Source organism: Hippopotamus amphibius, chromosome 7 (assembly GCF_030028045.1).
Source record: "Hippopotamus amphibius kiboko isolate mHipAmp2 chromosome 7, mHipAmp2.hap2, whole genome shotgun sequence".
In the NCBI taxonomy this organism is placed as follows: Eukaryota; Metazoa; Chordata; class Mammalia; order Artiodactyla; family Hippopotamidae; genus Hippopotamus; species Hippopotamus amphibius.
In genome coordinates this window covers 115,600,347-115,672,435 of record NC_080192.1, presented here as the reverse complement: position 1 = coordinate 115,672,435, position 72,089 = coordinate 115,600,347, and positions in this window count along the sequence as shown.

Genomic DNA, 72,089 nt, shown 5'->3' with positions numbered 1-72,089 from the left:
AAGTATCTTTTTCATGAAAATGCATCTTCACTGACTTTTCATACCACAGTCTGCCTGATTCCATGCTATCTATCTTTCAGGGTCTTACTGGAACTCCTCCAGTAGGTGTCACTTACTTCTTTCTCTCCCTGCTGAGATATCCTGATATTGTACTTTTTATGTTCTTTTTGTGGGGTATTGCTTTCTATTTTGCTTTATCTGTTGTGATTTGGCATGTATGCTACCTGAGGGCAATGTTCTTTTCTGCATTTTATCCGCATAGCTCCCACAGTGCTTTTAATAGTCTTTTGTATAGTAATTTCTCAATAACCACTTGTTGAATGCATGGAAAAAGAATATTACAGTTGAAAAAGATCTTATAGATCATTAGACTCCATTTTTAGTATTGATGACAAGTGGTCAGTCTGGGAGGTTTATAACTTTAGCCTTGTCCTGTTCTCAATAGGGCCTTATTTAAATTCTAAACAGTTAATGGAGTAGCTTTGATAATATACTAAGCTTGCTACACTAGAGGGGAGGTACAGGAGACAAACCTCACATGCAAATTTAGTTTCTGAAATATTTTATTGTTGCATATAAATGCAATAGCTTCCATAAAAATTCTCTAATCTGGTGAAATGAGGTGCCGCCAAACTTAAATTGCTCCTTTTCAACTGCAGAAATAACAAACACAATAGATAATGCATGGCATAAGTACTGGTTAATCCCTTTAGACATAGTTTTTACAATATATTTGATCACACTCATTTATGGTTTTCTTATATATACGTATCAAGGGAAAATGGACACAACAATGGCTGACATGTGGCTGAGAAATGGTCTTTAATTTCAACAGCAGGAGAAAGGCAATGCAATATGAAAGAAAGGAAAGAAACAGGAGAGCCTCTTAGGCTTCCTCAGTAATCCCATGATAATATCAGTTCCTGTAGGCAAATATTTAGGAAATACATAGAAAAAAATGACATCTGCTTTCCTAATTTTATAGGCTACATGAAAAATTAAGAATGTTTGATATTTTAGAAATCTATTTCAGAATAACAAGGAATAAACTGATATAACTGCATATCAATGACTACTGACACTATAGTTTTATTTTTATTTTCTGGCTTTATTTAGGTATAATTGACCAACAAAAATTGTATATATTTAAGATTTACAACTAATAATTTGATATATGTATACACTGTGGAATGATTCCCACAATCAAGTAAATTAATTTAACCATCGCCTCATATAGTTACCTTTGTGTGTGTGTAGTGAGAACACTTAAGATCTACTCTCTTAGAAAATTTCAAGTATATGGTACAGTACTGGATCACCAGAATGATTAATCTTATAGCTGAAAGTTTGTACCCTTTGACCAGTATCTCCCCATTTCCCCCATTCCCCTGCCCTTGACAACCACTATTCTACTCTCTGTCTCAGTGAGTTATACTTTTTTAGATTCCACATATAAGTGAGAAGATACAGTATTTATCTTCCTCCACCTTATTTCACTTAGAATAATGTACTTCGAATTCATTCATGTTGTTGCAAATGGCAGAATTTCCTTCTTTTTTAAGGTGGAATGATATTCCACTGTATATACATACCACATTTTCTTTATCCATTCATCCACTGACAGACACTTAAGTTGTTTCTATATCCTGATTATGAATTATGCTGCAGTGAACATGATAGGGAAGATATTTCTTCAAGATAGTGATTTCATTTCCATTGGATATATGCCCAGAAGTGGTATATATCCAGTGGAAATACTGGTAGTTCCATTTTAAAATTTTTGAGGACCTTAAATACTGTTTTCCATAATAACTATATCAATTAACATTCCCATTTACAGTATACAAGGGTTCTCTTTTCTCCACACCCTCACCAACACTTGCTATCTCTTTTTGTGTAGTCAGTGTTAGCAATACTAGTTCAAGAAGAAGACTAGGAGGAATGAAGGGTCAAAAGCATAAAAAAAAACTAAGATACAGATAAGATGGTTATAAGCACACATAATGACAGGTAACTTAAAATGAAGAGGCTGAACAAAATGAAGTAATTTCCCACCTCTGTAGAATGAATCATGTGAATTGAGACTATACTAAGAACTTACTCAAAGAACACAAGATATTTCCCTAGAAATTCCAACTGGGCTGAGATGGGTCAATTCAGTCATTCAACAGACATTTATTAAGAATCTTCTGTATGCTAGACATTGTTTGGTATGCTCATAATATAATAAAGATCTGTGATCTCTAACATATTTTAATGGGGAAAATAAACAATAAGCAACAAGCATGATAATAGTAAATTATATATGTTAGAAGATGAGAAGTGTTATGGGAAAAGAAAGCAGAAGTTCTGTATCATATTAAATACAGTGGTCCCATTTATAATAAAAACTCTCCAGAAAGTGCACATAGAGGGAACCTACTTCAACATAATAAAGGCCAGATATGATAAACCCACAGCCAACACCATCCTCAATGGTGAAAAACTGAAAGCATTTCCTCTAAGATTAGGAATGAGACAAGGGTGCCCACTCTCACCACTATTATTCAACATAGTTTTGGAAGTTTTAGCCACAGCAATCAGAGAAGATGAAGAAATCAAAGGAATCCAAATTGGAAAAGAAGAAGTAAAAAATGTCACTGTTTGCAGATGACATGATATTATATATAGAAAACCCTAAAGATGCTACCAGAAAACTATTAGAGTTAATCACAGAATTGGGTAAAGTTGCAGGATACAAAATTAATGCACAGAAATCTCTTGCATTCCTATACATCAACAATGAAAAATCAGAAAGAGAAACTAAGGAAATACTCCCATTTGCCATTGCAACAAAAAGAATAAAATACCTAGGAATAAACCTACCTAAGGAGGCAAAAGACCTATATGCAGAAAATTATAAGATACTGATGAAAGAAATCAAAGATGACACAAACAGATGGAGAGATATACCATGTTCTTGGATTGGAAGAATCACCATTGTGAAAATGACTATACTACCCTAAATAATCTACAGATTCAATGCATTCCCTATTGAATTACCCATGACATTTTTCACAGAACTAGAATAAAAAATTATACAATTTATATGGAAACACAAAAGACCCCAAACAGCCAAAGCAATCTTGAGAAGAAAACACGGAGCTGGAGGAATCAAGCTCCCTGGCTTCAGACTATACTACAAAGCTACAGTGATCAAGACAGTATGGTACTGGCACAAAAACAGCCCTGAGATAAACCCACATACATATGGTCACCTTACCTTTGACAAAGGAGGAAAGAATATACAAAGGAGGAAAGAATATACAATGGAGAAAAGACAGCCTCTTCAATAAGTGATGTTGGGAACACAGGACAGCTACTTGTAAAAGAATGAATTTAGAACATTCCCTAACACCATACACAAAAATAAACTTAAAATGGATCAAAGACCTAAATGTAAGGCCTGATACTATAAAACTCTTAGAGGAAAACATAGGCAGAACACTCTGACTTAAATCACAGCCAGATCTTTCTTGACCCACCTCCTAGAGTAAAAGAAATAAAAACAAAAACAAATGGGACCTAATGAAACTTAAAGTTTTTTCACAGCAAAGGAAACCATACATATGATGAATAGACAACCCTTGGAGTGGGAGAAAATATTTGCCAACGAAGCAACTGACAAAAGATTAATCTCCAAAATATACAAACAGCTCACACAGCTCAATATCAAAAAAACAAACAACCCAATCCAAAAATGCGTGGAAGACCTAAACAGACACTTCTCCAAAGAAGAAATACAGATGGCCAACAAACACATGAAAAGATGCTCAACATCACTAATCATTAGAGAAATGCAAATCAAAACTACAATGAGGTATCACCCCACCCCAGTCAGATTGGCCATCATCAAAAAATCTAGGAACAATAAATGCTGGAGAGGTTGTGGGGAAAAGGAACACTTTTGCATTGTTGGTGGGGATGTAAATTGGTACAGCCACTATGGAAAACAGTATGGAGGTTCCTTAAAAACTAAAAATAGAACTACCATATGACCCAGAAATCTGACTATTGGGCATCTACCTGGAGAAAACCATAATTCAAAAAGATACATGTATGACAATGTTCATTGCAGCACTATTTACAATAGCCAGGACATGGAAGCAACCTAAATGTCCATCGACAGATGAATGGATAAAGAAAATGTGGCAAATATATACAATGGAATATTATTCAGCAATAAACAGAATGAAATTGAGTTATTTGTGGTGAGATAGATGGACCTAGGGTCTGTCATACAGAGTGAAGAAAGTCAGAAAGAGAAGAACAAATACCATATGCTAACACATATATATGGAATTTTTAAAAAATGGTATTGATGAATTCAGTGGTAGAGGAAGAATAAAGATGCAGAGATAGAGAACAGACTTGAGGACATGGGGAGGTGGGGAAGGAGAAGCTGAAACAAAATGAAAGAGTATTGACATTTATATACTACCAAATGTAAAATAGATAGCTAGTGGGAAGCAACTGCCTAACACAGGGAGATCAACCCAGTGATTGCTGATGACCTAGAGGGGTGGGACAGGGAAGGTGCAAGGGATGCACAGGAGGGAGGCTCAGGAGGGAGGCTCAAGAGTGAGGGGATATGGGGATATATGTATAAATACAGCTGATTCGCTTTGTTGTACAGCGGAAACTAGCACAACAGTGTAAAGCTATTATACTCCAATAAAGATTGGGGAAAAAAAAAAAAGGAGCTTCCACCATGCTGGCAACTTCTGAATCTGGGAAGTGATATCTAGGTGATTGGTTTCTAACAATTTCTTGGGCGGTATGCTAAGAGAAATAAGTCAGACAGAGAAAGAAAAATACTGTATGATATCACATATATGTGGAATCTAAAAAAATACAACAAACTACTGAATAAAACAAAAAGCAGTATCACAGATATAGAGAACAAACTAGTGATTACCACTGGGGAGGAGAGAGGAGCAGTATAGGACAGAGCGGGAAAGAGAGGTACAAACTCTTGGGTGTAAGATAGGCTCAAGGGTGTTTTGTACAACACGGGGAATATAGCCAATATTTTGTAAAAGTTGTAAATGGAAAGTAACATTTAAAATTGTATAAAAATTTTTAAAATTAAAAATAATAATTTTTCGAATACATACATACATACATACATACATACATACAGTGGTCACAGCAGACGCACTGGAAGAGGTGAGGCTTGAGCAAAGACTTGAAGGAAGTGAGTTAGTGAGACAAGCTGTTATTACGTTGCCAGTCAGGATGTGTGTTCAAACCCTTGTAAGAGGTTCAGGATTTAAACCTGGTAAAAAGAGCTTTGCCCTTGAAAATGAGCAGACCTGATTTCAGGTATTTATTCCTCTACTTACATGTGTAGTCATGGAGCTCAAATCATTTAAATTCTATGACTCTCAATTTTCTCATCTGTAAAATGAATTTTTCAATATTAATACAATATTAGTACATGAAAAAATAAACAGCTTCACAGTTAATAAACTTTTCATTTTGGAATAGATTTAGATTTTAGAGAAAAGTTGCAAAGATAATACAGAGCGTTCCCATATATTTTAAACCCAGTTTCCCCTATCATTAACATCTTACATTAACCTGGTATATTTGTCACAATTAATTAACCAATATTGATTTATTATTATTAACCTAAGTCTATCTTTTATTGAGCTTTCCTTAGCTTTTACCTAGTGGCTTCTTTCTGTTACAGGACCCCAGCCAGGATACCACATTACATTTAGTCTCATGTCCTCTGAGGCTCTTCCTGGCTGTGACAGTTTTACAGATTTTCCTTGTTTTTATGACCTGGACAGTTTTGAGGAGTAATGATCAGGTACTTTGCAGAATGTCCCTCCATTGGAAATTGTCTGATGTTTTAGACTGAGGTTTTGAATTTTGGGGAAGAAGACCACAGAGGTAAAGTGCCATTTTTTCACATCATGTCAAAAATACATAATATCAACATGACTTATAACTGTTAATGTAAACTTTGAAGTAGTTATCTGTAAGATTTCTCAAAAAGCTTCACACTTAAAAGTAGGCTTCTTATGAAGTAGTAAACTAAAATCTGGACCCGTGTCACTTGATGACACTTATTGAGTCTGTTGCCTAGGCCAGGACATCTATTGATATATCCATTAAATGTATATTGCAGAATCTATTTTGTGCTCTATTGTCCACAAAGCAACACATCTCTATTGTAAAAGAAAGTAATTGCTGAGTCATTTTCCCTAAGATAGATTTTGTGGGAAGAACAAGAGTCTTACCATGTACTTCCTCGTTACTATATATAAGCCTTTGGACATATTTTCCTTCAATTCTATTTTAATACAAGGGGTAAAAAACATGCCTCTAAAAGACTTGCAACATGTCAAATGTGTATGTTGCTTTGGAATGTAATTGTACTTCTGTCCAGCAACTTCTATTTGGAAACTGGAAATACATTTTCCAGTGACAAGAGCATATTTCAACTGGGGCAGCAAGTTGGTTATAAGGCCCTAGGTTGTATTTCAGAAAATGAAAAGCAAACCAATCAAACAAGGATAGGCAGGCCTCGCAGGCTAACCAAAGCCTTCATCTCTTTCTAATTTTGCTTTCATGATTCCCACAGAGTAAATTATATCGTTCAGAGTGAAATGAGATCCTGTATGTTCACTCCATTCTTCTTCTTATATGTTTCAAAAGATGCCAGACCCAGAGCAAGCCCAAATTTTACAGCCACACTGTCAATACCAGTGACAAAGATGTTTGCATTAGGCACGGCTATTTTTTAAAAGAAATTCATTTCAATCAAAATCATTCTTGGGAGGGCACAGAGTGGCAGCTTGGGGTGGTTCATTACAGGGTATTTTGTTCATGATTTTGATCTGCAAAAATGCAGCAAGCGGCTCATGTAGCCATCACTGTACTGTGGGAGATCAGCTCTCCCTCCAGGGAGAAGTTTGATCCTTGTCCAGAAAAACCCGTTTGTCTTTGGAATGTCCTCTTCTGCTTCTGGTGCCCGGGGTCCCTTTTGCCCTACACTCTCCCCATTATTCCAGAACTTTGATTCACAATATGTAAGCCCCAAAGGGTTATATAATTTGACATATCTTTGAAAAGTAAAGCATAGTCTGTATCCAAAGAGATACATTTCTCATCAAAGAAATTCTGATTTGAGCTGCATCTCTTAAACGTTCTAATATTTAGTTTTATATTTAACCACCTTTTCCTTTTCTCCATAACTCAAAGTCAACATCATTATAAGCTCTCATTAAAGCACATTGGCTAGAAAGAAGGAAAATGGAGTAATTAATGATTGGAGGAAAATATTTTGCTTTAATATTCTTTTTTAAAATAGTTCAAGGGGTGCCTTTAAATACAGTGGAAGTTTATGTATTATTTTATTTTATTTTATATTGGAGTATAGTTGATTAATAATGTGTTAGTTTCAGGTGTACAGAAAAGTGATTCAGTTACACATGTATCTATTCTTTTTCAAATTCTTTTTCCATTTAGGTTATTTCAGAGTATTAACCACAGTTCCCTGTGCTGTACAGTAGGTCTTGCTGATTACCTATTTTAAATATAGCAGTGTGGGATTGACATGAATGTATACATTTATGTATAACTCCTGCCATCCATTCCCAATCTTCCCAAATCCATGCTCTTTATATCCACATTATTTAATTTCATCAACTCCTATAGCTCTCTCTCCCAGTGATACTTCATTTATCTTTCTTATTTAATTTCTATGAAATGTCCTTTCTTAAGAGATAAAACTCTCTGTATGAATTATGAAAGATTCCCCAGGAACAAGTAATTGAGTGAATTTGTCAGCAAACAGCCATGCTACATAGAAAGTAAAATACTAAAAACATGTTAGCAAAGGTGTGTGTTGTACTTACATTTGGCTTACAGCCAAGTCAATCTGACATGTATTTAACAATATTTTTATTATTGTATTGCATTATAAGCATACATGAGAAATAGTTAAGCTAATGTCTACAGTTAATATTTCTCACGCTGAACCAAAGCATTTTTTTTCACCTCTTTGTATGCTTTTCAGTATTTATAAATGACATGCACTGAAATGTGAGTTCCCCAAAGGCAATTCACATCTGCTTCATAGTGTGTCCTCAGGTCTTAGCACAATGTCCTCTTTATGATAATTTCACAATGAATGTTGAATGAGTAAATCTTTATCCATACATTGAAGTTGACAGTTGTCCATGAAAACATATATAAGCCTCATTGCAGATTGACTTACTGACCAACTGAGATGACCACACAAAGCCACACAATTTTGGATTTATTTTCTAGTCCCTTATTTGTGTCTGGCTTTGGGCTATACTCAGTTCTACAGAGATGAGAAGCCACAGTCCATGCTCTCTAGGAGCTAACAGTCAAGTCAGGGAGGTGGATAAGACAAGAAACAATGTAAAATGGCTGGATCATAAATTGCCTATAGGAGAATGAAGAGGCTGGAAAATCAGGCTTAGAAACTTGATTTAGAAACTATGGGTGTATCTTGCGTGATTTTTAAGCAGCAAGTGACACTCAGTAAAAAGTAAGTGGTCTAACACTCCAAAAGCCATAATTATTTGTCCCCATAACTCCAGCCCAGGGCCAAGAATTTCTGTGGCTGCCTTTGATAATTACTGACTCAGTGGTTCTCAACCTCATCTGCTTATGAAAATCACCTGAAAAGCATATAAAGAATTAAAGTGTGGGCTTCAGTATTCTGATTTATAGGTAAAACTGGGGACTCGGGCATCTTTTTTTAAAAGAAGCACCCCCAGGCAATTCTAACGTTCAGTCATGGTTGAAAATCGTGGTTCTATTTGTTTTCTTCCTTTTACAACTTGGAAGAACTAGGTATCAGAAATTCAGACAGGAGGCTATAAATGGATGACTAATCCTGGGAGCTATGCTATTACTATGATGCTGCAAGAAATCAGGTGAGTTTGTAGCTCACCTGTGTGCTTATTTGAGACAAGTTAATGAGTTCTATTTGCCTCACCAACTTAGAGTTTCTGGGTAAAGACCCTCTAGCAGTGCCAGGCAAGCCAGGTCCAGTTCTTACATTGATCTCTGATCTGATTTTGGAGATGGGGGAGGAAGGGAAAAGAAGAGAGAGACAATATAAGGCCCCTAGGGATAGGGGAACTGAAAGTGAAGGTGGGAAATGGGACAGAGAGACACAGAAGTAAAAATAATTTGAAATTATATATCATTTCTCATTCTCATTTTGCCATCATACTAACATGGATTGCAGAGGAGGGGAACAAAAATGCCTTCTCCCCAAATCTGAAAAAAATGATCTAATGTGGAAGGGATAGATCTTTCCATGAAAAAGAGGTACTCACAGATTATATTATTTACTTTGATTAAAGATTTATGTTGTTCATAAAGTCACAAGAAAACAAGTTACTCAACGTCTGTTTCCATATTTCCCAGTTACATTTCACACACACACACACACACACACACACTCTCTCTCTCTCTCTCTCTCTCTCTCTCTCTCTCTCTCCCCTCAATACAAACACATCCATAGGTGCCAAAATGTTATGCTGTGGCCATGAGGCAGCAGCACTTGCCTTCATGGTCCTCCTCCACACTCAGGTTCTAACTTTGTTGTTTTCCTCACAGTTTTACTCCTTGAGTCAAGGCTTTTATTGACAAGTAGGTGTAATAAGATTTCCTTAAGCCTCATCTGGGTAAGACAAACAAAGTAATTTTTGACTTCCAGACCAGAACAACAGTGATAGTGGGATTTACTCTAAAAAGCTTTGTGATAAATTCTCTAAATACACTGGGGACAGGCACCTTATCTCTTGTATAATTTAAATTTACGTTTAGACCTGGAAACATGAAACTCTAGTTGCTTAAACTGAGAGAAGTTTAATTTCTTAAGTAACAAGATGTTTGGAGTTGAGCTCCAGGATGACTGCAGATGCCCGTGATCTAGTTTCTTATTTTCTCCTCTGCCATTTTTTTGGCACATGGGCTTTGTCCTCATGGTCACAAGATGACTGATGATCCTGCAGGCATTATGTCTACTTTCCTGGAACCAGTGGGCAAAGTTAAAGGAGAAAGAAGGTTCCATGCCAGCTGAATTCAGTCCCTTTATAAAGGTTTTTCAGAAGGCCCACCAGAAATTTTCTCTAACATTTCTTTGTCCGTATCTTGGTCATTTGGTCACTACTACCGGCAAGGAAGACCAATATGGGCTAATTTGGCCACCCTAATCTATCACCCAATTTCTCTTTTCCATTCAACCTCACCCCAACTTTTTTTGTTCCTTAACTCTTAATATCTGGAGGGAAATGAAAAAGACCAGTTAAGACTTCAAAGTTTGAACTCATTGTTAAGACTGTTCACATTCACCTCAGAAACCACAGGCTTCGCGGCAGAGCTGGGTTAGTGTGAAGGATCACCTGAGACACAGAACAGGGGAAATCACGTTTTCCTCAGCAAAGTGCTGAAAGAATACTTCAGGACTTAGGCTTTTTAATAATTGAGTAGTTATTCTGACTTTAGCTTACTCAGTTCTTGCTAAGAATTGTGTCATTCGGTGCTCTTTCAGAAAAAATAGAAAAAAAAAACTTAAAAAAACAAACACCTGTGATTTTCTCTTCAAACTGTTCCAGGAGCTAGGCAGCAATTAGTGTTGCCATATTAATGTGGGAGACATTTTGGTGACAGTGCTGCTTTTCTTGTTATTAACTACCAGTACGACATACTAGTGGGAGAGCATTGATATTGAGATTAACAAAGTGGTTACTTCATCCAAGAAGAGCCGGCAGGGGTATTATTTCTGTGGATGTTCAGTGAATACATTTATTAATGCTAATTAGAAGTATGTAGGCTAATAAGTGTTTCCATGTTGTGTCTAAATAATATATACTAGTTTTAAAACTCATTGAGTTTTCTTAATAAATATTTGAATCTCCATTAGGAGTAGCAGTTTCCAACCTAATTACTTGTTTTTGAATTTTTCTTGGCACATGACCACATCCATATAAACACACACACACACACTCACACTCAAATGCTCATAATTATTACAGAGAGTAGTTAAGTTTACTTTCCTGGTTCTCTGATTAAGGAGAATAGAACTTTTATTTCACCTTGGTGTTAACTACAGCTAAAGAATTTGAAATACTTAAAAAAGGAAAACATAATTACTGTACTATGTAATTCATACAAATTAAATTGTATTAATTCATAATGAATGGTTCTAGAAACTCTTCTTAGGAAACATTTAAACTTTGCTTACTGGTTTGAATATATTCTAATTTAAATATAGCAACATTTTGATTAGTACTCAGATCTTGGTAAAGTACTGTGGAATATCTTTATCAAAAGGGTTTCAGTAATTTGTCATCTTGTATTTTGTAATTATGACCTTCACATGTAAAGCAGTCATGACATTGATGACAAAGATCTGTGCTGTGCTGTAATTTTATTGTCAGTAGAAATTACACATGAGTTGCTTATACACTCTGAGGCAAGATATTCCCTGCTTAACGGTCAAAGCTTTGATTTTGATCACATTACTGTTAGTTTACAGACACATTCACTTTTTGGTTTTGAAAAAAACAGTATTTTGTCAGGAGCACAGATCTGCATTCTGTCCATACCTAATTGTCTACTGCTCTTACAGAATTAACTTCTGCAGTGAGTCACCAAACAAATGGTTATAACTGTTTTTCTGAAAATGGTTTTGCCATTGATTTTCCTATTGGTAATAGTCCATCACCAATCAACACTTAGAATGTCCATGAAGATTTTTTTCTTGAAGCTATTCTTCTATAACACAAATAGTTAGCACTATATAATGTGACTTGGACAAAAGATAAATTGATTTTCAACAAGGGTACCAAGACCATTACTTGGAAGGAATAGTCTTTTCAACAAATGGTGCTAGAACAAATGGATATCCAGATGCAAAAAATAAAGTTCACACCATATATATTAACTTAAAATGGAAAAAGACCTAAATTTAAGAGTTAAAACTATAAACATGATTTTTGTAAATCATATACCTGGTGAAGGATTAATATCCAGAATATATAAAGAATTCCTACAACTCAACAACAACAACAAAAAAACATAAACCCAATTAAATGATAGGCCAGGGACTTGAATAGGCATTTCTCCAAAAATATACAAGTGATTAATAAGAACATAAAAAGATGCCCAATATCACTAGGGAAATGCAAATTTAGACCATAATAGATACCATGTCACATCTATCAGAATGGCTATTATAAAAAATAGAATATAACAAATGTTGGTGAGGATATGGGGAAATTGGAACCCTTGTGCACTTCTGACAGGAATGTAAAATATCACAGACACTGTGGAAAACAGTTTGGTGATTCCTCAAAAACTGAAGCAGAGTTATCATATCCAGCAATTTCACTCCTAGGTATATAACTAGAACATCTGTTTGCATCCCTGTTTTCAGTAACAAGTGTGCCAGTGTTTACTGCTGCATCATTCACAATAGCCAAGAGGTAGAAACAACTCAAATGTCTATCAACAGACAAAAGGATAAATAAAATATGACATATCCATGCAGTGGAACAATATTCGGCCATAAAAAGGAATGAAGTGCTGCTACATATTACAACTTGGATGAACCTTGACAACATTATGATAAGTGAAAGAAATTAGTCATAATAGTCCACATACTATATGATTCTGTTCCTGTGAAAGTTCAGAATAGGGAAATCTATAGAGACAGAAAGTGGTTTGTTGCTTCATCCTGAGGGAAGGGGAGGAGAGGTGGCGAGGAGTGACAGCTAAAGGGCATGAGCTTTCTCAGGTGATGAAATATTCTAAAACTGACAGTGATGATAATTGCATACGTCTGTCAATATGCAAGAAAAAAGCATTGAAAAATTGTACACTTTAAAGGGGTGAATTGTATGGTATGTGAATTCTATCTCAATAAATCTGACTTTAAAAAAAAACAGACGTTCAATAGAACAGTTATGCCACCCCTTATCTTCTGTTTGGATCTCTCTCAGACATCACTTGTTTTTGTGGCTTTGGCTATCCTAATGGTGATGTGAAAGCCTTCTTATATAGACCCAGCTCCTCCAGGTACTTGATACTGGGAGAACCAAAAGTGAAACAATAGAGGGATAAGCTCTCAGTTAAGTATTGAGCCAAAGATAACCTTATTGGTTTAGAACTAGAAGTTAAAGATGTGGGTTTTTTCTAAAACATAAGTGGCAAGGCAAATTTATTTCCTTTTCACCCTTGATGTTAAAATAACTTTGCCTCGCTGCTTATATTTTAGACAACAACTTTGCAATTGACACAATGGTCTGTAGAGGAGTTCCCAAATACTTTTATCCAACCCCTGCCTTATCCATGCAGGTAGGAAAGATATTCCTCATCAGCAAGAAGCCTTGGTGCTTACTGGTAGAAGGATATGATTGACAGAAATGAAAATTGTATTCTTTTTCTGATGCTGGAACTTATGGGAAGGAAAATAAACAGGTCAAACATAGATGCTCTGATTTTTCTCTCTCTGAGCCAAATCTGGAAAGGGGAGGGTAAGCCTTAGATAAATAATGATGATAGGAGAGTAGAGCATATAAATCATTTCCTGTCTTGAGACTCAGAAAAAGTTCACTAACCTGGGGCACAAATTAACATGGCAACACAGAATGGTCAGGTGAAGAAAAGCCCTGGTTTAGAGCAGTCCTGACTTTCCTTGTGGTATGGATGCTCTGTGACAAACCTCGGGCCTGGATGGGACTCTGTGTAAACACACCAACCATGTGAATGGAGGAGAGCTGAAGCTAAGTGGAAACCAGGAAAATAGGGTGGCAAGCAGTTTTATACAGTGAGCAGGTGGCAGAGTACCAGGTATGGGAACCAAAGAATAAGTTTTGGGGAATTTACATGTTTATAGATTTTTCCCTAAGGTGAGCAATGTTGCTTTGCTAATAAATTTAAGAACTGCAGATGGTCCATCTGCTCCCAGGTTTGACAGTACCTCCCTGGTATGCTGGCAGCATCCCCAGGGGTAAGTGTTGAAATCTTGGTATGTAGATGCAATGCAGTATTCAGGGGAAAGCCCCCTATTTAGAACCTGAGTTCACACTCAGGATTGATTAAGTCTATTTGCTATCTAATTAAAAATTAGAGACTGACAAATATCCCCAAAGAGAGTAGTCTATGATTAGTCAATATATCACACACATGCAAAGATGAAAAGGAAAAAATTTCCGGAAGACATTAAGATGATTCAATATACTGTATCCTGGAAAGAAATTGATATTTTCTGGATCCACACATAGGAAGGAGACATACAGCACTTTCTATAGGTACATATATATTTTTCAGAATTTTCTACTCTATGGTACAATGGAAAGGTAACAAAGCTCTTCTGAACAACAATTTCCAACTACAAAAAAATAATCTAGCTGACCATTTTGACCCATCAAAGGGGAGCATAAAATTTTTGGCACAAATATCCCAGTGATATCCCCAGGAAACTGAAAGTTTAACTGAAAAGTGTCAAAACGTGTAATGAAGCATAATATTTACAACTTAGTTTCTGCTTTCCAACAGCAATCTTGGAATTGGCTTTATTTCCTGCTAAACAATAATTGATTGTAATTATTTTCTCTGTTTTTGAGTTATAAAAAAGGGGAAAAGTTATTTCGGTGTGGTACTATTTCTGTGATGGTACGTAAATAACTGTTGTCTCAAGTTCTTCAAATGTAAAACAGGATTATAGTATAATGCTATTGTTTTACAGTTTCTGTGTCAACAAAATACCTTCATTCCCCCAAATATAATATATTATCATATCATATTAATTATACATAGGAATGAATATATACATCTATTCACACACACAGATTAAAACCTCATACTTAATAAGTTATCTTCATTTATTCTAATACCAAAGCCTGTCATATATATATATATATATATATGAATGACAGGTTTGCTTTCTCTCCTTCTCTTTGCCTTCCTTCCATCTCTCTTTAAAACACTACCTAGAGGAGATAGGATCAAGATGGCAGAGTAGGAGGACGTGCGCTCACTCCCTCTTGCAAGAGCACTGGAATTAAAACTAACTACTGAACAATCATTGACAGAAAGACACTAGAACTCACCAAAAAAGACACCCCATATCCAGAGACAAAGGAGAAGCTGCAATGAGACAGTAGGAGGGGCACAATCGCGTTAAAATCAAATCCCATAAATGCTAAGTGGGTGACTCGCAAACTGGAGAACAGTTATACTGCATAAGTCCACCCACTAAGGTGAGAGTTCTGAGCCCCATGTCGGGCTTCCCAACCTGGGAGTCCAGCAATGGGAGGAGGAATCCCCAGAGAATCAGACCCTGAAAGCCAGTGGGATTTGATTGCAGGACCTCCACAGGACTGGGGGAAAGAGAGGCTCCACTCTTGGAGGGCACGCAAAAAAGTGTGCTCACCAGGACCCAGGGGGAAGGAGCAGTGACCCCAGAGGAGACTGAACCAGACCTGCCTGCTGGTGTTGGAGGGTTGTCTGCAGAGGTGGGGGGCAGCTGTGGCTCACCAAGGAGACAGGGGCACTGGCAGCAGGGCTTCTGGGAAGTGCTCATTGGCATGAGCCCTCCCAAGTCTGCCATTAGTCCCAGCAAAGAGCCTGTGGACTCCAGTGCTAGGTAGCCTCAGGCCAAACAACCAACATGGTGAGAACACAGCCCCACCCATTGGCAGACAAGGAGATTAAAGTCTTACTGAGCTCCGCCCACCCAGCCCTACCCACCATCAGTCCCTCCCATCAGGAAGTACGCACGAGCCTCCTAGATAGCTTCCTCCACAAGAGGGCAGACAGCAGTATCAAGCAGTATTGGCAGTATTTCATCTTGTGGAGCTGAAAACCACAGCCACAGAAAGACAGAGAAAATGAAAAAGCAGAGGACTTTGTACCAGATGAAGGGACAGGATAAAACCCCAGAAAAACAACTAAATGAAGAGGAGATAGGCACCCTTCCAGAAAAAGAATTCAGAATAATGATGGTGAAGATGATCCAGGACTTTGAAAAAAGATTGGATGCAAAGATTGAAAAGTTTATGAAAGACCTAGAAGAATTAAAGAACAAACAAACAGAGATATGCAACACAATAACTGGAATGAAAAACACACTAGAAGGAACCAATAGCAGATTAACTGAGGCAGAAGGGTGAATAAGTGAGCTGGAAGACAGAATGGTAATAATCACTGATGCAGAAAAGAATAAAGAGAAAAGAATGAAAAGAACTGAAGACAGCCTAAGAGACCTCTGGGACAATGTTAAACACACCAACATTTGCATTCTAGGGGTCCCAGAAGGAGAAGAGAGAGAGAAAGGACCTGAGAAAATATTTGAAGAGATTATAGTAGAAAACTTCCTTAACATGGAAAAGGAAATAGCTACGCAAGTCCAGGAAGTGCAGAGACTCCCAGGCAGGATAAACCCAAGGAGAAACATGCCAAGACACATAGTAGTCAAGTTGACAAAAGTTTAAGACAGAGGAAAGTTATTAAAAGCAACAAGGGAAAAACAACAAATAACATACAAGGGAACTCCCATAAGGTTAACAGCTGATTTCTCAGCAGAAACTCTGCAAGCCAGAAGGGAGTGGCATGATATATTTCAAGTGATGAAAGGGAAGAACCTACAACCAAGAATACTCTACCCAGCAAGGATCTCATTCAGATTCGACAGAGAAATCAAAAACTTTACAGACAAGCAACAGCTAAGAGAATTCAGCACCACAAAACCAGCCCTACAACAAATGCTAAAGGAACTTCTCTAAGCGGGAAACATAAGAGAAGAAAAGGACCTACAAAAACAAAACAATTAAGAACATGGTAATAGGAACATGCATATCAATAACTACCCTGAATGTGAATGGACTAAATGCCCCAACCAAAAGACACAGATTGGCTGAATGGATACAAAAACAAGACCCATATATATGCTGTCTACAAGAGACCCACTTCAGACCTAGGCACACATACAGACAGAAAGTGAGGGGATGGAAAATGATATTCCATGCAAAAGAAAATCAATAGAAAGCTGGAGTAGTAATACTCATATCAGATAAAATAGACTTTAAAATAAAAAATGTTACAAGAGACAAAAAAGGACATTACGTAAAGATCAAGGGATCCATTCAAGAAGAGATAACAATTATATATATATATGCACCCAATATAGGAGCACCTCAATACATAAGGTAAATGCTAACAACTATGAAAGAGGAAATGCAAGGCAGAAATAGAGACACAGATGCAGAGAACAAACATATGTACACCAAATGGGGAAAGCAGGGAGGGTTGGGGGGGATGAATTGGGAGATTGGGATACCAAGCTGTACACTCTAAATATATGCTTTTTATTGTCTGTTAATTGTATCTCAATAAAAGTTCTTAAAAAAATAATAAAAACAAAACAAAACACTACCTATCAGGCATTAGGAATTGTGCTAGGTACTGGGAATGAAAATAAAACAAAATTCTGAACTCCAAAGAATTCTAAGTCTGGTAAAGGGGACAGGGAAGCAAAATTGATAGTTTAATGTAGGATAAGTTACAAGGCATAGACAGAGACAGTTCTGGAAACAATATACAATGCTGCACATGTTATCAGGTAATGGTTGGCTGAGAGGGTGACACCAGAGTTATAGTCTAAAGAATAAGTAGGAAATAACAAGGCAGACAATGAAAAAAAAAGTATCCTGAAGGGAAACGTACATTTTTAACTGGGGAAATGCAAGTTGTTTGATATGACTGTAGTTCCACTCATATATGCATTTTCATTTTCCAGTTTTCACTCATATTGGCCACAAGAGAATAAAGGCTTTTCTAATGGGAACATCACTACCAAGATAATTTTTTCTTTGTATTGCTTTGAATCTACTCATTATGATAATCTGAAGAAAACTATTTGAAAGATACTTGGTCTACCCAAATAGGGGTTTATCTTTTTTTTAATTGAAGTAAAGTTGGCTTACAATATTGTGTTAGATTCAGGTGTACAGCATAGTGATTCACTTATTTTTTTTCAGATTATAATTCATTATAGGTTATTATAAAATGTTGATTATAATTCCCTGTACTATATAGTAAATCCTTGTCGCTTATCTATTTTATGTATAGTAGCTTGTATCTGTTAACCCAATACTCTTAATTTGTCCCTCCCTCCCTCCTTCTTCACTTTGGTAACCTTAAGTTTGTTCTCTAGGACTGTGAGTCTGTTTCTGCTTTGTATATACATTCATTTGTATTATTTTTTACATTCCATATATAAGTTATATCTATACTATTTGTCTTTCTGTCTGACTTACTTTATTAAGTATGATATTCTCTAGGTCCAATCATGTTGTTGCAAATGGCAATATTTCATTCTCTTCTATGGTTGAGTAATATTCCAGTGTGTGTGTGTGTGTACACACACACACACACACACACACACACACACACACAATACCAGATTTTCTTAAGCCAACCATCTGTTGAGGGGCACTTGGATTATTTCCATGTCTTCACTATTGTAAATAGTGCTGCTATGAACACTGTGGTGAATGCAACTTTTTGAAGTAGAGTTTTAATTTTTTCCAGATATATACCCGGGGAGATTGTTGGACCATATGTTAGCTCTATTTTTAGTTTTTTAAAGTAACGCCCATACTTTTGCCTACAGCAGCTACACCAACGTACATTCCCACAAATAGTGTATGAGGGAGCCCTTTTTCCCCCATGCCATCACTAGCATTTATTATTTGTAGAATTTTGATGATAGCCTTTCTAACCAGTATGAAGTGATACCTGACTGTGATTTTGATTTGCATTTCTCTAATAATTAGTGATGTTGGACATATTTTCATGTGCCATCTGTATGTTTTCTTTGGAAAATGTCTATTTCAGACTTTTGCTCATATTTTGATCGGGTTGTTTGTTTTCTCAGTATTGAGCTAGATGAGCTATTTGTATATTTTGGAGATTAATCACTTGTTGGTTGCATCCTTTGCAAATCTTTTCTCCCATTCTCTAGTTTGTCTTTTCATTTGTTTGATGGTTTCTTTTGATGTGCAAGAGATTTTAAGTAGGTCCCATTTGTTTTTTTTGCTTCTATTTCTTTTGCCTTGGGAGACTAAGAAAATATTCTATGATTTATGTTGCCTGTGTTCTCTTCTAGGAGTTTTATGGTGGCATGTTTTATATTTAGGTTTCTAAAACATTTTGAGTTTATTTTTGTATGTGATGTGAAGAAATGTTCTAATTTCATTGATTTACATGTAGCTGTCCAGCTTTTCCAACACCAGTTCTTAAAGACACTGTCTTTTCTCCATTATAAGTTCTTGGCTCTTTGTTGTAGATTAATTGACCATAGGTGTGTGGGCTTATTTCTGAGCACTCTATTCTGTTCCATTGCTCTGTATGTCTGTTTTTGTGTCAATACAATGCTGTTCGATTACTGTAGCTTCTAGTATAGTCTGAAGTCTGAGAGGGGTATACCTCCAGCTTTGTTCTTTATCCTCAGGATTGCTCTGGCAATTCTGAGCCTTTTGTGGTTCCATATAAATTTTAGGATTATTTGTTCTAGTTCTGTGAAAAATGTCATGGATATTTTGATAGGAATTGTACTAAGTATGTAAGTTGCTTTGAGTAGTATGGCCACTTTAACAATGTTAATTCTTCCAATCCAAGAGTACATGATATCTGTATTTTTTGAATCATCTGCAATTTCCTTTATGTATATTTTAAGTTTTCAGCATATAGGTCTTTCACCTCCTGCTAGGTTCATTCCTAGGTGTTTTATTTTTCTTGATGTGTTTTTATCTTTTATTTTTTTTTAATTTTTTTCCATTTTTACTTATTTTTTTTTTCAGGTACACCAAGTTCAATCATCTGTATTTATACACATATCCCCATATTCCCTCCCTCCCTCCCTCGACTCCCCCCCACCCTCCCCGTCCCAGTCCTCTAAGGCATCATCTATCCTCGAGTTGAACACCCTTTGTTATGCAGCAACTTCCCACTGGCTATCTATTTTACACTTGGTAATATATATATATGTCTATGCTACTCTCTCACTTCGTCTCAGCTTCCCCTTCACCCCCCGCCCCCCCAAACCTCGAGTTCTGCAGTCCATTCTCTGCATCTGCATCCTAATTCTTATCCTGTCACTGGGTTCATCAGTACCATTTTTAGATTCCGTATTTATGAGTAAGCATACAATATTTGTTTTTCTCTTTCTGACTTACTTCACTCTGTATGACAGACTCTAGGTCTATCCATCTCATTGCATATAGCTCCATCTCATTCCTTTTTATAGCTGAGTAATATTCCATTGTATATATATGCCACATCTTCTGTATCCATTCATTTGCTGATGGGCATTTAGGTTGCTTCCATGTCCTGGCTATTGTAAATAGTGCTGCAATAAACATTATGGTACATGTTTCTTTTGGGATAATGGCTTTCTCTGGGTATATGCCCAGTAGTGGGATTACTGGATCATATGGTAGTTCTATTTTTAGTTTCTTCAGGAACCTCCAAACTGTTTTCCATAGTGGCTGTACCAACTTACATTCCCACCAACAGTGCAGGAGAGTTCCCTTTTCTCCATACCTTCTCCAACATTTGTTGTTTCCAGATTTTGTGATGATGGCCATTCTGATCAGTGTGAGGTGATACCTCATTGTGGCTTTGACTTGCATTTCTCTGATGATGAGTGATGTTGAGCATCTTTTCATGTGTGTGTTGGCCGTCTGTATGTCTTCTTTGGAGAAATGTCCATTTAGGTCTTCCGTCCATTTGTGGACTGGGTCATTTGCTTTTTTGGTATTAAGCTGCATGAGCTGCTTATATATTTTGGAGATTAATCCTTTGTTTGTTGCTTCGTTGGCAAGTATTTTTTCCCATTCTGAGGGTTGCCTTCTAGTCTTGTTTATGGTTTCCTTTGCTGTGCAAAAGCTTTTAAGTTTCATGAGGTCCCATTTGTTTATTCTTGATTTTATTTCCATGCTTCTAGGAGGTGGGTCAAAAAGGATCTTGCTTTGATGTATGTCATAGAGTGCTCTGCCTATGTTTTCCTCGAGGAGTTTTATAGTGTCTGGCCTTACATGTAGGTCTTTAATCCATTTGGAGTTTCTTTTTGTGTATGGTGTCAGGAAGTGTTCTAATTTCATTCTTCTACATGTTGCTGTCCAACTTTCCCAGCACCACTTATTGAAGAGGCTGTCTTTTTCCCATTGTATATTCTTGCCTCTTTTGTCAAAGATAAGCTGCCCATATGTGCTTGGGTTTACCTCTGGGTTCTCTATCCTGTTCCATTGATCATCCTTTCTATTTTTGTGCCAGTACCATACTCTCTTGATCACTGTGGCCTTACAATATAGTTTGAAGTCAAGAAGCCTAATTCCCCCAGCTCTGTCTTTCCTTTTCAAGATTGCTTTGGCTATTCGGGATCTTTTGTGTTTCCATACAAATTGTAAGATTTCTTGTTCTAGTTCTGTGAAAAATGCCATTGGTAATTTGATAGGATTGTGTCGAATCAGTAAATTGCTTTGGGTAAGATAGTCATTTTCACAATGTTGATTCTTCCAATCCAAGAACATGGTATGTCCCTCCAACTGTTTGTATCATCTTTGATTTCTTTCATCAGTGTCTTATACTTTTCTGCATACAGGTCTTTTGCCTCCTTAGGCAAGTTTATTCCTAGGTATTTTATTCTTTTTGTTGCAATGGTAAATGGGAGAATTTCCTTAATTTCTCTTTCTGCTCTTTCATTGTTAGTGTATAGGAATGCAAGAGATTTCTGTGCATTAATTTTGAATCCTGCTACTTTACTAAATTTATCAATTAGTGCTAGCAGTGTTCTGGTAGAGTCTTTAGGGTTTTCTATTTATAACATGTCATCTGCAAAGAGTGACAATTTTACTTCTTCTTTTCCAATCTGGATTCCTTTTATTTCTTTTTCTTCTCTGATTGCTGTGGCTAACACTTCCAAAACTATGGTGAATAATAATGGTGACAGTGGACACCCCTATCTTGTTCCTGTCCTTAGAGGTAACGCTTTCAGTTTTTCACCATTTAGAAGGATGTTGACTGTTGGGTTTTCATATGTGGCTTTTATTATGTTGAGGTAATTTCTTTCTATGCCCATTTTCTGGAAAGTTTTTATCATAAATGGATGTTGAATTTTGTCAAAATCTTTTTCTGCATCTATTGATATGATCATATGGTTTTATCCTTCAATTTGTTAATATGGTGTATCAAATTGATTGATTTGCATATATTGAAGAATTCTTGCATTCCAGGGATAAACCCCACTTGATCATGGTGTATGATCTTTTAAATGTGCTGTTGGATTGTGTTAGCTAGTATTTTGTTGAAGATTTTTGCATCTATATTCATCAGTGATATTGGCCTGTAATTTTCTTTTTTTGTAATATTTTTGCCTGGTTTTGGTATCAGGGTGATGGTGCCCTCATAGAATGAGTTTGGGAGTGTTCCTCCTTCTGCTATAATTTGGAAGAGTTTGAGAAGGATAGATGTTAGCTCTTTTCTAAATGTTTGATAGAATTCACCTATGAAGCCATCTGGCCCCAGGCTTTTGTTTGTTGGGAGATTTTTAATCAGTCTCAATTTCCGTACTTGTGAATGGTCTGTTCATATGTTCTATTTATTCCTGGTTCAGTCTTGGAGGATTGTACTTTTCAAAGACTTTATCCATTTCTTCCAGGTTATCCAATTTATTGACATAGAGTTTTTAGTAGTAGCCTCTGATGATCTTTTGTATTTCTGCGGTGTTCATTGTTACTTCTCCACTTTTTATTTCTAATTTTGTTGATTTACATCTTCTCCCTTTTCTTCCTGATAAGTTTGGCTAATGGTTTATTAATTTTGTTCATCTTCTCAAAGAACCAGCTTTTAGTTTTATTGATCTTTGCTATTGTTTCCTTCCTTTCTTTCTCATTTATTTCTGATCTGATCTTTATGATTTCTTTCCTTCTGCTCACTTTGGGGTTTTTTAATTCTTCTTTCTCTAATTGTTTTAGGTGTAAGGTTAGGTTGTTTATTTGATATTTTTCTTGTTTCTTGAGGTAAAACTGTATTGCTATAACTTCCATCTTAGAACTGCTTTTGCTGCATCCCATAGGTTTTGGGGTGTTGTGTTTTCATTGTCATTTATTTCCAGGTATTTTTTGATTTCCTCTTTGATTTATTCAGTGATTTCTTGGTTGTTTAATAGTGTATTGTTTAGCCTCCATGTGTTTGTATTTTTTACATTTTTTTTCCTGTAATTGATATCTAGTTTCATGGCATTGTGGTCAGAGGAAATGCTTGATACTATTTCAATTCTTTTGAATTTACCAAGGCTTGATTTGTGACCCAAGATATGATCTATCCTGCAAAATGTTCCATGTGCACTTGAGAAGAAAGTGCATTCTGTAGTTTTTGGTTGGATTGTCCTATAAATATCAATTAAGTGGACATGGTCTAATGTGTCATTTAAATCTTGTGTGTCCTTATTTATTTTCTGTTTGGATGATCTGTCCATTGGTGTAAGTGGGGTGTTAAAGTCTCCTACTATTATTGTGTTACTATCAATTTCCCCTTTTATGGCTGTTAGCATTTGCCTTATGTGTTGAGGAGCTCGTATGTTGGAGGCATAGATATTTAACATTGTGATATGTTCTTCTTGGATGGATCCCTTGATCATTATGTAGTATCCTTCCTTGTCTCTTGTAATAGTCTTTACTTTCAAGTCTAATTTGTCTGATATGAGTATTGCTACTCCAGCTTTCTTTTGACTTCCATTTGCATGGAATATCTTTTTCCATCGCCTTACTTTCAGTCTATATGTGTCCTTTGGTCTGAAGTAGGTTTCTTGTAGACAGCATATGTAAGGCTCTTGTTTTTGTATCCATTCAACCAGTCTGTGTCTTTTGGTTGGAGCATTTAATCCATTTACATTTAAGGTGATTATTGACATGTATGTTCCTATTACCATTTTCTTAATTGTTTTGGGTTTGTTCTTGTAGGTCTTTTCCTTCTCTTGTGTTTCCTGCTTAGAAAAGTTCCTTTAGCACTTGTTGTAAGGCTGGTTTAGTGGTGCTGAATTCTCTTAACTTTTGCTTGTCTGTAAAGCTTTTGATTTCTCCATTGAATCTGAATGAGATTCTTGCTGGGTAGAGTATTCTTGGCTGTAGGTTTTTTTCTCTCAGGACTTTCAGTATATCCTGCCACTACCTTCTGGCCTGCAGAGTTTCTGCAGAAAGATCAGCTCTTATCCTTATGGGTTTTCCCTTATATGTTATTTGTTGCTTTTCTCTTGCTGCTTTTAATATTTTTTCTTTGTGTTTAATTTTTGTTAGTTTGATTAATATGTGCCTTGGTGTATTTCTCCTTGGGTTTATTCTGTATGGGACTCTCTGCACTTCTTGGACTTGATTAATTATTTCCTTTCCCATGCTGGGGAAGTTTTCCACTATAACCTCTTCAAATATTTTCTCAGACCCTTTCGTTTTTCCTTCTTCTTCTGGGATGCCTATGATTCGAATGTTGGTGTGCTTAGTGTTGTCACCAAGGTCTCTGAGACTGTCTTCTATTCTTTTTATTCTTTTTTCTTTTTCCTGCTCTGTGGCAGTTATTTCCCCCATTCTATCTTCCAACTCACTTATTCGTTCTTCTGCCTCAGTTATTCTGCTGTTTATAGCATCTAGATTATTTTTGATTTCAGTTATTTTGTTATCTATTACTGTTTGTTTGCTCTTTAGTTCTTCTGAGTCCTTATTAACTGTTTCTTGTATTTTCTCTATTTTGTTATTGAGATTTTGGATCACCTTTACTCTCATTACTCTGAATATGGTCTTGTGTATTTTTATCTTGTTCCTACATCTGTGACTTTTTTTGTTGTCCCATTCCCCCCACTTTAGATTGGTGGGATTCTGTTCCTGTCCCACGGGGTGTTTGGCCTGAGGTTTCAAGCACTGGAGTTTGTAGGCTGTTGAGTATAGCTGGGTCTTGGTGTTGAGTTGAGAACCTCTGGGAGACCTCACTCTGAAGAATATTCCCTGGCAACTGGGTTTCCCTGTTAGTCCAATGTTTTGGACTCAGAGCTCCCACCTCAGGAGCTCAGGCCTGACAATGGGCTTGTGTATCAAGATCCCACAAGCTGTATGGAGCAGGCAAAACAAAAACAAAAATAAAAAAATTAAAAAGTAAGAGAACAGTAGAACAGTAGCAAGACAAAAAAATACAATGATAGGAAACTAACAGATATGTTAAAAAAATTTAAAAATGAAAGGATGGAGCAACAACTAGAAGGTAAAACAACTGCAATAGCCTAAGTGAGGAGGTGGAAAGAAAAAAAGAAAAGAAAAAGAAAAAAGAAAGAAAGAAAGAAAAAAAAAAAAGCCAGAAAAGGCCTTGGCTGTGGGGATGGGGATCAGACAAGGGTTGGTGGGGGGGGTGGGGAATTAGGCAATGGGCAGGGCCTATGCTTAAAAAAGGCCTTGGCATTGGTGGGGAATGGGGCTTAGGCCCCATAAGGCAGAGGGGCCCAGGAATGCCATTGGTCCTGGGAGCAAAGGACCAGGTTTAGGTACCCAGCGGCTCCCTGGGGCTGAGTTTGTGGGAGAAATGCTAGGCACCTCCCCTAATTCTCCAGTCTCAGAGGATCCCTCCCCCTTGGGTTCTGTTCTTTCTCACCCCCTCTCTCCTATTTCCATAGATCGCTGATAGCTGCAGGGGGCACTGAAAGGCAGGAGACCAGACTCTGATGCCCAACAGGCTTCCCAGGGCCAACTGGGCTAGGGTAATGCCTGCAGCACTTCCCCAGATCTCCCAGTCTGGTAGGGTCCCTGTCTGCCTCTCTTCCTCTCCCCTGCCCCCCACTCTCCTAGGTTCCAGGCAGCTTGAGGGGGACCAGAGAGTGAAGGCCAGGCCTGGAAGCCCAGTCAGCTTCCCTGGCCAAAAGGGCCGGTGAAACGCCTTCTTGCCTCCCCTTCCCGCAATCTCAAAGCCCCCACCCCCTCCTGTCCACCTCTCCACCTCCTTGCCCCTCCTCCCTCCTTCCCACATCCCACAGGACCCAGGCAGCCCAGAGGGGGCCCTGGAGGGTGGAGGACCCCACTGGGAAGCCCAACAGGTCCCTGAGCTGGGGAGCTCAGCAGGCCTCTTGGGTGGGAGAAACCCAGTTGCAGTTTCCCTGATCTCCCCCCATTTCCCCTCCCCAAGTCCCTCCAGTCAGGAACCTCCCCCCTCACCCAGCTACCCACCAGGGGCACCAGTCCCGTGTGGCTTCCCCTTGCCCACCCCCCGACTTCCCCCAGGTCTTACCCAGTTGCTGTGGGGTTCCTGAGGTCTGCTTGGGCCTCAGGTCCGCCGCCGGCCTCTGGCAACTGTTCTATTTGTGGGGAGACGCAATCTCCGTGTCTTCCCATGCTGCCATCTTGATTCTGCCCCTCCCCACCCCTTGCTATTCTTGCAGGCAGTTTTTAAAATACAGATTCTATTTCACTTCTAATGACTGGTGTGTTGAAATTATCTGTTTATTTTTGACTCTGTTATGGCAGAGTGAATGTTTCTAGAAACTTGTCCATTTTGAGTATCTTGTCCATTTTGTTGGCATATAAGTGTTCATAGTATTCTTTTCATTTTTTTTATTTCTATGGTATCAGTTTTTATTTCTCCTTTTATTTTTTATTTTGTTTAATTGGGTCCTCTCTTTTCTTCTTGGTGAGCCTGGCTAGAGTTTTGTCAATTTTATTTATCTTTAAAAAACAAAAACAAAAATAAACTATTGGTTTTATTGATTTTTTTCTGTTGCTTTTTATCTCTTATTTATTTTCTCTATGATCTTTATTATTTCCTTTGGTGTTCCTGACTTTGGGTTTTTTTTTTCTTCTTTTTCTAATTATTTTAGATAAGTTAGGTTGCTTATTTGAGATTTTTCTTGTTTCTTGAGGAAGGCTTGTATTGCTATGCACTTCCTCTTAGAGTTACTTTTGCTTCATCCCATTAATTTTGTAAGGATGTGTTTTCATTGTCATTTGTCTCAAGTATTTTCTGATTTCCTCTTTGATCTTATTATGGATCTATTATTTTGTTGTTGTTTTTAGTAGCATGTTTTTAGTATCTATGTGTTCATTCTTTTCCCATTTTTCTTCCTATAGTTGACCTCTAGTTTCATTCTGTTGTGGTCATAAAAATGCTTGAAATAATTTCTATCAATTAAATTTGTTGAGGCTTGTTTTGTGACTTAGTATGTGGTCTATCCTAGGGAAAGTTCTATGTGTACTTGAAAAGAATTTGTATTCTGGGTGGTTTTTGGTCTTTTGGTTTTGTTTTTTTGTTTGATTGTTTTTTTTTTTTTTTTTGGATGCAGTGTCCTATAGCTACCAATTAAGTCCAACTATATTATAGTGTCATTTAGGACTTCTATTGCTTTATAAATTTTCTGTGTGGATGACCTGTCCATTGATGTCAGTGGGATGTTAAAGTCTCTTACTATTATTGTTTTATTGTCAGTTTCTTCCTTTATGTCTAGTAGTATTTGTTTTGTATATTTAGATGCTCCTACATTGGGTGCATATATGTTAAAAAGTGTAATATCTTCTTGTTTTTACCCCTTTATCATTATGTATTGCCCATCTTTGTCTTTCTTTATGGCCTTTGTTTTAAATTCTATTTTGTCTGACATGAGTATTGCAAACCCTGATTTCTTGTCATTTCCATTTGCATGAAATATCTGTTCTCATTGCCTCACCTTCAGTCTGTGTGTGTCTTTAACCCTGAAGTGAGTCTCTTATAGGCAGCATATTGTAAGTTCTTGCTTTTTAATGCAGTCTCCCAGTCTATGTCTTTTGATTGGAGCATTTTGCCAAATGACATTTAAAGTAATTATGGATAGGTATCTACTTACTACCATCTTAATTCTTGTTTTCTAGCTGTTTTTATAGTTCTTTTTTCATTTCTTCCTTTTGTTTTTCCTTTTGTGGTTTGATGATTTTCTTTTGCAGTATGCTTAAGTTCCTTTCCTTTTATGTATTTGATTTGTGGCTACCATGAAGTTCAAGCATGTGGACCCATGGCTATATCTAATTGCTTTAAACTAATATTCATGTTCAAACACATTCTAAAAGATCTACATTTTTATATTCCCCTCCTTCACACTTTGTAATTCTGATGTCCTATTTTACATGTTCATGCTTACCTTTTACTGTTAGTTGTAGTTACAGTTGCTTTTATGACTTAGATATATGTACTGGCTAATTTAAGTGATCTTCAATCCTTTTATATATTTACCTTTCCTATTGTGATTTTTCCCTTTCATGTAGATTCTTGCTTCTTTTCTATTTAGAGAAGACCCTTCAATATTTCTGTTAAGTTTAGCATTGCTGAATTCTTTTGTCAGAGAATTTTTCTCCTTCTGTTCTAAGTGAGAATCTTCCTAGGTTGTAGATTTATCCCTTTTAGGACTTAGAAGATATCATGCTACTCCCTTCTGGCCTGCAAAGTTTCTGCAGAGATATCAGCTGATAACCTTATGGCAGTTGCCTTGTAACTGATTATTTGCATTTTTTTCTCATTATCTTTAGAATCCTCTCTTTAACTTTGCCATTTTAATTATGATATGTTTTGTTGTGGGTGTGTTTGGGTTCATATTCTTTGGGACTCTTTGTGCTTCCTGTAACTGAATATCTTTTTCCTTCTTTAGATTTGGAAAGCTTTCATCCATAATTTCTTGAAATATATTTTCTATCCCACTCTCTTTCTCTTCTACTCTTGGAAGCCCTATTATGTGTAGGTGGCATATTTTATATTATCTCATAGATCTCATATGTTGCTTTCATTTTTTTCATTTGTCTTTCTGTCTTGCTGTTTGAATGTGTAATTTCCATTATTCTATCTTCCAGATCACTTATTCATTCTTTTGTGTCATTTAGTCTGCTATTCCTTGCTTCTAGATTGGTTTTTACCTTGACAATCAAATTGTCTAGTTTTTATTCATCTTTATAGTTTCAAGTTCCTTGTTATAGTGATCTGTGTTTCTATCAATACTCTTTCTTAATTCAGTTAGCATTTTTTATCACTACCTTTTTGAACTTGGGGTCTAGTAGACTGGTGGGCTATTTTACTATTTATTCTTTCAGGGGATTTCTCTCTTTTTTAATTGGGAGTAGTTCCTCCATCTTTTCATTTTAGTTAACTGTCCTAAATTCATATAGATGGAGAAAGTTATCTACTGTGTTTTTAAGGGGGTGTTTTTATGTGGGAGTGTCCCTGTGTAGACTGTGTGCATCCAGTGTTTTTGCAACAAGGGCTGGTTTTGATATTTACTCCAGCCACTCCTTTCCTCTGGGTGTGCTGGCTGTTATCCCCTTGACAGTGGGTGTAGTTGGTGTTGGAGTATCTAAAACCTGTTCAGGATGTGACGTGTGGCTTCCTCTCTGCTCCCCAATTGTTGGAGTAGAAGCCCTGAGGGTCAGGTTCAATCAGGCTCTGTTGCTTTTGAGTGTGTGCCCTGCTCCAAATGGGATGAGTAGCTGAAGAATGTGAGGCCCATGTGATCACAGAGGACCCATGCACCATCTATGTAGGCATCCAACTCAGAAGCAGCCCATGGTCTCATTCCTTTCTCTGTTTTCATACCAGATCTAGTGCAGGGTTATGGCCTGGAGTCAGTTGGGGCTGGGGTTCAGGGTGCTGTGGCTGAAGGAATTGAGGTGACTGCACTGCCACCTGAGATTTGGGCTGCCTCTGTGGTGATCTTCCCTTAGAACCTGTCTGCCTCAGATTTAGTATAAGCTGAGGTATGGAGTGGGGGAGCCAGATGCTTTCACTGGGAGATGAACTGCTGTATAGACCTGAGGGTGCTGACAATGGCTATTACCACCCCACCCAGACCACACCCCAGCCCCTCCAGGCTGTCTCTGTGCAGCTAGATGAGTCCTCTCTTATGGTTTTCTGCCAGATTCAGTGCTTAGCTACTGTGTGCTCTTGTGGTGCTGCCCCACGTGTGTGCTGCCAATGGCTTCCATGGCTCTACCTGAATCACACCCCAGGTACCCTAGTCTTTCTCTGCATAGGCAAAATAAATCTTTGTCCAGATATGATACCAGACTGTGGTGTGAAGTGCATGAGGCTGCAGCATTCATCCCTTTGGATTGGGAGGTGTGGCAAGGTGGCAGCCACCAGTGCAAGGCTCCCTCTGCCCTGACTGTTAGGAAGCCCACATGCATGCAACTCATCATGAGTAGAATATAGTCTTGTTTAGCCCTTATGTTATCTCAGTGGATTTCCCAGCAGGCAAGGGGGCATCTCTTCTCTGTACAGGATACCACAACTGGAACGCCCAGATTGTGGGTCAACCTGCTCACTACCCAGGGCAAGGGTCTGCCCATATGGACCTTCTCTTTCTTATGAATCCCTCCCAGGGGTGCAGGTCCTGACTCAATGACTTTTTTTTCCTGTCCTACCAGGTTATGTGGAGATCTTTTTTGCAGCTTTGGTTGTATAGAATCTCTTCTGCCATTTTCTAGTTAGTCTTCCATGAGAATTGTTCCATCTATAGATGTATTTTTGATGTGTTGGAGGAGGGTGGTAAGCTCCATGTCGTCCTACTCTACCTTCTTGAGCCCTTCATGTTTTATCTTTTTTTTTAAACATTAGAAGTATTTAGCTGAACAAAGATTTTGTGATTATTTTCATGAGTCATATATCCCTTCATTTTTCTCAAGCACTTCTGTTCTCCCACAGAGTAGAAACTAAGGTCAAGTGATTTTTTCCATATCTACAAGACTATTTAAGAGAGAAAATGCAATAAAATATATGATAGTTCCTTAGTTTGAAGACTATTATATATCTTATTGAGTTTAATTTTCTGTTAGCTATCTCCTTTTTACCACTAATCATTTATGTCTTGGTATACTTCATTAGTGATGAATTAACCTGCTCCGAAAACATTTACACCTTCAACCAAGTCTCATATGGAAAAGTACAGTTTTCCTTAAATTTTTTTATATTTAAAATTTAACTATTTGTTTTTTAACCTTTACATCTGATCACATCAATCATAAATCATTCCTAATTTCAAAATGAGACAAGGCATTACACTATTGTTCCCCGCTATGTCTAAAAAACAGTAAGAAGATCAGAAGAAACTATTGGGGCTGTCAAAATGTCCTCATGTGCTTCAACAGAGGAAGATGCTCCATGGATTTGAGCTAATTATGAATTAGCTAATTCTACAGAAATAGAGCTAATTCTGTAGTCAAATTAACTTCTATTCTGACATGCATTACTCTGACAACTGCACAAACTTGCACAGATATATCTTCTCTCTGGGATAGACATTGATCTGTTTTTTTTTTTAATATAGAGACATTGAATAGAAACAAATTTAATTATATGGCTTATGGCCCAGTTTCTTTTATATGCTCCCAGGATTGGAAAATTTCTCAAGGAAACAGTTTGAGAGTAACAGTCACCAGATTGAACCACACTGCACTGTGCGCTATATGTGGGAACAGATATGAAGTAATAAATGTACAAAGACATTTAGATTGCTGTGGAGAGTTGATAACAAGATTCTATGTACATTTGTTTGTAAGTTGAAAGACTAGGAGTTATTTGAATACATTTGAGAAGACCTTGGAAGGTTAGTAATTTCTGTCATAATTTCTCCTTTATTTCTACAAAGGTGGACATATTCTGGGGACAGGGAGTTGAATATTGAATCTAGCTGCTAACAAATTTTTTTATTCATTTTAATTTTATTGAAGTTAGTTGATTTACAATGTTGTGTTAGTTTCAGGTATACAGCGAAGTGATCCAGTTATACATATATTCATTCCTTTTTACATTTTTTTCATATAGGTTATCACAGAATATTGAGTACAGTTCCCTGTGCTATACAGTAGGTCCTTGTAGTGTGTGTATGTTCATTGCAAGCTCCTGATTATTCCCCCCCACCTCCACATTTCCCCTTTGGAAACCAGAAGTTTGGTTTCAATATCTGTATGTCTGTTTCTATTTTGTAAATAAGTTCATCTGCATCTTTTTAAAAATTACATTCCACATGAGTCATGTGATATTTGTCTTTTTCTATATGACTTACTTCACTTAGTGTGATCTCTAGGTCCATCCATGTTGCTGCAAATGACATTGTTTCATTATTTTTTTGTGGCTGAGTAATATTCCATTGTATATATGTACCATATCTTCTTTATCCATTCATCTGTTGATGGACATTTAGGCTGCTTCCATGTCTTGGCTATTGTGAATAGAGCTGCAAAGAACACTGAAGTGTATGCATCCTTTCAAATCGCAGTTTTCTCTGGATATGCACAGGAGTGGGATTGATGGGTCACATGGTAGCTCAATTTTTAGTTTTTTTGAGGAACCTCCATACTGTTCTCCATAATGGCTGCACCAATTTATATTCCCACCAACAGTGTAGGAGGGTTCCCTTCTCTCTGCAGCCTCTCCAGCATTTATTGTTTGTAGACTTTTTAATGATTGCCATTCTGACTGTTGTGTGGTGATACCTCACTGCAGTTTTTTTCGATTTGCATTTCTCTGATAATTAATCATGTTGAGCATCTTTTCATGTACTTTCTGAATATCTGTATGTCTTCTTTGGAGAAATGTCTATTTAGATCTTCTGCCCATTTTTTGATTGATTTTCTTTTTTTTTTTTTAACATAGAGCTGTATGAGTCACTTATACATTTTGCAGATTAATCCCTTGTTGGTTGCTTCATTTGCAAATATTTTCTCCCATTCTGTAGGTTGTCTTTTTATTTTGTTTATGGCTTCATTTGCTGTGCAGAAGCTTTTAAGTTTAACTAGGTCCCATTTGTTTGTTTTTATTTTCATTACTCTAGGAGGTGGATCAAAAAAGATATTGCTGTGATTTATATCAAAGAATGTTCTACCCATGTTTTCCTCTAGGACTTTTATAGTGTCTGGCCTTACATTTAGGTCTTCAATCCATTTTTAGTTTATTTTTGTGTATAATGTTAGAAAATGTTCTAGCTTCATTCTTTTACATGTAACCTTCCAGTTTTCCCAGCACCACTTATTGAAGAAGCTGTCTTTTCTCCATTGTATATTCTTGCCTCCTATGTCATAAGTTAATTGACCATAGATGAGTGAGTTTATTTCTGGGCTTTCTATCCTGTTCCATTGACCTATATTTCTGTTTTTGTGCCAGTATCATACTGTCTCAATTACTGTAGCTTTGTAGTATAGTCTAAAGTCAGGGAGTCTGATTCCTCCAGCTCCATTTTTCTTTTTTGGGATTGCTTTGGCTATTCAGGGTCTTTTGTGTTTCTATATAAAAGTTTTTGTTATAGTTCTGTGAAAAAGGTCATTGGTAATTTGATAGGGATCGCATTGAATCTGTAGATTGCCTTGGGTAGTATAGTCATTTTCACAATATTGATTCTTCCAATCCAAGAACAGGTATATATTTCCACCTGTTTGTGTCATCTTTGATTTCTTTCATCAGCATCTTATAGTTATCAGAGTACAGGTCTTTTTTCTTCTTAGGTAGGTTTATTCCCAGGTATTTTATTCTTTTTGATGTGATGGTAAATGGGATTGTTTCCTTAATTTCTCTTCTTGATCTTTTGTTGTTAGTGAATAGAAATGTAAGAGATTTCTGTGTACTAATTTTGTATCCTGCAATTTTACCAAATTCATTGATGAGCTCTAGCAGTTCTCTGGTAGCATCTTTAGGATTTTCTATGTATAGTACCATGCTATCTGAAAACAGTGACAGTTTTACATCTTCTTTTCCATTTTGGATTCCTATTTTTTCTTTTTTCTTCTCTGATTGTTGTAGTGGCTAGGACTTCCAAAAGTATGTCGAATAAAAGTGGCGACAATGGACATCCTTACCTTATTCCTGATCTTAGAGGGAATGCGTTCAGCTTTTCACCAATGAGAATGATGTTAGATGTAGGTTTGTCATATATGGACTTTATTATGTTGAGGTAGGTTCCCTCTATGCCCACTATCTGGAGAGTTGTTTTGTTGTTTGTTTTTCATAAATGGGGGTTGAATTTTGTCAAAAGCTCTTTCTACATCTACTGAGATAATCATATTTTTATTCTTCAGTTTGTTAATGTGGTTCATCACACTGATTGATTTGCGTATAGTAAAGAATCCTTTCACCCCTGGGGTAAATCCCACTTGATTATAGTGTGTGATCTTCTTAATGTATTGTTGGATTTGGCTTGCTAGTGTTTTGTTGAGGATTTTTGCATCTATGTTCATCAGTGATATTGGCCTGTAATTTTCTTTTTTCATGATATCTTTTCCTGGTTTTGGTATCAGGGTGATGGTGGTTTCACTGAATGAGTTTGGGAGTGTTCCTTCCTTTGCAATTTTTTGGAAGAGTTTCAGAAGGATAGGTGTTAACTCTTCTCTAAATGTTTGCTGGAATTCACTTGTGAAGCCATCTGGTCCTGGACATTTGTTTGTTGGGAGTTTTTTCATCACTATTTCAATTTCAGTACTTGTGATCCATCTGTTCATATTTTCTATTTCTTCCTGATTCAGTCTTGGAAGACTTTACCTTTCTAAGAGTTTGGCCATTTCTTCTAGGTTGTCCATTTTATTGGCATATAGTTGTTTGTAGAACAAATTTTAGAAACTAGTCTTAGAGGTAGCATTTCTGGTCACCTATCACACAATGCTCAATTTATGAATGATTTGAGATAGAATATAATTCTATCACATTGCCAGAATTGCCACTGGCTACTAGATTTCTGAAGTATACAGTTTTGACTGCATAGGGAAATTTGGAATTCCTAAAATTCGGAGAAAAAGAAAATGAAAGTTATGAAAGTTCTACACTATTGCTTTAACAGTAAGAGAGTATTAGCTTATAACAGAAGTAAAAGGGAGTTTGTCCCAACAACCATGTGGCCAGAGCAACTAGTTTCTAGCAGAATGCACATGAAAAATTAGGCACACATCTTTTGCCAGGAGTACCAGGGACCAGGTTTAGGAGAAAAATTAGAAGAAAACAGAGTAGTTGTAAGTAACCAGAGCTGTGAATGAAACTCTTGAACTTGACTATAACTGTATAAAAGGGAAAAATTTAAAAATTTAAGTGGGTTAAACAATATACAACATCATTTCTTTCTCATACAAAATGAGTCTAAATTATGCAAACCAGGACTCTTATGGGGTTCTAGTTTTATTAATATTGGGGACTTGGGAGCAATATAGATCTCATTATTAGGGAAGTAGTTAAGTCAGATGTGCTATGTATACACTAAAGAACATGATCAAGAAGTTAGAAGGAAATAACTAAATGTGTAGACACAATATAAGTAAATCACACACACAAAAAAAAATAGTGGTGGATGAAAATGAAATACGCAGAAGAAGACGTATAGCATGTAAAAATATACAGAAGTTAACACTACATCTTTTCAAGGATACTTAAGTATTCAAAGATTTATTAAAGTAGCAACCTATGAAGGGGGAAGAAATGGTGGGGAGTGAGGATAAGAAGGAAAAAGATTATGGATGGACAGGTGATAGACATTTTTTAAGGAACCACATTTGTAAAGTCTCTTGAAGTGTATAAGTAACATTGTACCCGAGTTCCATGAGAAACTACAATAATGTTCTAATAGGAAAAGGAATAAATCTTCTAAGGAAGGTGCAACAAACAAGCATGCTGGAAAATAAGTTGGTTTTTTTTGTTTCCCTGATGTCATTCACAAGGGCTATGGGAGGAATCATCAATAGAGGTAGAATGACATATTCAACAGCTGTGGAGTAAACAGATTGCTTTTCATGAATGATCTGTTGTAAGGATTGATATATCACATGAGATAATAACAGAAATTCTTTAACACTTTGTTTATATTGGATAAAGAAATGTGTAAAAAATAAATAGGTCCCCCATTATTAAATAAATTTAGATAAGCCTGAAAGGCATTTACAGTATTCCAAATCTCTGCAAGCAAGAATATGTATATGAGCTTTAGGTTCTTATAAATTAACATCTGAGAAAAAGGGGGACTTGAACAGGTCAGAACTAAGATTTCAATTTATGGTCTTCAGTAACAAAAAAAGATACAGACAATAGTGTATCTTAGTTCAAACAAGCAAGAGAATACTTTCTGATTGTCTTGAGGACAGTGATCAACTTGGTTACGATTTAACCTAGAAAATATAAATTTGAAATGTAATTCTGCCATTGGGAAAGGTAAACAATTTTCCAGAAGTGTTCTAATGAGGCAGAGAATATTTACAACTATTTTAGGGACATGGTCAACTCTCTGCCTAGATACAATTAATTGTTCTTTGTTTTAAAATTTTCATTGGAGTATAGTTACATTACAATGTTGTATTAGTTTCTACTGTACAGCACAGTGAATCAGTTATATGTATACATATATCCCCCCTCTTTTTTGGATTTCCTTCCCATCTAGGTTACCACACAGCATTGAGTAGAGTTCCCTGTGCTATACAGTTGGTTCTTATTAGTTATCTATTTTATACATAGTATCAATAGTATATATATGTCAATCCCAATCTCCCAATTCATCCCATCCCCTCTTGGTAGCCATACATTTGTTCTCTATTTCTGCTTTGTAAATAATATTGTCTATACCAATTTTTTCAGATTCACATATATATGTTAATATGATATTTGTTTTTCTTTCTGACTTACTTCACTCTGTAAGACAGTCTCTAGGTGGTACATACATACAATGGAATATTACTCAGCCATAAAATGGAACAAAATTGAGTCACTTGTAAATACAACTACTCTTGAATGTAGCATCTTATTAGAAAGCATTTTGAAAGTAGAAGAAGAGGCCCTAGCAGTGCCTACGCAAAACGAACTGCATTTCATGTTAATTAAGAGGAGAACCAGATATACGGAAATGTCCTAATGATAAACCATAAGAAGGGGAAAGTATAGATTCTGATGTTAGAATTGCAAAGTAAAGCAGGAATTTAGAATATGGATATCCACTGATGGTAGGGGTAAAGATAATGTAATAGAGTACTGAACCCATTCAGCAGTACAACTTACTATTTGGCATTTGTCTTGGGCACTTTCCTACTCACCTCAGAGAAAGAAATTAATATATTTGGTAGACGGAATTGCCCTAATCTTCATAACTATGAATATGTTGCGATATCACACCAGGAATATGTTAGTTAAGACAGCCAAAAAGACATTTCAGTTGTAATTAAGGTTAATAATCAGCTGTCCTTGAAATAGAGAGGCCCACCCTAGTCTAAGTACATGAGCCCTTTAAAATCAGAGACCTCTTTCTGGCTGGTGGTAGAAAAAGAAGTGAGAGAGATTCAAAGTATAAGAAAGATTTAACCTGCCTTTCTGGCTAGAAGATGGGGGGTAGGGCAGGTGGGCACATGAGGAGGAATACAGACAGCCTCTAGAAACTGAGAGCACTGTCTAGCTGTCAGCCAACAGGGAAATAATGAGAACATCTGTCTTACAACCCCAAAGAAATTAATTCCACCAACAAGAAGAATAAGCTTAGATCGGGATTCTTTCCCAGAGCCTCCAGAAAAGAGCTCAAGCTGTCTATAGCTTTATTTCAACACTGTGATTCCCTGAGCATATACCCAGTCAAGCCCGCCTGTACTTGGGAACTACAAAACTATGAGCTAATAAATGGGTGTTAGTTTAAGTCACTAAGTTTGTGATGCTTTGTTACACAGCAATAGAAAACTAATACACTGTAATTACATCACTGCAGTTTTATTTTGGATTTGTTTTTCAGGCAATATGATAATATGCGTCTGTGCCCCATGAGTAAAAAAAGAAATTTTTACGTATCAAATTAATTATCAAAGAATTAATTACATATCAAGTTAATAATTTTAACAGTCATTTTGAGTACAAAGGACATGGTGGCCCAAGTCTTTTCAATGAAAGATGCATTAACTAATGTCTTAATACAACATACTTATGAAAAATAACACACCAGCTATTTATGACTGTGAATGTAAAAGTTCTCCAAATTGCCTAAATTAAGTACTTATTCCATTGGACTTTGCTAAAAATAGTTATTCTGAATTACAATTGATCTTTAAAATTAATTTTAAAGTAACTCAGCAATTAAATGTTATTAAAAGTTCACAAGCAGCACAGTGAATAATCATTGAAGGAAAACAAGATATCAGCTACAGTGCTGATTATACAAGTGCACTTACGTGATCTTGGAGAAGGCATCTAACACTTGGACCACAGTTTTCTGCTCTCTGTAAGTTTAAACTAAATCTTTTCTAAGATCCCTATAAGTTAGACTTTAATTTATATCAGAATTGGCTAAAGGTAAAGTATATTTTTGAAAGCAAGAAAATGATATAAAAAGAAAAATAGTAAATATTTTAATGTAGATTTTAAATGTTTATTTGAGCAACTTTTTCAAATAAAACACTATAACTGTTTTGAGAAAATTAGATCATAATATGTGAGAGCTTTGTGGGAAAAAAAAATGTGTATCTATATGTATATGATTTAATGGGATTACTGAAATCTTTTGCATATTTTCAATTTCACATTAAAATCTTTGAGGGACAGTATAAAACTTAGGAACAAGAGATAGGAAAGATGGAAAAGAATCAAAGGAGAAAAGTATTACCCACCTTGAGAATACCTAAAACCTCAAATCAAAAAAAGCCAATTCAGCCAAGCAAGTGAGAGGAAAAATCCAAGAAAGTAATAAGAAACAAATCAGGATAAAACACTCCATGAAAAGAAGGAAGTATGAGAATATTTTTCAAGAAAGAGGATGAGAGACATCTGGGAAATAGGAGAGGCTTGTTGGAATGTAAATAATGGTCTAGATTATTGTCTTCAGGAAAGGATTTGCCATACTTCAATGGCAATGCGAACCTTACCTATTACAACTCTATCTATCTTAGCCCAACCTTCTGAAAAATTGTGACACCAACACATTTCCTTGAGCAAATAATAACTACCAGGGATCTGTCAACTTGGTGAAAGCATCCAGTCAAAGATAGTCAATATAAAAATGAAGTACTTTTAGGCAAGCTGCTTAGAAAGAGTGAATTTAGCAGAAGCATAAACCCTGATTATCCATTATCAGCAGAGTCTGCCTATTCTGGAGCATACTCAAGCATCTGTCAAGAATTCTGACTTTAACCACAACTATTTCTATGGGAGGAAAAAAATATCTGTTACCCTGCCACTCCTGAAAGTTCTGCCTCAATGGCAGGAATTCTGAGATGGGGGCCGTCCCTTCATGCAAATATCATTTACCAACAAGTCCAAAAGATCAAAAGAAGAGAAATGGTTGACTCATCACTTTAGGGGAAGAACAGAAGAAAACATTCCTAGTAGATAGAACTTGCTAATTTTCACTTGCCCCATAACCTGCCAAGCATTACTGGTTAACATGATTGAAGTAATAGCCTCCAGAAGCGTAACACACTGTGTACATAGATATTACATGGATCAGACAATACAGTGGTTTGTAGGAAAGGTGATAAAGAAATAGACATTATCATTTCTATGTTGCAAAAAAAAAAAAAAAAAAAGGTGCAAGTCTAGAAATCTCAAGTCACATTAGGAAACTAGCTGGCATTTTTTTTCTCCACCTGACCCAATGTGTCAAGTTACTTTCCATTGCGGGATGGCATTAAGAATTCATCAGTGTGCACAGAACCATGTGTTAGCTATAAAAGTGAACTTACCCTTTTCTGTTCTGTTATTTTATGCACATCTACATCACCTTAATTCAGAAATGATTTAAGTAATTTCCATTTGCTCCAAACAAATGTCCACTTAAGAAACTTGGCTATCTGGTTTGGCCACTCATACTGATGTAATTAACTTAAAAGTTATATACTTGACCCAGAATTAATTTGTAATTATTTTTTATATCTTCTACAGAGCCATACCCAGAATAGTTGCCCAATAAATTATAGTTGAATGGCAATAAATTAAAAGGCTGAATTACCTCTTGCTTTTCTGGAAATCTCATGGTCAAATTCCATTTTTAAAAGTAAAGCTGTTACTAATATAAGACAATAATGGCTACCATTTCTTAAGTAGTAGTGCTAGGTATTGTAATAAACTCTTCATTTGCATAATTTCATTTAATATAACCATCCAGTGAGATATTCTTTCATCCTCATTTTTACAAAATCAGATACAAGATTTGGAGAGATTAAGCAATATGATCAATGTTACACAATAGGACAAAAATTTGACTCTTTCAAATTGTCTTAATGTGTTTTATTGATTTAAGGCCATGTTAAAATGAGGTAAACTATCTCTTTCTCTGAACTATGCTGGATGAATTCCTGTGATAGGGAACTCTGTATTAAAAGAATTTAAAAAAAGCATATAGTCTGTCTCCCTGGCATGTAGCTGGTAATTTTGATGAATACCAAGGAAGGCAAGAACTATTTCTTATTTTGATTGAGGAATATCATCACTTTGCTAGAGTTATGCTACAGAAATGGTAAAATGGTTATTTTTGTTGTTTAATTTTTAAGTAGTATATCTGCTTGAATGCTTAAATAAAAATATATTTGAAACTCCAAATTTCTAAACCATAAAAAAATGGAAGAGAAAATTTTAACTTGGAGGAGTCTAATGGTGAAAGTTACCAAAGTATTACATCAACTGTAATAAAACTAAATATGATTCCTGTATCACATATACTATGTGCAAGATGCTACCTTGATGACACAAGAGAATTTATCTGCAAAGTGAACATCTGAAATGATTAACATATTTAATAAAATGATTATTCTCTATCTGGTTGCAGAAATATAGCTATCAGTAATATTAGCAGTATTTAAATACAATGTTTGTCAAGTTTCAACAGATTCTGAGGCCATTTCTGTAAAATTATATTACACTATTGATATATACTATATTATGCTTGCTACATTTTTTGATACAGCAAAAGAAATGCATGAACAGAAGAAACTGTTTAATGTGGTAGATTGAACCTGGGTCTAAAATCATTCTTCTCTCAAAACAAAATTATTTGAAAAATAATTTGGAGATGAAAAAGGGATCAAAATTTTCATTAAAATATATCACACAGAAGCCTTCCTCAAAAGTACAAACAAAACAAATCAATTACAGAACCAACCAAAGATATGAAAGGAAAAGTCACAATAAGCAAGACTAAGTGTTGTACTGCATGTGCCTAAATATAAAATTTAGTTTTAAAAAAACTGTGGAAAATGGAGTCAGAAAATAAATATCAAGAATTCAGTAATAATATAATTTTTTTTTTTTTTTTTCAGAAAAAGGGAAAGGAAAAGTAAGGATAGAGTAAGGAAATTACTTGCATTTCCTCAGGATGGCCTCAGTAGATAAAGGTTAATGTAGATACACTAAGAGAGTTTGAAGTGTATTGCATAAAGCTGTAAAGAGAACAGCAAGAAAAACTGAAAAGAGGAATACAAAAAGTACAATTTGGAAGACATAAATGAGAAAGGAAATATTTGTGCTCATTTCTTCTTCTTTCAAAGAGGTGTGTAAATACATACAGACTGCTGTGGAACAGAATAAAGAAAAAGAATGAAAAGAAATGAAAAGGGGACACAGTGCCACCCTGAACAAAATCAAGATGGTTAGTAAGGAAGAAGGAGCGGGAGTAAGACATTTGACATAAAATTGGAAATATCTTCTTCAGGCTATCTTTTTCTATCCAACAATCATACTTCCTCTCACCCTCCATGACCATGCTAACCTATCCCCAAGGTACTCTCATCCAGTTACACTCATTTGCCAAAAGTCCAGGATTTCTGAAGTTCTCTCCATCAGGTTTGAGAGTAGCTCCTACATGAAGGTCTGGAAACTTAAATTTTAAATCGTAAAGCTTATCTGACACCAACATACCAATATGCAATAGTTTAGACGGAAAAGGAAACTAAAACTCAAAAAATAATTTCCATTAAGACAAATGAGGAATGAGAAATAAACAGCATTAGTGAATGTCTACAACATACCAGATCCTGAGGGACAAGATGAGGGAGAACTTCCTGGTCTGGGAGTGAAGGAAGTTCTTGGGAACCAATCTGAGAGTCCTGGTCCTGCTGTGGGGAAAAATATATCTTGTTATCTTCAATGTATTTATGGGTACATTGGCATCAGAGACCATGTCTACTTTCATAGCCCACTTCCCGCTTGTGTTGCTTTGAGTGTTTCAGAAATATTTCAAAAATTGAGGAGTCACAAGCTTTAGTGGGCCAGGTTTGGAGTTTCTTTGGGAAAACAGTTGGGTTCCCATCATGCAGTGGTTAGAAAAATAGACTGTTGAAACCAGAACTACCATATATCACATCATGGTGCTGCCTTTTACTAGCTCTGTATCTGATAATGGGTTCACAGCAACTGAATGACCAAGAATGCTTAGAGATGTACGCTCAAGAAAGACGTGGTACCACAATCTGATCTCCTATTCAGATCTCCATTCACAAATGCTGATCACAGAGTTAAAGAAGCAGTTGTTCTCTTTAACTTTTCAATGATCCAAATTATGAAAGTTTCAAACAATTTAAACAGCAGGTAGAAGAGCATCGCCTTTAACAAAGCAGCATTTCCTTCTGTCTCTGCTTTGAAAATTGGATAATTCTATCCTTTTTCATCCTTCTCTTCCAGAACTTGGCTCCACATATCCATAAATAAATAGGATTTTACCATGTTTTGTTTTGTTTTTCTCCACCATTTGCCCCAACACTACATATAACACACGACGTATGCCACACAACAAAACCTGGTGATCATGTGATTCATGGTTTTACCACCACATAGTAAGAGTTATTAGCTTTCCATCCTGCAAGTTCAGATATGATAATTCAGAATAATCTCATCTAAGACTCAAAAATAGATAGTGGAAGCAAAGCAAAGGGAAAGATCATTTGAGAAGCCAGGGTAATAAGTGGGTCATTTACTTATATGTTGACATAACCCAGAACTATAGATTCCTAGAAAATTACTAGACCTCACATACAAAAAGAGAGTACTGGAGGCTATAACCTTTACATAGTATCACATGGTACCATAAATGACCCATCCAACCATCAAAGCAAATCTGTACCTCTATCATTGCTTTTCAAGCCATCTTAGTATCTTCTTCCCAAGATCTGGATTGATCTGGCCTTTATTACTGACCACAATTTTCTTGCCTCCCTGCTTTCCTTCCTTCCTTTCCTTCTTCCTTTTCAACTTCTTTACCTCCCATCATTCCTCCCTCTCCTTTCTCCCATTCTTTGTTTTTATTTCTTTTTCTCTATATTTTGAGGGGGCTCCAACTATAAGGACTTAAACTAAATGAATTCTTATGTGCTTTTTCTGAATGAGTTTTAAGTTGCCATCCTAGTTATTACCTAGTTATTATTATCCTTAGTTTTCTCAATTTCTCAGTGCCTTAGTCAAACCAGAGTTTAAATTTAAAAAATTCCCTAAAGTTTATAATACCCAGATCCAACATATGTTTAAATTTGACTGTTCTATTATTTTTATATTTGTTAGTGTCTTTTATATACTTATTATTTTATAAATTGTGTTAGAAGACACAATATTAAAACTAATTTTATCCCCCCAATTTTTTTCACTTTACCAAATAATTAGATATGTGATTTTTTAAGTGAAGATTGTGTAGGAGAAACAGAAGACTTTAGATCACACACAACATAGCACTAAATATCATGAATACACATTGACTAGTCCCTTTCCAAATCTTCCCTAATATACCACCACTAAGGGAGTTCTCCTTCTATACTGTTCTCTGAAAAAATCTAACATCATTGTCTCCTGTTGCCCCAGCTCCCATATCAGTTACCTAATACTTTACATTTCTGATTGACTTTATTATAGAGAATAATTGAACTTGTTCCAGTGTCTTCAAATTGAACAGTCACTCATGCAAACATTGTCAACAAAAGACCTTTCAGATATTGAGATGCACTCTTTAGAAGGTCGTCTAGTGATTTAAAGCATGTATTCCTGATTCAGATTTCATGGGTTCAAATGAAAGGTTTACTACTTCTATGCTATGTTTATTGAAACAAGTTTCTTTCCCTCTCTATATCTGAATTTCTTCACCTTTAAAATGAATAATGCGATAGATATAATCTTAGAAGTGTTATGAGATATAATTATGATAATACTTCTGAAGTAATTGGCACAGCACCCAACATATAATGATGTAATGAATATTAGTATATTCATTACTATTTCTAAAAATAATTTATTTTCTTTTAAATAACTCTTATTTACTTATATGCATATAATTGAGAATTTTCTCTTGCAAGGATGTCAGAACAAAAACACTTCATATCCTAAAAAAGGTTTCTGTTTGATACTTTAAGATTAGGTTCCATATTTACCATAAGGACCAAGAGAAGACCCAAAGCTATTTTGATAATTTGATTTGCTCATAAGCCTCTCTTCTGTATAAGAAGGCTATTTGAAGTAAAGATGTGATACAGAATAAAGGGCTAAGTAAGCTGTTCCAATCCATAAACTTTCTTTGGCAAAGGATTCCTAAGAAGTAGACTTGGAGTCATGAAATTAAGTTCAAATCCCAGCTCTGTCATCTACTATGCAACTTTAGTCATGTTATTAACATTTAAGGGCTGTCAGTTTCATCTTTTCTAAGACATGGTTACCTAGGGTAAATACCTTGTAAAAAATAGGTGTTCAATAAATATTTCCTAAATCAAATTGAATGTCAGTTTTTAACTAATTATCCATGCAGAGTTTTCCAAATTCTTGAAAAGCAATTTAACTTTCTTCTTACAATGATTTTCCCTTACAAGTTGAAAATAGTTTCTAAAATAAGGGCTTTAATCAATTTGATTTAAAAATCCTTAATGGCAAGATGTCATGAACTGAAACACTGTGGATTCACCTTTAGAATCAAAATCTTCCAAGAAGCAACAGTTACCCAGAGAGTTTTTGGAATCTCTTTCCTGAGAGGTGCTTTAACCCTGAGGTGACTTTGGTAATATCATATTTTAAGTAGAATTTTTTTCGAAGATAAGCTTTCTTATTTTCTGTTCTCTCACACTATATCCCAGTGGAATTACTTCAAACATAAAGCTATCTTAAATTCGTGTGTTAGCTATTGCCACAAAATTGCAGCATGACAAACACATAATGCTCAGTAAGCATCTATTTAGCTTACCATCTGCAGATAAGCTGACCTAGACTCAGGTGTACTGGAAAGGCTCTACTGCAAGCGTATCTCACCCTCCATGAATCAACAGAGAACTCTGTTCTCCTGGTCATGGCAGAAGTGCAAGAAAGTGAGTACAAACCAGCAAGCTCTCTTAAGGCCCTTATCCTATTGTTCAAAGTGAGTCACTTGGCCCAACCCAAAAGTCAGAGGTCGTGGAAATATGCTATGCATACTTTAGTAGGAGAAATTACAAAGCCACATAGCCAAGAGTACGTAAAGGAAGGGTAAAGAATTGCAATAGTGCAATCAATCTTCCAAAGTATTCAGATAGGATTCTAAGTATAAGGGAAATTGTCTCTACCTTCCACTGTGCATTTTCACCTTTTTCCCCAGGACTCTTCTCTGGGGTGGTGGGGAGTGGAGAGGGCTGTTTGGTGAAAAGGTATAACGCTAAAGAAAATGTAACTTTCACTATTATAATTCAACTGTTTAATGAAATTCTTGCCCATCTGTCATCACAAAAAGTTTTCAATATAAAGGTAACAGTAGCTCCACCTAGAAAGACAGAAGGAAAAAAATAAAGGAAAAAAACATGTAAGGGCACAGATAGAGAAGCTTTTGAGCCTCTTCTATTTTTCATTTCTTCTTTGAAACCCAAATAGTCTATTTCCAGATTTTGCAAACAGACCATATGCTCCCAATTCCTTAATATTAAAAGCTGTCTCATCTTGCTTTATTTAAGATGATATTTATAGGTCCCTCCGTTCTATATGTGAGTAGTTAAGCATTTATCTATGATCATTAGCATTTATTAAAATATTTCTACTAGATTTCATATAGCAAATTCTATTTGTGAGTTATTGCTCCAAGCTGCCATGTGTCAAAGCTGGGAATTTGGGGGGTGGGGGTGGGGAGGGCTGGAGGACTCTTCAGTAATATTGTTTCCTATTTAATGTGGCTCTTCATTAAATAATAATAGCATTACTTAGATTTTTCAGAATGTGACCATGAACATGAGAGGAAGAAAGGACACAATAGGAATAGTTTACTGAGAGACAAGGCATTTTAGAACAAGACACTTGAGTTACCAACTTAAAGGAGAGAGGCATGGTGATTACAAAAGGTGGAAACTCATGGTAATTTGTTTTTTTTCTTCACAATAAAATATGTTTCATCTTGTAATCTTTTTCTTCTACAAGTCAATATTAACATAAAATGATATTTCCTGGGCAAAGTGATAACTCTTAGTTGGGAAATGTCAACCCAGAAAAATTTTGAGGTGTCGAGCTCTGAAGATTTGTCAAAAATATTTCACTTAATAAATATTCCTCCTATATATAACCAAAGAATTAACTGCAATTCATTATGTTCTTAATGTGTTAACTGGTTCCTATTTATCAACTCAAACTCCCACAAAATATAGAAGGTTTACTTTTAAATTGTCAAAACTGAATTATCTTCCTTAAAATTCTTCAGTAATTTTTTTTTCTTAGCATATGGACCAAAATCTTATAAGACTCTGGGTCTAAACCCTACCTTCCTGGCAAGCTTCACATCTTATTTGCCTTTCAACTTCTGCAGCCCAGACCCTTGGCTCTTTTAGTTCTTCATAATTGTAACGCACTCACTCCAACTCCAAGGCCTTGAACAGACTCTTCTTTCCATCTGTAATGATGCCTTCCCAACAGAGCAACCCTTCTACTTTATCTAGTTAACTCTTACTAATCCCTTAGTTCTCAGCTAAGTGAAGCTTTCTCAGAGAAGTCCTTCTTTAATCACTCGAAGTATATTTGTAATATTTTTCATATACCTCTGTTCCTTTCAGTTTGCAATTATAAATAACCAAGGTGACATCTGGTTAACATCTATGAAAATAACGTAGGGTTCATAAGAGCCTAGACATCTGGTTTTGGTAACCAATTTATCTTTAACATTGAGCAAAAAGTCTAACATCTAGTAGGTACTCAGTAACTATTTTATACACAAGTAGCATAGAAAGGCTGAGTAGTTAAGAGGTGGAATGTTCCTGGTGGAATATTAAATATTAAGCTCTTCTATAGTCAGCATTGTGTAGCTACTGGGATTAAACTCAGTAAACTATAGTGTTCCCTTGTAAACTGGTTTCCTGACAATAGCAAAAACTAGAAGAAAATTGGAAGCCAGGAGGAAGGAAGAAGGAACTTTCCCCTTCCTGGCAGCTTTATATTCACTGGACCAATATCACAGCCATGCATTTTGGGATATGAATTTGCTTTCCCTGCCAACATTACCATCTGTGAACTTATGGAATACATTATTCTATGCATATTCCACAAAATGTTTCTCGTTACTGAGGACTTCATTTTATTGCAAAAGAGATTGCAGCAATGGTCATGCCTATAGAATCATTGATCTCATTCTGAAGGAGATGGCCTGAGAGAACAGTAAAAAAAAAAAAAAAAAACAGCCTAATAGAGACTCAGTTCTGGTGCTAATTGTGAAATAAATGGAGTATTGGGGTACTTTCTATCTTATAGAATACAGATTATAATTAAATCAGCAACCTCTGCATCATGGTGTTTCTTCCATTCTACAGTACATAGGTACAGGAATCAAGAAAAAGTGAGAGTGATTCTCATTGCTATGACACCTAATAATCCATTCAGAGAATTTTTTTCTTGACTGTTTGGGGTCTTAAATATCAGGAGAGAAAGGGTTTTATCAGGAGACACAATGGATTTCAAAGTTGAGACTGTCACCTGGACACATTGGGCTCTATATCAGTGGATTAATAGGTGAAGAATGAGATACTGGGGATAACTGTTCCTGATTATTGAGGGTAAAAATGGATTTTTGCTACGCACTGACTTTGTCTGAAATACTAGGGATTCTTTAAGATATTTATTACTTCCACATCAAATGATAAAAGTTAATGGAAAATCAATGGGAAAAAAGGTCACTGAAGATTCTGAATCATCAGTTAATCACCAAGTAAAGAATTATAACAATATATGGTGCTGCCTTGACAGAAAATGGAACAGCCAGTGAAATTAGAAAGGTATCAACTACAACTTCATGGCCATTTATAGTAAAAAGGATTGTAGCAGCTATGCATACTAAATTCTTTGCTTGTTACATACATAGTTAATTTGTATATAGTAACTATATTTGTATATATTAACTAATTCCCCCTTTACTCCCTCTTTTCTCTTATTATTGCATATAAGTATTGTTGGGAGTTAATACTGTTAAAATTTATTCTTTAACTTCTTATATATCCAAGTAGAACTGTGACTGAATAAGAGGAGTACTCTCATTGCCCAGAGAGAGACACTGTTGGAATTTTGTGTCTAACCTTTTTGGGGATGAGTGTGAGTGCATCTTTGTACAAAGGATAGTTGATTCTTGTTAGAGCATAAAGTTGTTCAAATGAGTAAATGAGCTGAATAAGTAAAGGAATGAACTGTATCTGTATCTAATCTTCTGTCTTCTACTTTGTGATGTGGGGACCCAGTGGTGTACTAGAGCCAACACATACCAGAACACGAGCCAATTGTTAAATTTTCAGGAATTTTGACAGCTGGTTGTGAAATAGGTTAAATAGTCATTATTTAAAATTAAATTACATAAACAAAATTAAATAAGTTATACTAAATAAGAGGAAATGAGGGACTTCCCTTGTGGTCTAGTGGTTAAGGCTCTGTGCTTCCACTGCAGGGGGCACAGGTTTGACCCCTGGTCAGGGAACTAAGATCCAATATTCCATGTGGTGCAGACCAAAAAAAAAAAAAAAAAAAGAAAATGAATACTCAAAATATATCATTTCTTAATTACTTTACAACATTTTACTATTATATACTTTGAGATTATTTAGATCAGTCCCATCAATATTATATCTGAATAGTTTCATACTGTCTTTTCATGTTTAGTACTTTGAAATCATAATGGCAGTATTTTTACCATAAATATAGACAAGCTCTACAAATTTGGGCTTTCTCTTTGCTTCCAGAATCTAGTTGTTAAACATCTATCAATACTCTAGGGGGTGGGTCAAAAAAAGATCTTGCTGCCATTTATGTCAAAGAGTATTCTGCCTATGTTCTCCTCTAAGAGTTTTATAGTGTCTAGCCTTATATTTAGGTCTTTAATCCATTTTGAGTTTTTTTTTGTGTATGGTGTTAGGGAGTGTTCTAATTTCATTTATTTACATGTAGCTGTCCAGTTTTCCCAGCACCACTTATTGAAGAGGCTATCTTTGCTCCATTGTGTAGTCTATCCTCCTTTGTAATAGATTAGGTGACCAAAATTGCATGGGTTTATCTCTGGGCTTTCTATCCTGTTCCATTGATCTATATATTTCTGTTTTTGTGCCAGTACCATACTGTTTTGTTTACTGTAGCTTTGTAGTATAGTCTGAAGTCAGGGAGCCTGATTCCTCCAGCTCCATTTTTGTTTCTCAAGATTGCTTTTGCTATCCGAGGTCTTTTGTGTTTCCATAAAAATTGTAAAATTTTTTGTTTTAGATCTGTAAAAAATGCCATTGGTAATTTTTGACTCACCTCCTAGAGTAATAAAAATAAAAACAAAAATAAACAAATGGGACCTAATTCAACTTAAAAGCTTCTACACAGCACAGGAAACCATAAACAAGATGAAAAGATAACCCTCAGAATGGAAGAAAATATTTGCAAATTAAGCAATGGACAAAGGATTAATCTCCAAAATATACAAACAGATCATGCAGTTCAATATCAAAAAAAAAAAAAAACCCAATCACAAAATGAGCAGACCTAAATAGACATTTTTCCGAAGAAGACATACAGATGGTCAACAAACACATGAAAGGATGCTCAACATCACTAATCATTAGAGAAATGCAAATCAAAACTACAATGAGGGCACTTCTGTGGTGGCACAGTGGTTAAGAATCTGCCTGCCAATGTAGGGGACATGGGTTCGATCCCTGGTCCGGGAAGATCCTACACGCCATGGAGCAACTAAGCCCACGAACCACAACTACTGAGCCCATGCACCACAACTACTGAAGCTCACACACTCTAGGGCCCATGTGCCACAACTACTGAAGCCTGTGCTCTGCAACTAGAGAAGCCACTGCAATGAGAAGCCTGCACACCACATTGTAGAATAGCCCCCGCTTGCCTCAACTAGAGAAAGCCCGCATGAAGCAATGAAGACCCAACACAGCCAAAAACAAAACAAAACATTTCAATGAGATATCATTTCATACCAATCAGAATGGCCATCATCAAAAAATCTACATACAATCAATACTGGAGAGTGTGTGCAGAAAAGGGAACCCTCTTGCACTGTTGGTGGGAATGTAAATTGATACAGCCACTATAGAGAACAGTACGGAGAGTCTTTAAAAAACTAAAAATAGAACTAGCATATAACTCAGCAATCCCACTACTGGGCAAATACCCAGAGAAAACCATAATTCAAAAAGACACATGCACCCCAATGTTCATTGCAGCGCTATTTACAATAGTCAGGACATGGAAGCAACCTAAATGTCCCTCAACAGAGGAATGGATGAAGAAGATGTGGTACACATATACAATGGACTATTACTCAGCCATAAAAAGGAACAAAATTAGTCATTTGTAGAGACATGGATGGACCTAGAGACTGTCCTACAGAGTGAAGTAAATCAGAAAGAGAAAAACAAATACTGTATATTAATGCATATATGTGGAATCAGAAAAAAAAATGGTATAAACCAATTTACAAAGCAGAAATAGTAACACAGACGTAGAGAACAAACATGGATACCAAGGGAAAAAGGAGAGGTGGGATGAATTGGGAGATTGAGATTGACATATATGCACTATTGATACTATGTATAAAATAGATAACTAATGAGAACCTACTGTATAGCACAGGGAACTCTACTCAATGCTCTGTGGTGACGTAAATGAGAAGAAAGTCCAAAAAAGAGGGTATATATGTACACATATAGCTCATTCACTTTGCTGTACAGTATAAACTAGCATAATATTGTAAAGTAACTATACTTTAATAAAAATTTTTAAACAGTTAATATATAGAGAGAGAGGAAAAATCTATCAAGATGCCACTGGTTAGAACTTTGTACATGACATTTTTCTTTTGTCAGTTAACCATCTTAATAGACTCTGCCAATAGATGGCACCAGCAGGGGGAGATTAAAAGTCAGGAAGAGAAAAGAAGGAATTTCTTCCTGTTTGGTCAATATTTTGTTGTCAGCACAGTGCCACTAAAAGCACTTCACGCTGGTTGCAGCAGCTGGCTCTAATCTTCAGCTTCTTTCAACACCCCCAGTGCTACACTGGATTCCAAAGAGTATAGTTTGAACTCTTAGACATGGGATGAGAAAATATGCCCAATTCCCATTCAATTTTTCACCTTTGATCCAACCATTCAAGAAGAGACCCAGCCTACTTTTGACAGAGCTTATCTTATTTGAATTCTATTTAATCATAAATTATATATCCATTATTCATTAGAATACGATGTTTGATATGATATTGATGGAAGTTACATGCTAAATATACTCAGCCATAAATTTCCCAACTGTTGGTCCTCTCATTCCCCTTCCTTCTCTTCCTGAGATTACTTCTCAAATCACATAGAATTATCCTATCTGGAGTTAATCATAATTAGTGTTATCTCTTCCTCTGTTTATTATTGCCCTCATGTTTCTTTAAAAAAAAAAACTTTACTCACTTATTTATTATTATTTTTTGGCTGCATTGCTGCACACAGGCTTTCCTCTAATTGCGGCATGCATGGGCTTCTCATTGCAGTGGCTTCTCTTGTTGTGGAGCACGGGCTCTAGGCACACAGGCTTCAGTAGTTGTGGCACATGGGCTCTAGAGCACAGGCTCAGTAGCTGTGCCTCACAGGCTTAGTTGCTCCGTGGCACGTGGGATCTTCCCAGACCCAGGGATCAAACCCATGTCCCCTGCATTGGCAGGCATTGGATTCTTAACCACTGCACCACCAGGGAAGTCCCTGTCCTTATGTTTCAAATAGAGCTCATGGATACCTCTCCTTCATTTACTTGAAACAATATTTTAAAAAGTAACTCATAGCAGCATATCAACATCAAGGGACTTACTCATGTAACTGTTTATAACCATTTTTCCATTAGTGAATATTTTAAATTACTGATAATTGGATCACACACCCACACAGTGACATAATCACATCATTTTTATTGTGAAGTACAATACTGAAAGTTGGGCCAGATCGTCTTTTCTTTTAACTAAAATTTATACCTAGTTAGTACAGGAACTCACAAAAGTCTTTCCTATGACCTCATTTATTTGTTGAACAACAATACAAAGTTAACAAAGAACGTTCTTTTTTTTTTTTTGTCATGTGAAATGCCATGGTGATATAATATTGATTTAGAATTTTTCTTACTATAAAGTCATTCAGCAACAGCATGTTTGTGTATATACAGTCAATAAGTGTTAAGTAGACTTTTTTTCATATTGCTAAAATTGTTACATTTATCGATTAGCTATTCAGTTAGAAGCACTAACTGAAGTTGACCGTCCATATTTTTAAAAAAGGACTAATGTTAAATGTAATATAAATGAGTTTCATGTTTTAAAAGGACTACTGTTAAGTATAATATAAACATATTCTTTACAAATATCAAGAAATGCCAGATTTCAGCAATAGCTTGGACTTGTAAACACACAATGTAATTCACTCTTGTTTTCCTCCTACCCCATTTTGAAGTACTTTTCTCATGTTCTCAACTATAGAGCTTTATGAATGTAATGGAAGACATTAATATTACGATAATTTAGCATCCATTTCTCTACCTTCAAAAGGATCTGAAACAAAATCAATGCATGTACAAAACACTAATGTAACAAGGCACTGAGATCATAACTCCCTAAGAAAAGAATGATTTGTTACCTGTGGTTCATGTAGATCAGGACAGCTGGTTAAGTGCCTATAACTGGTTTAAAAGGAGACTATAAAATTAGTTTTAATAATACCTTCTTAAGTATTATATTAAGAGTCATAAGGGACTTCCTAGGTGGTGCAGTGGTTAAGAATCCATCTGCCAATGCAGCGGACATGGGTTTGATCCCTGTCCCAGGAAGATACCACATGCCATGGAGCAACTAACCTGTGCACCAGAACTATTGAGCCTGTGCTCTGGAGCCCATGAGCCACAGCTATTGATCCCATGTGCTGCAACTAATGAAGCCCATGTGCTTGCAGCCAGTGCTCCACAACAAGAGAAGCCACCACAATGAGGAGCCCGTGCACTACAATGAAGAGTAGCCCCTGCTTGCTGCAACTAGAGAAAACCTGTGTGCAGCAATGAAGACCCAATGCAGCCAACAAATTAAGTAATAAAAAAAACATAAGGAGTAACTGGGAAACAGAATAAAACTGAGCTAATTAAATAACCTTATGACCTGGTCTATATATATTTAGTTAAACTATCCAGAAATTCCCCATGCATATCAAGTTAACTTGGTCATACTTAATATTCATCAATAAACATATATATTCCTAGTTTTTTTCTTAAAGATATAACTTCACAATATCCTAGTTTTTCCTTATAAGTCTGTTTTTTCTTGTTGTTTTTAATATGAAAAAGTATCCTAGAATTCATAAAATAGCTTGAGTTTTTATTACTGTTGTTTTAATTATTGATACTTTTTGCTTATTACATGAATCTTTAAAGGGAAATTAACGGTAAATTATATCTTTTAAAGTAAATTATATATTCTATACTATGCAAATAACCATTCAGCAAAATTCACCTCTTTTGGTGTGTGGTTCTGCAAATTTCAACATTCAAGATGCTTTGCTTCATCACACCCCCAAAATTCCCTCATGTCTCTATAAAGACAATCTCTGCACACACGCACACAATCCCCCTTGCCTCCTAGCTTCAGTCAGTGTTTAATCATCAGTCTGTCCCCATAGTTTCTATTATTTCAGAATGTCACATAAATGGGATAATATATTTTGCAAGCATTTGAGTCTGGCTTCTTTTAATGTATTTAAGATTGATTTATATTGTTGCATGTATCAATAGTTCATTTCCTTAAACTGATGAACAATAGTTTACCACATGGATATACCATAGTTTATTTACTCATTCACCAGTTGAAGGAAATTTGGATTCTTCCCAGTTTTTGGTGAGGATGCATCAAGTATCTCTAAATGTCTGTGTATAGAACGTGTTGTGTGAACTTTATTCATTGCAGTTGGGATAGTACGTAGAAGTAGAATTACTGGTTGTATGGTAATTGTAATTCTAACTTTATAAGAAATTATAGGGACTCCCCTGGTGATCCAGTGGTTAAGACTCCGTGCTCCCAGTGCAGGGGACCCAGGTTCGATCCCTGGTTAGGGAGCTAGATCCCGTGTGCCACAACTAATACTCAGCGCAGCCAAATAAATTTAAAAAAATTATAAAGTAGCTGTGTAATATTATGCAGTCACTGAAATATTGACATATAACTACTGACATGAAGAGATGACGACAGAATGTTTTTAATGGAACATTTTTTTGAGATAATTGTAGATCTCTATGCAGTTGTAATAGATATTATAGAGTCTATGTATCCTTTACCTAATTTTTACCAATGGTAATATCCTGCAAAACAGTAATCCTGTATATTATCCAGAATACTGACATTGACATAGTCAAGATACAGAACAGTTCCATCACTCCAACAATCCCTGCTGTTGCCTTTTTATAGCCACTGCTACTTCCCAATTTCTGGCAACTACTAATCCATACTTTATTTCTATAATTTTGTCATTTCAAGAGTACTATGTAAATGGAATCACCTAGTATGTACTATTTGGGATTTTATTTTTTTTTACTCAGCATAATTCTTTTGGACTCATCTAAGACGGTATGCATATTAATGGTAAATTTTTGAGTAAAATATTATAAAATGCTATCATAAGTTAATCCCATTTTCTATAAACTATAGATTTTCTACCCAAAAATATGTATTATGCAGCAAAATGATAATAGTACATAGGAGTAATGACAGCAAATAGGAATGTTTGTATCCTTTTCATTATACTTCTCATATTTATGATTATGTGCATGACAATGAGAAAATATATAAATATAAAAAGGCAGGCAAGGGGAGTTTTAAGGGAAATGTTTAGCTCCATGAGGTTACTGAATGGTTAACACAGTGGGCTTCATGGTTTTCATTTTCAAATAAGAAAATTCATTACTTCTTTTGAAGTAGAAAACATTTCCATGTCACTAAATTCTAAAAGGAATACGTCATATGAATCCTTATATAGGTGAAACTAAGCTATCAATGTACAATGTGTTTAGCAGAGATTTAGCAAAGGATGCAAAATGTTCCTGACGTGTTCTTTTTTCAATCCTCTATGAGATCCAAGGAACTAATATTAAACTATAAATTAGTGCAGTCTTAGCTACATTCTTATATTTATCTTCTCCCAACTGCACTTGTCTTTTGAACGTTTTTCTACTCTGACCCTTTATTAATAGGAAAGGACAAAAGAAAGTGAGCAGTCTAGTCTAAATTTGGAAAACAGACCAACAGATCTTATCAAAGGGTTTCTGTAAAGCACACTGACAGCATCAAATTTAAATGAAACTCATGACTTGTCCTTCTCCTAATTGGACCTGATAATTGAAATGAATTAATTAAAAATTTCTAACACTAGTTTTCTACTTATTAAATACAATTTTAGAAAATATTATTGTGATTGTATCCTATGCTTCTTAGAAATGTTTTTCTTTAAGAAAAATAAAAATACTGGAATTTCTTGCTGATAGTGATCACATTTTTTGGGAAATTATAAAAATTACTTAATTTTATGACTACATATTCTTTTTTAATTCACTACCAACACTTACTGATAGATGTCATGACTGTGCCAGGTATATTGTCAACAAGCAAGAAAGCTACCAGTTGCCCCTCATGGCCTCTGAGTGCTGAGGTCTCAGCTCTTAGTAATTGTCTAAGGAATGAGGCAATGTTAGGGCTGGATTTATAAAGACTAAATATCTAAAGTAGGTGCCATTCTAATAACAGAGGGCTGTCTAGTTATTAAGTTCTCAGATTAGCATTCCTAATAAGGGATCATAGGGCAATCTTAAGAAAAAACATAAGTTATATTTGAAAATGCCATCAAAGAGAATTAAAAACATTTTCAGCAAATAAATGCTAAGTAGACTGCGAGCTATGCAGGCTCTATAGCACTGTATAATTAGCTAACTTTATTAGCCACCCAACATCTAAATGCAAAAGAATACATCAGCTACCAAAACAAGAGGGTGGAAAGTTGGTGAATGCATCCCATGCACAATTATCGGTTTTTACACAGACCACACATAGATGTAAAGGTATTATTCCCCAATATGTGCTTACACTAGGTTATATGTTCTGCTCTTTCCTAAACTCTGTGTTTAAGACAGCATTGCTTAGGTAGAAATCAAGAACTAGGAACTGTGCCCAATATAGAAGAAAATTTTCTCAGATTTAACCCATGTTTCTCCCAGATATAACATAAACCACTACTAACCAAAAATTATAAGGCAAATCTTGTGTTCTAAAAGAAAAAATTTAGTCACAAATAACTTTCATGCACAATATAAACCGATAGTTCAAGCACCTAAGCTCAGTTTGTACCCAACCCTCTACAGCATGACATCTCCACATACCTCCTCCCTTCATTTGCTGAGGAAGCTCTACCTGTCTCATTCCAGTTCTAAGGTTTATTCACAGAGCACCTTTGAGTTGCTCATGGTAGAGGGTTCAACCTTCATCTTGACTTCCTCTCCGCATTCCAAGATGAGCAAAACGAAAAGGGAGAGAGAAGGTATAGTGGGTTGAACACTGTCCCCCCAAAATTCATGTCATTGGTGCTTTGGAATGTGATTTTATTTGGAAATAGGGCTTTTGCAAATGTAATTAGTTAAATTAAGATGAGGTCATGGTGGATTAGGGTGAGTCCTAAGTCTAATGACTGATGTCCTTAAAAGAAAAGGAGTGGACACACAGAAAGATACAAAGGGAAGAAGGCCAGGTAACCATGGAGGTAGAGATTGGAGGGATGCAGCTACAGGCTATGGAACACCAAGAATTGCTGGCAGCCACAAAAAGCTAGGAGAAAGGCATGCAACAGACTCTCCTTCAGTGCCTCCAGAAGGAACCAACCTTGCCCACATCTTGATTTTGGACTTGTGCCTTCTGAACTGTGAGAGAATAAATGTCAGTTGTTTGAAGCTACCCAGTTTGTGGTAATTTGTTATGCCAACCCTAGGAAATAATACGGAAGGTAAAAGAATTGATTTGAGAATAAAATTGAGTTGGTCAAAGGGAGTCACAACTTTCTTTCTTCACCTAATTCCCATCTTCTGACAACACTTAGCTTTTACTTCTTAAGGCCCTTCTCCTGTCATTCCATCTTTTTTTCTTTTCACATCTTTATTGGACTATAATTGCTTTACACTGTTGTGCCAGTTTCTGCTGTACAACAAAGTGAATCAGCTGTATTTATAGATATATCCCCATATCCCCTGCCTCTTGAGCCTCCCTATCCCACCCCTGTAGGTCATCACCAAGCATCAGCTGATCTCCCTGTGTTATGCAGCAGCTTCCCACTAGGTATCTATTTTACATTTGGTAGTGTATATATGTTAATGCTACTCTGACTTCATCCCAGCTTCCCCTACCCCGCCCTCAAGTCCCTTCTCTACTTCTCTTAATTATCCAGAGTTCCCCTCTATATCTCAACAGTGGTTATATATAGCTCCTAAATTCATGCTTTCTCTTTCCCTCACTGTATGAGAACTTCTATTCCTTCAGTGCAGAACACGCATACCCTCTTTAAATTCTATCTATATTTTACCTACGACAAAAGAAAAAATAGTATAACTTCTAGGGAATACACATACCACTTTTTCTCTATAGAAAATCAATACTACTATATATGTAGTCTTATAATCAAGCTTTAAATTAAACCATATAAAGTGAACACTCTGTCATTTGATAAATACTGAAAATATGGTTTATAATGGCCACATGATGTTTCACAGAGACAGACCATAGTCTAATTATTCAGTTGTCATGGGAATATTAGTTAGGTATCTTTTTGCCCAATGTAAGTGATGAAGTAATGACCAACTTTACACATTAATCTTTGACCCCATATCTCATGTTCCACAGTATACAATCCTAAAGGTTGCATTTCTGATTCAAAGGGTATGAACAATTTTAAGGCACTTGATCTGTGCTGCCAAACTTTGAGAAACTTTGCACCAAGTAGACTTCCCACTGACAGTTATCTATGCCTCCTTATCAGTGATGCAATTTAATGATATACGTTAATATACCAATGATATTTTCCTGGTGTTGACAATTCAGTTTTTTCTCTATTTTCCTAATCAATCCAGCTAGAAGTTTGTCAATTTTAATAATCTTTTTAAAAGCCAATTTTGACTTTGTTGACTTTTTTTCTTTTCTATTTTCTCTATCATTGACTTCTACTATAATTTGTATTATTTCCTTTATCTAATTACTTGGCTTTAATATCTTTATTTCTTAAGTTAGAAACTTATGTCACTGAAGTATAAAAATCATTCCTAATATATGCATTTATATTTTTTTCCTCTAAGCTCTGCTTTAACTGCATTCCACAAAATTTGGTATGTCTTACTTTCATTATAATTCAGATTAAAATGTTTTCTAAATCCCCTTGTAATTTCTTTTTGACCCAGAGATTATTTAGAAGTATGTTGTCTAATTTCTAAATATTTGAGGATTTTCTAGGCATTTCATTTTTATTTAGTCTAACTTAATTCTAATGGTTGGAGAATATATTCTTCATAAGTCTGATCCTTTGAAATTTCTTGAGACTTATTTTGCTGTCCAGCATATATTCTATCTTGATAAATGTTTTATGTGCAATCGTCTCTATTCATTATGGTTATGATAAGAAGGATATCATTTATCTGCTGTAACTAGCATAGAACCTTCTAGTTCCCATCCTTAGCTTTGTTTAATTTACAATTCACAGTGAAACTCAGAAAATCTATCCAGTGATTCTGCTATAAAGTCTGAACAGCTTCAGAACATTTTCTGTATTCTAAATGAACACTTTACATAGTATAAGAAGACTGAACAAAATATGACAGATATTTAAAACAGGAGTTTTTGTTTTTCCAAAAAAATGTAGTTTGGCTAATACATCTCATGGTAAGATCCTGTATTGGAGTCTTTTTCAAGAAACATCTGAATCTTTCTTTGGACTGAACAGTATGCCATGCTATTTGTGACTACATGGGTGGATCTGGAGGGTATTATTCTCAGTAAAATAAGTCCAACAAAGACAGACAAATACCATCTGACTTCAGTCATTTGTGAAATATAAAAAAAACAAAATAAATACACAACCAAACCAAAAAAGACAAACCCAGGATATTGAGAATAGAGTAGTGCTTGCCAGGGGAAAGGGGCAGAAGGGAGGGGTAAAGGCAAAATGGGTAAAGGGCATCAACTGCATGGTGTCAGATGGAAACTAAATTTTTGGTACTAAGCATGCTGTAGTGCATACAGAAGTAGAAATATAATGTTGTACACATGAAACAATGTTATATAAGCCAGCATAACCACAATAAAAAGAATTTAAAAAAATATATACATATAAATTTTTTATTGCAAGTTTCTAATTGGCTTAGTTGCTCAGAGTAATTTGGGATTATAAGTATGAGATAGTTCTTTGAAATTATGTTTATATCAGGACAAATTACTTATGAATTACTTCCACATAGGTCAATTTTTATTAATGTTACTAATTGGTATTTGGGCCTGATATATTTTTACTGAACTTGATGGATGTCAAATTGGCCTTTTTTCTCTTTTACACATTCCACCAATATGTAAAATTCTTCTATGGTAGGCTGAGTTTTTGCATAGTCAGTCTTTTATTTTATAGGAAGTTTTATATATATATGTATTCTATATATATTGACTACATATTTGAGAGAGAAAACTAGTTAATGGCAATAACATAAACAGTGACAATATAAACTGTTCTTAGAATATCAAATTATATCGATGTGGTTGGTGTATAGGGCAACTAATTGCATACTTGATGGCAGACAGACTGGATAGAAGTCTTTACAGCATATTTACCAGATGATGACATACCTGAACTTAAAAAAAAAAGATTACCCTGTGTCAATTTTATAGGATCCATCCTGATAAAAAGGATTAAGAAATACAGTTCTATGAGGGGATTCTGGTTATGTGAATACTACGTCTGTAAGCCACCGAACTAAACTCCGAGGCAGAGCAAGTGCTAATTATTCACATCCTATAGATGCTCTTCCTGAATAAAATTTGAGGGAATAGATCTATTTTTGTTCAAAAGTCATTCTATAGGGAATGCACTTTGTTCTTATTTTCAAATTCATTTCTCCTAATTACCCTCAAAGGAAATCAGTGTCACTATTTTATTTTTATAGATGGTGGGAAAAGAATTGACCAGATTAACTGACTCTTAAGAGTCCAACAATAGGTTCCAGTGAGAATGCTGAATGGGAGAGAAAAGGAGCAGTTCATCCAAGGTGCCAGCCTTTGAAAAGTGCTAAATGGGACACCCAAGGGAGGAGCTGAGCCAGAGCTATGCAAAGGTTCTCAGTTCAGTTCCTGCATTGAGTTTATTTACTTTACTCCCTTCTGTGCCTACAGTCTGTACCTTAACTTTGGCTAGTGATTCCCAAATCCACTCAGGAAGTCAAAGATGACTGAACAAAAAAACCCAGAAACGTGACTCAATATACGTTCAGTACTTTGCCAGTAGCATGTCTTCATATAGAAGAGAGAGAACAATAATTAAAAAGTTACCAGGACCTTGAGATCAACTACTCTCCCAGCAGCTCAAATCTTAGTTCTTCTATTTATAGGTGGATACTACAAACAGTATTTCATCCTTATCTCTAAAATAATACCTATTTCAAAGGCTTTGTATGGGAAATGAATAATAATTTAAGTAAATCTTCTTACACATTTCATGGAACAGAATAAATATCAATAGTATTTTCTACTACTTTGCCTATTAGGACTGCCAACCATCTCCACATACGTATGTCTCTTATCTGAAATATTTACCTCTTGCTGTCATTATCAGTATACTAGACAGGGAAGATGCAAGCTTTTGCATACCGTTCTATTTTTCAATACTACAACTTCTCCCACAACTTCAGTGACAATGGGAATAATACTTAAGGAAAGCAATCTAGCCCATCCAACACTGCCACCAACCATCCAGAAACCTACCTGAGCCTGGCTCTATGCTTTGGATCACCTGTGACTTACAGAAAAGAGTAACCACAATGTATGACTATCAGTTTGCATAGAGTAATTCTGGTAATTCATTCACTGGGCGATGTCATCGGTGTTCACGGCATTTCCATGGCTGTTGTGTCCAAACTCCACAGTGTTTCTAGTTAGTGGGGAATGGCAGCTCTAACTCAATGAAATGTGTACTCAAATGCACTTGTAAAATTCAATTTGTCAATGGTGCTCTCAAAAATACGTATAATTGCCGCAGCATAATGTTAGGATTTTCTTATTTGAGGAACATCTATGACAGTTTGGGCTTTTTCATTCTTTCCCACATGCTCTCTGATTTTACTGTGAACGTTTGTGATGAACGACAAGAATGAGAAAGTGCCCATTTAATGTCCTCATAAGTGCCTTTCATATGCAGAACTGTATTACTAGATAATAAGTGACATCCTTTAACCTACTGGTGTTTGTTTTCATTCCATACACAGAATGAGAAACAGATGACATAAATTTTTTTTTTTAAAAACTGAGACATGGGAACAGAAGTCAGCAAATGGCCTTCAATACTGTGAATCCTAAACTAATTTCTCATCCAAATTTTACCTTCTTTATAGACTTCACCATCCAGGGAAATGACCTGCGAATGGCCAAGTCAGCACATTTCTCTCAGGGGAATCTCACTTACATCCTTTTAATTGGCTCTTGGGCACGTTTTGGTACTCATGACAGTTTATTTCCTTGTTTTAATTATTTTTTATTAGAGCAGTGTGATGTAATGTGCTTTGGGCTGTTTATATGTTGCAAGATGTTCATTTGCAACATAATTGAGCTCATATTTTTCTCTATCCCCTGAGCAAAGGTTAGACTTTGAAATCTGGAGAATTATAGCATTTCTACTGATTGCCTCACAAATTGAATATATATACAATTGTGTATAATTCAAAATTTGGCAATTAAAATTATATAAATATTTCACAGGACACACTGTGAAATGAAATCTATAATTTCCTCCTTAATATACTCATATTGGGTGTCTACTATGGTGAATCTCTCCCATTCACAATGGAAGAGAAGATCACAAAGGAATTAATTAGAAAGATGGGCCCTGGAAAGCTGAGAATAAGTTCTGACTGTACAGTTTACTAGCTTGATAGAAATGATAACACAGGATCACTTTGAGAAGCAAAAGAATTTATGTATGTGAAATTCTTTTATATTTTAAAACATCATTCATGTGTAATCATTTATTGGACATCTTCAGAGATTATACCCAAATATGGGATGTCAAAAAAAAATCCAAAAATCTTTTGGTAACCTTTGCCTGATGTTTATGTAAAAGTGCACTTGAGAATGTCCTCTAGAGAAGTACTTTTCAAAATTTCATTCACATGCTTAAATGTGCAAATCCAGATTCTGGTTCAGTGGGTCAAGGATGGGTCCCATGATCCAAAACAACTCAAAATATGAGCCTGGATCTGTGCCTGTCCTTGAACCATTGTCCGCAGTACACAGCAATGAGATAAGGAGCTTGTACCAGAACACAAATCAACACAATTCCTTAATAAAGAAAATCTAGTTATGGAAAAATGTCAGCTGTACAAAACAGTACTTGGTGATGCAGATAATTTCCATCTGGCCAAAACTCCTTATCCCAGTGTGAACTGGGAAACAATCAGTTTCATCAGGCACTTTGAGTCGCACTGTTTAGACTGATATGGGGGGAAGCATTTAAAATGTCACTTTATTTTTCATTAGTTGTAAAATCAGCGTCAATCTGAAGTCTCTAAAGCAATGGTGCTTTGGGAAAAAGTGCTATATTATGATGATTAATCAGCACAATGTTTGACTCCAAGAGATCTGAGTCAAAATTCCTGTTTTGCCACTTATTAGCAGTATGAATTTTAGGCAAATTTTTTAACTTCTCTAAACCTCATTTTTCTCAACTACAAAATGAAAATAACAATACCTATATCATAGATATCTTTCTCATTAATTTAACCATTCAACAAATACGCATTGCTTTCTAAATAACGGGGTAGTAGAAGTGAATAAGACAAACTTCCTAGGATAAGCAGGACCATGGTCATGAGCAAATGAGAAAATAAATATGAAAGAACTTGACAGTAACCTTTCCTATCTCCATTTTTCTCTCTCTCTAAACATAGACCCAAACTCCCAATTAAATATGGACATGGAGAATTATGCTTGCTCTTTAATACTATTATGAAAACAAAATCTGAGATAAGAACCAACATCTGATAGGCAGTGTTATGTTAAAGGCATATTCTTTGAGGGCAAGCTTAGCAGAGTCTAAAGCCTAGGTTTAATAACTTCTAAACTATGAAATATTGGGTTATTTACCCTCCCTGGCTTCAATACGCCCCCTTGCAACACAACGATAAGTTCTATTTCATACTGTTCAGAAAGTTACCAGATATATAAAGACCTTGGTGCATGAAAAGCACTCAAAAAATCATAGCTCTTTAATTACTAAGGGCCCAATTCTGGATTAGACTATTTATAGAAAATTGGCATGGATTATTGTAACCTGATATTTTGCCCCCTAAAGAAATGCATTGTACCTGATTTCCAAAATATTTCTAATGCACATTTTAGATCATGACACTAATATTTATTCAACATTTGTTTAAAGAAAAAAAATGGGAGAGATCAGAGGAAGATGGAAGGAAGGAAAGAAAGAAAAAACAGGATGATGGAGGCCTCAATTCACGGATGCGATCACATAATACCGTCAATGTGACCAGGTTGCCATCAGGTCATTGTACTAATGTTACCATAGTAAACACAATATGTCTCTCCCTTTCCACTAGCCTAGCCTAACATGGGGAATGATTGATACACCAGTAGTATAAGTGTGCCTAGGTATATGGGTTGTTCTATCATTAATATCATTTCTCTGTCATTCATCCTATGGGCAAATGAGGATTGATGTTAAGATCACTTTAAGTCTGTGACCCACACAGTGCCTAAATGATTAATTCCAGCACTTGACAGTGATTTCCTAAAAACATAGCCTTTATATACATCCAAAAAAATAAATTCCTTATCCTAAGGTTATGACTTTGTTCTTCCTTGTAAAATTAGATCCCTGAAAAAGAAATTGAAAAGTTGTCTAGTGCTAGTCTCTATGTTAAGGAATTGTAAAGACACTAAACAACCCAGAGAATAGTTTGTGATTTCTTTCTTTAAAGTATCTGAGTTTAAAAATCCAAAACTTCTCCCATTGTCTACTGTCTTTACATACGTTTCACTTCCATTCAGGGGGCTAGCCCTCTCAGGACCTTCTCGGGAGGCCCCCTGGTAATGGTGTTATCTTCCTACCCCAAGCACTAATACATATATACATTCTGTCACCTGCCTCCTCCCTCTCATGAAGAAGTGCCATATAGTCTAGGAAAACCTACCTTTTAAATCTGTCCCACTTCCCCTTATTTCACGTCTCAAAATAGTAACAAATAAATTAGGACGTGCCAAAGCCCTGTGAAATAAGACATTAATATGTTAACCAAATTTTGAAATCTTCCAGAATCTTAGAGATCTGAGCTATTTTACTGTGATGATCATTATTGCCAAGTACACAACCAGCCCTATTTTCTAGTTTGATTTCAAAATTATACTAAAAGACAGAGTGTGGTAAATTCCATAAGAGAAATCTAAACATAATGCTATAGAAGTTGAACAGGGAGAGGAAAACATTATTCCTGGCTATGAAAAATTACAGAAGAATTCTTGGAAGAGATAATATATGCACAGGATATTAAAGAGTGATTAGGATTCCTATAGATTGAGACACAATCAAGAGGTTATTGTTCCACACACCTATGGCTAACTAATTTATGACAGAGGAGACAGGAATATACAATGGAGAAAAGATAGTCTCTTCAGTAAGTGGTGCTGGGAAAACTGGACAGCTACATGTAAAAGAATGAGATTTGAGCATTTCCTCACACCATATACAAAAATAAACTTAAAATGGGTTACAGACATAAATGTAAGACCAGAAACCTAGAAGAGACTCCTAGAAGTGAACATAGGCAGAATGCTCTTTGACATAAATTGTAGCAATATTTTTTGGGACTGTCTCCTAAGGCAAAAGAAATAAAAGCAAAAATAAACAAATGGGACCCAATTGAACTTAAAAAGCTTTTACACAGAAAGGAAACCATTGTTTTTTCATTTTGTCAATTTATGAAATGGGATATAATATTTGCAAATGATATAACCAACAAGAAGTTAGTATCAAAATATGTAAACAGCCCATATAACTCAACATCAAAACAAACAAGCAAACAATCCAATCAAAAAATGGGCAGAAAACCTGAACGTTTTTCTAAAGAAGACATACAGATGGCCAACAGGCACATGAAAAGATGCTCAACATCACTAATTATTAGAGAAATGCTAATCAAGACAATAATGAGATATCACCTTACACCTGTGAGAATGGCTCTCATCAAAAAGTCTACAAATAACAAGTGTTGGCAAGGATGTAGAGAAAACAGAATACTGGTACACTGTTGGTGGGAATATAAATTGGTGCAGCCACTGTGGAAAACAGTGTGGAGGTTCCTCAAAAAACTAAAAACAGAACTACCAAATGATCTAGCAATTTTACTACTCAGTATACATCTGGAAAAAAATGAAAACACTATTTTATTAAGATACATGCACCCCTATGTTCATAGAAGCACTGCTTACAATAGCCAAGATACGGAAGCAACCCAAGTGTCCATCAACAGATGATGGATAAAGAAGATGTTTTATATATGTATAAAACAATGGAATGGATATATATTATACATAATGGAATATTAGTCATCAAAAGAATTAAATTCTGCCATTTTAAGCAAGGTGGATGGGCCTAGAGAATATTATGCTTAGTGAAATAAGTCAGAGAAAGACAAGTACTATATGATATCACTTATATGTGGAGTCTAAAAAAATAATACAAATGAATGTATACAGCAAAACAGAAACAGACTCATACATAAAGAAAACAAATTAGTGGCTACCAGACTGGGGGGGGGCGCAATTTAGGGATATTAGATTAGGAGATACAAACTACTATGTATAAAATAGATAAGCAACAATGATATTTTCTGTAGCACAGGGAATTACAGCCATTATCTTGTAATAACTTTTAATTGAGTATAATCTGCAAAAATGCTGAATCACTATGCTGTATGCCTGAAACTAATATAAAATTATAAATCAACAGCTATACTTCAATAAAAGAGGTTATTGTGATATCACTTTTTATCAATATAATACAGTGTTGCATTTAAAGCTTATGCAGTTTGATTTGTGATGCTTAAGAGCACATATAAATATATATTGCCGCCATATAGCTCCTCGAAGTAAAAAGTACAATGTATTTTGTAAACTCATAAAAACGATTGAAACAAAATCTAAACCTTTCAAGAAACACAGGTTATTACATAGTATAATAGTCTCAGATAAGGAGAAAGGAAATAAAGCAGTGAGGAGGAAGATTAAAAATTACTCAAATCACTGAACACCAATGAAAAATTTGAGAGAGTGTAGTTTAGCACATTTCTTATTTATAAAATCAGATATATTTAGAAGAAGATGGGGGAAACACAGTGGATGCTATTGCTGTGAGCATTGATTGTATCTGTCTCCTACCCACTGCAGGCAAAATTATAGCTCTTGGAAACCTGATTGTCCTTTGTTAAACACTATAATTTCTATTGTAATTGGCCAATAAATAACAACATAAATTAATTGTTGTATTTAAATACTAATGAGATTCATTTCTATTGAGCTTTGGTATATTTCACATAGGCATTAATGTGCCTCAAATCAAGGAAATAACTAAACTACAGCAACCTTATGGGCATTTTTAGCTTGTAAAGAGCACATCTTTGTGGTGATATTTAAATAAGCCTACTTTATACGGAAATTTGGGTGTGTTCAAACTACTGAGTATATTTTTATTCAGTAAGGATTTTTTTTTATAGTTCAGTTGCTCATTGGGCTGTGATTAATGTCATGCTTATTTTCATATGTAGTTAGAAAACTAGTATTTACATAGAATAAAAAAAAGAGCAGCAGTAAAGAAGATTTTAAAGAGGTAACAATGAAGTTATCAGTACAGAATTACTTTAAGCTCCTCTATCAGGGAGGGGGACAAAAATTATTCAACAATCTCATATATGACTGAGAAAATAAAAACAGTCCTGCTAATCCCAAATGTTGTGATTCTGGTAAATCTTGGGGTTTGCATACAGAATATGAGGATAATCCAGCTACCTGACATTTATTTCTATTATAACTTTTGCAGACTTTCTAAAAAATCCAGAAAATGAGAAACTCATAACCACATGAAATTTGATTTATAGCTCCATTTAAAAAAGAACTGTCAAAAGAATACAACCTACAAAATTTTAATCCTTCTTTTCCACAAGTAAGTCAGAGCACTTGGGATAGAGTGAAATGGATTCAGTTACAGTATAAGAGAAACTTTGGTCTATTAACGGATTGCCATGCCTTCTTTTCACACTCAGCTATAATTGTATAATAACCCAATTTTTTATTATTATTGTTAAGTATTTGCATTCTTGTGTTATTTACAAAATGTTTACTGGTATTTTCATTGGCTGCAAATACAACATAAGTGCAACCAGAGACCAAAAATGTATGTTTTCAAGGTCAAATGCTAAGTCAGGAGCTACTAAGGCAAGATAAAATTTATTTTTATCTGCATAACCTACTATAATGTATTCATTTATTAGAAAGGCAATTATGATAATAGCCATGAAAGACTCAGATCTTGTATTTGTAGGGAATGTTGGCGCCATCTAGTAGTCCACACCCTTCCATTATAAGATTCCCTTCTTTTGAATAGCTGATAAATTGTGAGTCAGACTTGGCTTGAACGATCCCAATGAAAGGAAACGGGAAACTCATAAATCACCAAGAGCAAATATCTACCTATTAGACCTGATTTAGTTGGGGGGGTGGGGTGGGGAGGAAGCAAGCAAAAAAAAAGGAAAAGCTTATTACTTCTAGATAATAGGTCTTCAAATATGTAAAGACCCCTTGATAAGATCTTCGAGAATGATATTTATGGAGTCAACCTAACATTTGTTGAGATTATATATCCAGGTCCTACTGAAGTGTTTGTTAAGATTGGCAATGAAAAAGTTTGTGGTTAATGAGGTTGATTCCAGGCCTTCACACAATCAATCTATTTAATAAACACTATCCATATACCATGTATTGCTTAAGACATGAGCACCCAGTGCAAATGAAATGTGCTCTTTGCCTTCATGAAGCTTTTGGCAGGAAAGGCAGATCTTTAACAAATACTTAGTGACACATTACATATATACACTCAGAAAATATTGTCACTTGCTTTCTCAGTGATTACAATAAAACCCAAATTCCTTCCTATCACCAGCCTCATCTCATATCAGTTTCCACATTCTAGCAGCAGTGACCTTATTTTATTGCTTGAGCATGCAAAACACTTTCCATTTTCCACTTGAGGAATTTTATACAAGTTGCTTCACCTTCTTAGAATGTTCTGTCCCATGATATTCATGTTGGTAGGTCTTTTTCATGGTTCAAGTGTCAGCTTAAAAGAGGTTCTTTCCAACCACCTCCAAAAGTAGGCCACTTCTTCAGTTACTTTCTTATGGGATATATACTTGCCTGGAATCTATAACTATTATGTTTTTTTAAAAAAACTTTTTTTATAATTTTTATTTTTTTTATTTTTTTGGGGGTACACCAGGTTCAATCATCTGTTTATATACACATATCCCCGTATTCCCTCCCTTCCTTGACTGCCCCCCCCGAGTCCCCCCCACCCTCCCCGCCCCAGTCCTCTAAGGCATCTTCCATCCTCGAGTTGGACTCCCTTTGTTATACAACAACTTCCCACTGACTATTTTACAGTTGGTAGTATATATATGTCTGTGCTACTCTCTCGCTTCGTCCCACTTTCCCCCAAACCAAGATTTATTATTTCATTCCAACATATTTATAGTCTACTATGTGCCAGACACTGTTCTATTCGGGCCTTGGGGTATAGAAATGGACAAAATAGACTTAAGTTTCCAGCATTCTTGGTGTCTATATTTTAGAAGGGAAAGGTAGTAAACAGAAAAGAATCAATGCATGGTATGTTGAGAAAGTAGAGAAAGAGAGGTATACAGAAGTGGAATTGTATTCTAGAAGGGTGACCAAGGAAGAACTTTTTAGTGAGATGACATTTGTATCCATGAAGTAAATGAGGGTAGAAACTCTGTCTGTGCACTACGTCCCCAGTGCTTGGCACAGTTTAAGTACCTCTAAAGGAGGTACTTAAAACATATTTGATAATTGAATGAATGAGTGAATTAATCTTTTTAAAAATTATGTTCTCCACCACATAGTGGATTATATCCTTATATGAATCTCCCACCAGAGATAGCTGAAGAAGACAAGACTGGGAAACAATAAGCAGCTGTTGCAGGAATACAGACAAGATGATTATCTCAAGATTTTTATTGTCTGTTTTAATCAGAAGTTAATTATGTTGTGTTTGCATGTATATTTCTTTGGGTTTATCCTATTTTGGATTCACTCACCTTCTTGAATATATAGATATATCTCTTACCAAATTTGGGGATTTTCCAGCCTTTATTCATTCCAGTATTTTTCATCTCTGCCTTTTTTTTCCCCTCTCTTTTAGGGGTCTGATGACATGCATGTTAGATCATCTATATGGTTTCACAGGACCCTGAAGCTCTATTTATGTATTTCAACCAATTTTCTATAATTGTTCAGATTAGGCTAAAAAAAGAGCAATACAAAAGTAAATTAAAAAGGATAACTATGAATAATAGAAATCCTCAATTTTCTGAGAATTAAGGAGAGAAAAAAGGATCAAGGAACAAATGAAAAACAGCCCACAAGGTGGCAGAGCTGTTTCAACCATATAAAATATTTATATTAAATTTTAATTGACTAAACAGACCAATTAAAAGAGGTTATCAGATTGCAGGTAGAAGCAATATCCAACTATATGCTATCTTTAAGAAACCCAGCTTTATATATTAAAAAAAAAAAAACAGGTAAGTAAAAAGTGAAATAATGGATAATAATATAATGGAAAGACAGCTGGGGAAGCAATATTAGACCTAAGAAGAAGGTACGTTATCAAGGATAAAGAGGGACACTACAAAATAACAAAGGGATCAGTTCTTTAAAAGGACATGACTCCTACATGTGTACACACCGAATAACAAAGCTTCAAATACCTGAAGCAAAATATAATAGAACTGAAATGAGAAACAGACAAATCCACAGTTATAGTTATAAACAAGACACCTATCCCGGTAATTATTACAAGTAGAAAATAAATAAGAACACAGAAGACCCATGGGAAGGAGGGACAAAATGGTGTAGTAAAAAGACCCTGAGCCTGCCTCCTCTCATCAACACACCAAAATCACAACTATTTGCAGAACAACCATCAATGAAAAAGACCAGAACGTACCAGGAAAGATCTTCTGCAACTAAAAACATAAGGAAGGAACCACAATAAGATGGTTAGGAGGAGCAGACTCACAATATAGTCAAGTTCAGTACCCCCCAGGTTGGTGATGCACAAACTGGAGAATAGTTACATTGCAGAGGTTCTCCCAAAACCTCAGAAAAAGAATTAAATGAAGTATAGGTAGGTAATCTACCCAAGAAAGAGTTAAGGTAGTGATCATAAAGATGATCAAAGAACTCAGAGTGAGAGATTCCAAGTTTTTAACAGAGAGTTAGAAAATATAAAGAACAACCAAACTGAAATGAATAATACAAAAATGAAAATGAAAAATTCTCCAGAAAGAATCAACAGTAGACTAAGGAACGAATCAGCAAGCTGGAAAACAGAGTAGTGGAAATCACTGATTCTGAACAGAAAAAGTAATGAAAAGAAATGAGGACAGTTTAAGAGGCCTCTGGGACAACATCAAGTGCACTAATATTCCCATTATAGGGTTCCCACAAGGAGAAAAGGTATGGGGGGTGCACCTAAGAATATATTTGAAGATATAAAAGCTGAAAACTCCCATAACCTGGGAAAGGAAATAGACATCAAAGTCCAGGAAGTGCAGAGAGTCCCATACAAGATAAACCCAAGGAGGAACACACCAAGACACACTGTAATTAAAATGACAAAAATTAAAGATAAAGAGAATAATAAAAGGAGCAAGGGAAAAGTGGCAAATAACATACAGTTTATAGCAATACAGGCTTACCTCAGGAACAAGAAAAATCTCAAATAAACAACCTAACCTTATGCCTAAAGCAACTGGAGAAAGAAGAACAAACAAAATCCAAAGTTAGTAGAAGGAAAGAAATCATAAAGATCTGAGCCAAAATAAATGAAAGATACTAAAAACAAACAAACAAAAAACAAGCTAGTTCTTTGAAAAGATAAACAAAATTGACAAACCTTTAGCCAGACTCATCAAGAAAAAAAGGGAGAGAACCCGAATCAATAAAATCAGAAATGACAAAGAAGTTACAAC